We start from the raw sequence: 55,357 nt of genomic DNA, 5'->3' as shown, positions 1-55,357 counted from the left end.
TACATTCATTTGACCAGTGACATTTCATAGCATGCAAAAACTTCAACCCTTATCTTGGATATGGACCTGGACTGGCCATACCCATGTGTACCAAGGTAGCTGTGTTACGTTGCTTGCTGTGACAATCATGACGTCACTGCCTGGGCTATGAGGTTTAGCCTTTCCACAACTGCAGAAATATGGGCAGATAAAGCAATCTACTGCTCTTGCCTTCGAGGAGTTGAACTGAGTGTGTATTGTTAACTGTCATTTCCTTTTGTGCAATTTTAAGAGAAATTTGGATGCTTTTTATCATTTAGTATGTGTTCTGTTTAGAAACCCCATTTTCTTCGTGGAAAAACAAAGATAAGAAGGATGTTTTACATTTTTTCATACCAGCCCTTCACCTAACTTCAGTGGTAAGGAAAACAATACAGTTGGTTAAGAACAGAAAAATCGAGGTAAGGAAAAGAAAAAAATAAATTGTAAGTGAAAGCCATAATAACTTATACATCACCTAAGCAACTAAAGGATGTGTATTTCAAATTCAGACAGCACTTCATCATTCATAAAACATGTTTTCATACATGCTTACTGTACATGCATATATACCAAGTGAAATATTTGAAGTTATAAGAAGTTCTTTATTTCCTTAGTTGGATGCAAATTAAAAGTTATTTTATTTATTTATGAGTGCTTTCAACATTGGACGAGACAGCTTTCCTGCAGCAGACATTGGCAACTCATCAATAAAGAAAACTCCTCCTCGAAGATGCTTGTAGTATGGGGTTTTCTCTGAAAGAGAATGAAAATATTTAGGGACTTTTAACTGAAATTCACTTGAAAAACAATTGGACTGATAGAACATACATTTTTCATTACTTCGTCTATAAAAATCTTAAATCCACATTCAACATAGAAATTTCTTGCCCAATGTACCTTTGTAGCTTAGATTCAGTAATTTATGAATGACAAAAGAAGAAATTAGGATTGGCAAGTTGTGAATATTACCTGCAACATATTTCTGAAGTTCCTCTGCTGTGACATCGTGTCCTGTTTTCTTGATGACATAAGCCCTTGGGAGAGCAGTGCATTCTGGGTCTGGAACACCAACCACCCCTGCAGCCATCACGGCTGGATGTGTTTGAAGAAGTCCCTCCAGTTCACTTGGAGATATCTGACAAAGGAAAAGACTCTCAAAATCTCAAAATAGCAATGGGAAGTCAAATTCCAATCCAAATTCAAAATTCTGATTTGCAATCTAAATTCTGATCCCAGAATTCACTCCTTGAATCATAAACTCTAGATTTCCCATTCAGATCATAAATTCGAGAGTGCTATTCAAATTATAAAATTGATTTCATTATCTGAACTAAAAATCCTTGATTTGCTCTCTTAAATTTCAAATCTTGGATTCAGTATTTGAACTCCAAATCTTTGAGTGCTGTCCTCATTAACCAAATCTGTTAGGTATGGAATATCTTAACTCAAATATATGCCCATCCCTAATATGAACATAACTCACTTGCACTAATTGTGATGTAGTATTTACACAGTACACCCAACACATGATAAAAGGATTGTACACAGTCAAAGCAGGGCAGTTCTTTTCATTTTCATGAATCTATTCAGCTCATGCTAACCCCTATTTATATTTATTATCTTTTTAGGTTAATTGCCGTGATGAATATGAATGATGAACTAGTTAAACGAATGATAAACACATGCCTTAACCCAACATACCTTTTCCATCATAATCTCACCACTCTTACATAGAACTCAAATGGAACACACTCCTTGTAATTACATACATGAACTTCAGACCATGAAGTTTTGTATGCTCTTACAGACAAGTTATTTTGTACTTTTATCGTAATTATAAACTTTGACAGTAATTGCATGGAAAATTTTTATTATAATAAAATTACTGTGTTTGTAACATTATATTGAATATAATTATGCAGTAAAAATGATGATTTTTTTAAATATATACCACATGTTTTGAAATTCAATACTGTAAATGACATTAGTGTTGCAAGTTCTTTAAGGTTGCATCAAGGTGCAGAAATAATTGATTTATTAAACTTACATGATGTGCTTGATACTTGAAAGTTTCCTTTACTCGCTCCACAACATATAAGTGTTCGTTGTCATCAAAGTAGCCAATATCTCCTGTGCAGAACCAGCCATCTTCATCAAATGATTCTTTTGTCTCCTGTTGGAGAAAGAAAACCTCATTGATGCAACTGAAAATATATATTTACTTTTATTCTACTACCACTTTCTGATTCCACATTCGTTCTGTTATTGTGATTCCTATGCTACTATATTCTTGAAGAATTTAATCTCCATAGTCTGCATTGCACTTCTGGCTCTCTCCTTTATTGTCCAAGCCAGCACCTGAAGTGCAAAATGTTAGCTGGGGAGATGTTTGGAATGAGCCTTAGAATTAGCTGGGTGAATACTCCTATGGTTTAACATGGTAACAAGCAGAAAGCTGGGGGAGGGGGTGTGCTTTGCAAACATTTTGCTACTGTTATATATTAGTTTAAGTTATGAAGCCATGGGCTGAAACAGCCATATATATTATTGTTGTTATAGTTACTGGTTGTTGATTTTTTATACATGTGTTATGGAGTTAATATAAAAATGTTTGAACCCAAGTGTTTCATTAAATAATTTCTTTGAATCAATACATGATAAGTGGCGACGATGGATTGGATACATTTGTGAGTTGAACAATTAATAAGATTATTGTAGTTGAATAGAAGATTCAAATCTACTTTAAGAAGTTTGAAAAATGAATACGTTGCCATTCTTCGAGTCCTATGAGGTAGGAAGTAATATTAAAGCTTATGTACGAAGATTTGAATCATTTTTAAAAGCACAAGAAGTTAAAGAAGATAAAAAGGTTCATTTATTGTTATCAGTGATTGGAAATAATGCATATGAGGCATTGTATATTAAATTAGCTCCAAATGATCCTAGTAGTTTTCCTGTCGAAGTTTTGCTGGCAGAACTCGTTGATATTTATGAACCTAAAACAAACAAGTTGCTTGAGATATATAAATTTAAAAATGCTAAAAAAGAGCATGGTGAATCAATGGATGATTACATATCATGAATTAAAAAGTTGTCATTAACATGTGGGTTTAAACCAGAAGATTTTGATGAAGAATTAAAGCAGCAAACCATATTTGGACTTGAGGAAGGTACATTAAAAAGGAAGTTAATTATGGAGACTCCAAAGACGTACAAAGATGTTTGTGACTACATTAGGAATCATGAAGTACTAGACAGATTTGGTAGGCATATTCAGCAAGATTCAAACATCCACAAAGTTAACACGTACACTCCAAGAAATATGTACAAGGGCAAATTAGAGGTAAAGAAATGTTATAAAGGACAATTGCAACAGGACAGTCCAAGGAATGTTAATTGGATTTGCTATAGATGTGGTTTGAAAACAAAACACGGAGCTGAAGGTTGTCCAGCTATGGGGAAAGCTTGCAGATTTTGTGGCAAGATAAATCATTTTTCTAATGTTTGTAGATACAAAAATGAAATAAAGGATGTAGATAAAAAATCAACAACCAGTAACTATAACAACAATAATATATACAACCAGTAACTATAACAACAATAATATATATGGCTGTTTCAGCCCATGGCTTCATAACTTAAACTAATATATAACAGCTACCTGGGGGATACCATCTCACCACATTCCCCCTCACTTTGAACATTGGTCCAAGCCTCTACCTCACGTGTAATTATAGGCTCATGGGATGTATTGCAGTTACTTATAAAAATTTCACTAATTTACATTCACTTCCTTGAGAAAGTAGCTCTGTTAAAGTTACTAATTAACTACATTTGCTCTTTACTTATACTCAGATGGGTAATATCTGACATGCTAAAAAAGTTACCAGTATGTAGAATGTTCAGGCAGTATAACAATATATTAGTTAAAAAATAATAGCATTCACACATTTTATAAAGCCTGAAAGAATTTAGAATAACAGTACATTTCATTGTAAAACACACACAATAAATCATTGTGAACATTGAAGAGGTATACTAATTTTCCAGAACTAGTTCTAGCATGTAGTCGATAACTTTTTTATGTTTATAAATAAAACTAAAGTGCATGGCAAAACAACCATCTAAGGCCAGGTCCTACCAGAGATTATTTTTCACTCAGTGATGCATGGTTTGTGCATGAAGTTCTATCACGCCTGCTACTATTTATTTTCAAGTAACTCCCCAATTGTTCTCACAACACTAGGTCAACATAAAAAATTCTGAAGGCTCCTACCAAGAATCGAACCAGGGCCACTTGCACCAAAGCCGAGAGCGCAAACGATTTGCTAATTCTGTGGTAAATCTTCTGTTTATAAGCTCTTTTTAGAATACTGTTATTGGTCAGTTGACTGTTGTGTTCTTAATAAACAACTTGATAAATAACTTGTGTGATATACAGTACCAGTGACTTTTTTAATCAACAATTAATGAACAACAAGTTATGGTAGTACTACGACTGTGTACTTTCAAATTACCAGCCATCTTTCATAGTATCAAGATATCTGAAAAGGATAATGAACTTACAAACAACAATGCCAGATTGACAGTGGTATACACTGTATACCTACTTTTGAGCCATCCTGTATAATGAACCTGAATTGCAAGTTGACTTATTTAATACCTTTTTTCAAAATAAAAACTTATCTTATTTAACTCAATAAATTAACACTTATTTTTATTTAATATAGAGGTAATACAATTCAAAGAAAACCTCTTTATTTTCTTCTTACACACACATATATATAATAATTCGATGTGTCTTTTGCAAATAAAATTACTTTATTTACCTATCAGCTTTGCTGACTTACTGTCACCATTCATGGAAGGCTGTTGACTGTGAATTGTATCAGTCAGTTATCGAAAACGAAAGACGAGTAACATATTTTTTTTGCCAAAGGCACATGGGATTATGTATTTGCGTAAGAAGAGAATTCAATGGTATTCGCCGACCTCCATGGCAAAATGCTTAGCACAGCATGCTAAAATGCCAGGGGTCACAGGTTCAAATCCTAGCCTGGGCATGGGTGTTCTTTGTGAGAATCACTTCATCAATTTCATCATATCATCACTCATCCTCTTTTTCATGATTAGCTAAAAGTGGCATAAATAGGAATTAAAATAAATCCAATCAATCAATGGGAATTTCACAAAAAAATTAAAAACCTGTTTAGCCTACTTAAAAATAATGGTTGATACTTGTTTCCCCTTTACAAAACCATAATTTTGTCAAGAAGCTATGGCATGTCCAGGATGGTCGGCAGAATATAAAACCTTATGTCATTAGGCATTCATTCTGAAGTAAATACACTTGGAGCATATATAGTAGTGAATTTGCTGCCTGAAAAGTAATATTTTTCTCACAATTTTAATAATCTAAAGCCTGGACATGCATTCAGGTAAACATTTGGTTCAAGATATTGCAAAAATCTGGCTAAAGAAAGTTTCCTGTCATACAGAAATGTAAAGTAACTCCAAATTTAATTTCTACTTACTTGAATAAAGTATCAGAATTACAGTTACTAATTTCAAAGAGTAACTAGTTAGAAAGTAATCGTTATTTGTAACACAATTACAACTAAATCAATACTTCCAAACACTGGCACATCTTTGATAGTATCCTGTTCCTAGTATCTTAGAGGGAGAAATGACTCCAGTGATTATCCAGACCTTTGTCTAAGGGAAAACAGGAAGGTGTCTTCCAATTCAATTTCCCTTCCAGTCAGCAGCTTTCAGGATCAAAAGTTTCCTTTTACACAAGCAGATATAACCATATTCAGTGCTGATCAATCTCGTGTGTGGCAACTTTCAAGAAGCAATAAGAAATAAGGAATTACCTTTGGCTTATTCAAGTATCCTTTCATGACACTGGGGCTTTTAACTCTGATTTCTCCTTGTTCCCCCTTTCCTACAGTTTTTCCAGTTACTACATCCACCATCTGGAAAAGCAAATAGAAGGTTACACTCCTAATATACACAAACATTCCTAAAACATGCCGAATGCGTACACAACAATATTGTGGTGGATAACCATCACAAAATTAGCAAAGTGAGTGGACAAAAATTTAGTGGTGATCAAGCCAGTTTTAAAGAGTAAGAAAATTCAGAGTGTATCAATGCATATTTTTTTAGCTACTCATGCAAGAAATACTTGAATTCTTAGTGTAAATATATTTGTTTGCATAAAAGGACTGACACTCACTAATAGACAAAGCCCAACATGATAAGACCTTGACCTATTTTATATTTATTGATCTTTAGAATGTATACATTCGTAACTTTATCATACATTTCATTGGATCACATTTTCACTACATCTCATTACAACGCTTTTCCTTCTAAATTAAATTGATATACAAGATACACTAATTTGTGGAATGAATCATGATACAATACTTCATTAGAACATGAAGAAGACAGTAGTGCAGAACATATTGAGAGTTTAGATTGGGGTGAATGATGGTTTGGATTAGTCTGCACGGGCGCAAGTTCCCTGTCTGGTTTCCAGATCAGGCTTTATTGTAATGTGCGGCGAGAATTTGCTATTTGGAAGGAAGTTAAGTACACTGAAATACTGGACTAGTTCATTAATTTAGTGGATATCGATTCCTAATATACACATACTGTAAGAGGTTTTGTAGTTTCTTATTTATCTCGCTGTTGTTGCAGTTATGTGTTGAGGACACACGACCGATAAGGTACCAGCGTCAGCACTACGTGTCAACTTGGTTATGCGACATGAAGCTGACTCTGCATTCCACGCTAGCGACAGTGGCCGTGCGAGGTTCAATGTCCGTGTAGACTGAGGCTGCTATGAGATCTCAGAATGAAATTGCAGCTGCATAATTTAACGTGAATCAGTAATACAGGGTACTAAGTTTTGATAGTTTGCTAATTATATGGAAACTGTAATTGTTAGATATGTAATAGATAAATATGACATAAAATACATAAAATATGCAAATAATTATATGTAGACTTGATGATAATAATAATAATAATAACAATTATAAAAAAGGGGAAAGAAAGATAAACAAACTTTTATATTAGATTATATTAATTAATAATAAGTATATAAATGTATGTTCATGGTTTTTACTACACTTACATTGTTAAACATTTAATTTTAATTTAATTTGTTTTCAAAATTTCCTTTATATCCAGTCTCTAGGGTGCCTACTGGATTCCAGCAGATTCCAAGTTTAGCAATTTTTAAGTTAAAATTTCTAAGAGTTTATGGTCCCTCATCTTGGATTTATTATTAAAGAAACTTTAGTCACAATTTAATGTGGGGTTCTGATATTACTCTTTTACAGTTTTTTTTTTATCGTTATTATGCTATTATATTATTTTATCCCTAGAGATGGTTTTTAGGTCATTCTTCATCTTTGACGACTTCTCTCTGGGCAACCTTCATGGCTCTCCCCAGTTTGATTGGGCAGGCGTAACCCTCTCCTGGCGGTGGCTCCTCATCTCCCAGTGAACAGTCTGAAGTTTCTCCTTCAGGATGAATCTTCCGGTGCCGACTCCTCTTTTTCCTCTGATTGTGATGGTCTCCGGGGAGGGGGTGTGGGGACTTGGTTCCATATCCTGCTGCTTCTGCGGGGCTCCTGTTGAGGAGGGGGGCTGGTGGGCATCGGGTTACCGGTTCCGTCAGGTACCTCCGCAACTCGATATTAGACACTAAGTCTGCGAGGTCACATAACTTCTTTACATGTTCGCTCCTTATCAGTTCGAAGATGTTGTTATTCGGCAGGTCTCTTCTGGCCGATATTATCTGATCATCGGAGGCGGGGCAGTAAAAAACTATTTTCTGGAGTGTCTCTTTCCATCCAGCAGTCTCGGCATATGTCAGTTCCCCTTTTACCTATTTTTGTGAGGTAACTCCTGTATGGTCCGTGCCCTGTTAGAAGATGTATCAGCCCTCTGGATGGTGTGACGTCCCTGTTAAAAACGTTCTCCTGCGTGCAGGGGAGGAAGTTATGCAATCTTCAAGATCTTGACCTAAAGTGAATTAGTCTGACATTTACTTTGACAACTTAGTAACTCATTAATTTGTTACTGTATTTATGTTCTTTTCTTATTTCAAGAAGCCAAACAAAATTAAAAACACTACAATAACACATTGAATATATTACAACATGGATAGCATAATAAAGAGTGAATAAGATAATACAAATATCATGGACACACAGATAGAAGGAAACAATGAGGAGCTGAAATGTACAAGAGAGAGAAACCAAAATTACAAATTGAAATATGTGAAAGAGAACAATAAAAGCAAGTAATAATAGTTATTTATTACTTAAATGATTGAAATATGGTAATAAAAATTAAATATTGAAATATGTCAAGAAATAAAAAAAGGCTTTATTGATACCTTCTATCACACACATACCTTCACTTTAACAGTTGGAACCACAATACCAGAGCTGGCTTTCTGTGAACCTTGAAAAGACAAATGACAGCTATGTAAATACAACTTTCCATATCAAGTAATTGTGGACTTAAAACAATAAATCAATCAATCAATCAACTTTCAAGTAAATTGAAGTGAATGATTATCACATATTTTATCTCTCCTTACTTTCACACTTAAGAATTTGAAGAAAAAACCTATTTTTTTATGTAATATATTAATAAATTTGTGATCGTATAGCATTCACAATGTGTACAAAAGTGTGTGTTTTCTTGGATCGTTGTTGTAAGCCGCTAATGCAGGCAAAAGATAGGCCAACAAGAATACACAGTCACCAGTCTGCCTTTCCATTGTTCCATGAGCTTAACTATTGTGAAATATTTTGTTGATAAGAACGGGGAAACAACCCAGATGTGAATCATCGTGCACATGCATAGTATATTTTGATAGCGCTATTGGCACGATTCTCTTTGAACCTAAATGTTTACAGTGTCGTTTGGGATCCGTTGATATGTCTAAACAATATAAGTGACCACAAAGTTCAATTTTGCAATTGCTTTTACAAAAAGTAGCATAGTGACTAACAAGAATTGTGAAAATTCTACGACATTGGAAAGTGCTTCGTAGCAGTGTGGCGACGTTAATGCGAATGTTCTCCCCGGTACTGATTTTGCATCCCCTTGTGAACTCTCAAGTGATGCTGAATCGACATCCACATCACTAAATAATGTTGAAGCGGTGCTTTGTGAATCATGTAGAAGTGATAAATATTTTGCTCTTTAAACTGACTTTTGATTGAACGAGGGCCTCCCCGATGGCTTAATGGTAACATCATCACCTTGTCAAGCAGAGGTGGTGCAAGGGGAGCATGAAGGGTTGCTTGCACACCCTCAAATTTTCTTCCGCACCCCCTTCAGCACCCCCTATGCAAAACTTATGTTGAAAACATTAAATCTTACAGTGTCATATATTGTAGTCGCATTGAGTGGCCGAATGTTAAGTTTTGCAGTGAGTTTGCTGTTATTGCATACAACAGCCAAGCATTGAAAGAAAAGCCGCATATATTTTCTTGTACTGTCGGCAGTCGCTGTAAAGATCAGAGGCCGTTATCTTTTGTTCCGTCAGTATTGTTGTTAAGAATTTCTTCTTCTCTTGTTTTAAGTGGCCTGTTTGGTTGTTTTTTTTATATTTGCCTAGAACTCTGCGAGTTCTTTCTTTGGCATTGTTGTTAAACGGTTCTATTGTCCACCTACTTCTCCAAGTTGCACTGGAACAAAAATTTCAGGTGCTTTCAAGATATTATCAGGTCGTGCTCGAGAAATTATTTAACGTGAGTTGGATCGTGACGGGTAGTTTACCTGTTAGTATGTTCTATATGTTCTACGTAACATGTTTAGTAAAGTATAATTTCAGACCTTGTTGAGGAGCCCAAAGTTCGCAAAGAAATGTTACAGTTTGTTGATGGGGATAGTGAGGCAGAAGGGGATTTTAACCAATTTGAAGTTGCAGTGCACTTTGCATTTTCTCCTGACACTGTAGCATCTGGGGCAGATGGAAGATAGCCAGTGGCACACCCACAGGATGACATTACCCTAAACCTTGATCGGAAATCAATTATATGGGGAGCAAGCGAGCTAACATTATTGAAGTAAAAGAAAAGCAAGGCTAGTAGAATCTAAGAGTAGCAGGACAAAATGATACTCAAGATGGAATTAGTTTTCATAATTTTTTCTTCCAGACAGCCAAGGGCACCTGCAAGGGACGGATGGGGCACAGAGAGGCAATTACCATCCTAGATTTCAAATTTTATGCAAATAAAAATACATTTCGTAAATTGTTTTTCATAACTTCGTAAAAGTTCAGAGCCTTATCTAGGGGGCGGCGAACAATCTAAATTAAAACGTTATAAAAGAGAGAATGCGATGCCCTATTAAATTAATATTATTCTCAGTTTGCAATAATTTGGATCTAAAAATTTTCTTGCGAGCGATTTTACAATGCATTCTGTAATGCATTCAGAAATGCATTATAAATTACCAGAGAGAGAAGTAAGACCAACTATGTACTTCATACTGCTACTGCTAAGCAGTTTGGTCTTAATTGCATGAACAATTGTTTGGATGAAAAGGAGAGCACACATTTCAGAGATTTATATAATTTTAGTTGTGGGTTTGTTATGAGTCGGATGAATTGATTATGTAATGCATTTGAATAATATGTTACATAGATGTATTAAAAAAACTTTGAATATGTACACAATTTAGTGTTAACATGTTGCATATGTATTTTCTTATTTTTTACGGCGCTCCATGTTGCACATGTGTAAAATACATGTTGTACATGAAAATTATACATTTCATATGTACAAAAAGAATTATATGCATCATGCATTTTCTGTCTTTTAGAAATACAGTTTGTGGGCTTGTTTTCAATTATTAGCTAATGTGAAATTAAACGTTTTCAAAAAATATTTCAAATTGTGTGTCCAACACAAATGCTTTAGCACCGACTTCTCCCTTTTTTGCATGATTTACAAGGATAATAACATCTTTGATACTACTACTACTACTAAGAATAATAATAATGTCATTATTATTATTATTGGCACGTTTATCCTGGTACTTGCTACTCCCCCGCCCCCTCTCGACAAAAAATTGTTGTTGCACATCTGCTAATAAAACATGCATGCATATTTCATGCCTTCTTTATTTTCAACATCGCACCCCCTAAATTTTATTCTGCACCCCCTCAGCACCATCAGATTATTTATCCTGGCGCCGCCACTGTTGTCAAGGGGTTTTGGGTTTGCTAATTGGTGGAGGCACATTGCACAGTGGTATGGATCCCACTTTAAACTGTAGGTACAGTCCCGATTAGCCTATCTGTGTATAAAATGGATTTGAAAGACCAATTCAAACTAAAGACTTTTGAATGCAATAGAACTCAGTGGAATTGAGCAAAATGTATAGAGTGAGTGTGAATATATACATCGTGCCTCTTCATCATCTTGGGTGATTTCCATGCTATAATAATTCAATTTATTTTAATATATTTGCTTGTTCTCATGGATTTCTTCATACTTAACATGTCTTACCTATCATAGAAATAAACACTGACTAGAGAATTATTTTGCAAGAAAGTTGACATGCTCCTAGAATTTGTTAAAAATCAAAGGACTAGAATGTAATTTCGTTCTATTGCTTTTTATGTAGATTTATACTACTTAACCCTAGAAAGCTAAAGTGTATGAAAAGTTTCGTTAAAGATAACGTATCATAAAATTTACAACCAATAGGTTTTTAGAAAATTGAATTTATTGAACATGAATTGTACAGCATTTTTCCCGATGCTCCCCACAGATCGGCTTGTTGCAGAGGCAGCAGTACAATGATGTCAGCCTCCTCTTTGCCTATGGACAAATTCCGCAGATTGTGCATGGCTGGTTTTGTGCATTCACTTTTGGTGAATTGTGCATTCACTTTTAGATTGCTCAAGTCAGAAACACCGTACACCATTCGGAGTATTTTGCTCCATACGTAACACATGTGTAGCAAAACAGTATTTTATAATCAAGGAAACCGGCATGACGGAAGTAATTTAAAAAAACTACCTGAATCACAAGCACCTCTAGAACAACAGTAGACTTCATTGTTGTGGATGATACAACTATTGATTGATTTGGTTTATTTTACTTCACTTTCTACCACTTTTGGCTAATCGCAAATATGAATATGAGTGATGATATTGATGAAGAGACACTCACAAAGAACATGCGTAGGCCGGGATTCGAACCGGAAACCTCTGGCATCTTAGCACGCTGTGCAAAACACTGACACGAAGGTGGGTGGATGATCCAACAATCTTACACTCTACTGACGTAACAGTGCATATTAGTAGTAATTCAGAGTTTCAGACCACTGTTTATTGTATCTTGAGAATGCTGATAAACATTTTAAAATAATTTTGTCAAGAGATCATACGATGTTAAGAGTTTTGAAACGAATGTTAAACATTTCCACTGGCACAATATTAGGCAGTTAGATACTAACGAAAAAATATATTTTTTAAATAAATAGTTTTGTGGGTTAGGTGGTAGAGCAGCCACAGGCTGAACTTCTACCACGAGGACTTTATCAACTTGTTTGACAAAAACTGTTTTGTTCTTTTAATTTTTAATGCACTTCACTGTTCTTGTGATAAATTACCCAATGCAGTGGTCATTAAAGATACGTCAGTCAATATTGCGTATTGTAGCATCACACAGCACGAGCAGAGGCACGAGCACGAAAAACAGGGTAGAAATTCTACTTCTGTCGTCTGCATCGGAAGTACAGCGCCTTGAATCGGAAGGCAGGAAAGGTCACATGGCCCCTAGAACCAATCAGGTGCTCCGCTCCGTACGCCAGCATATGGCGAGAGCATTTCGCCTGTGCTGTAGAGATCCAAGCCACAAGCTTTCCCTTCTTCTCTCTGCCTACAGCAGGCATGGTCCTGTACCCCAAACCTAGCCGGCGTCCGGCAAGCAAAGACATTAGAGAAATGCTACAAGGAGAGCTGTTAGTGGAGCGTTGTAGACGGATCGCGAAAAATAGCTTTTATAATGCCATTATGCTCAAACATGTATATAATTAGTCACGTTTTACTTTAAATTTACAGCATTTACGCATTTTTAAAATTTTAAATCAGGGAACGCCGGGCGTATGGGCATATTAGGATGCTACGCTACTGGTAGTTAGTAGTGGTAGTGGTATTAAGTAACAGCAGCAGCATTAGTAGTAATAGTAGTAGTAATTAAACTATAGAGAAACACTGGTAATGTGAATTTGGATAAACAGTTTAAAAAATACCCCTCCTTCCCTTGATGAAATTCTGTGTACGCTACTGTTACCCTTATAGAATTAAAATAAATTTTGCTTTTATTTCCTACCTGGTGCCTGAGGTATATTCAAAATATCAGATACCCTGGTAGATACCACAACTGGTGATTCTGTGCATCCATAACCCTAAAAACAAAGAATGTAAAAGTTACAGAACATGGCATATGTTCTCAATATTTTAATCACATCTAAAAATATTACTTGTTGAATAGACAGTGTTCCAATGCATCATAGAGCTATGGAACAACCACTGGAATTTGAGTACTCACAAGAGGAGGCCACAAATCAGATTTATTAGTAAATAATGCAAGTAATAATTATGCAAGTAAATGTTACAGACAATGATGTGCACAGGGGGTCAAGGTGGTGCCAATTGCTCCCTAATACAAGGGTCATTTCAAAAGTTTTGCACACTGTACATGCACAACCATAACAGTGTCATGATCAGTTTCATTATTGCATCAGTTGTGAGTCAGACTTCAGTCCAAAACATTGTGTGTATGATAACTGGTTAGCTTGGCTCTGTGCTCAACAATTGTACCATAAAATTGAAGAAGAAAACGACTCAAGTGAGATTTCACATAGCAATCAGCTGTCCTACATCAAATTTGAAACTTTACAACAAAAGAACACAATCAAAATTCACAAAGCTTTGCTTGAAGTGTGTGATGATAGTACAGTGGATCGTAGAACAGTGATGTGAAATGCTTCTTATTTTCTATCAGTAGTAACAGGAGAAGAACCATAGATTTTCCTCGTATTTTGGATTTTCTCTGAAACTAATTTCCAGCCTGTGGTGATAATGAATTATATTAAGTGTGCGAAATATGTTTAAAATCAATTTATGTTAATCTATGGAGATGTAACTGATTAAGGAGAGCCTCCACGATGGCGTAGTGAAAACATCGTTGCGTTGCAATCAAGGAGTTCTCGGATCGGTGGAGGCACATAGTTGTTTGGACCCCACTTTAAACTGTAGGTCCAGCCCCGATTAGCATTTCTGTGCATAAAGTGGACTTCAAAAAATTACTTCTGCCGAATTTGTGGCAGTAAGTTATTGATTGTAAGTTGCATTGTTGCAGGATCTGGCATGGATAAGAGGCATGTTCAAAGGAGCTTTTAATTTTCACTTTTTTTAAATTTTTTTATTTTTTTTTTTTGTCGCTTTTCTGCCACTTTTGAGTAATCAGGATGATGAAGGTGAGCAATAATATGATAGTAGGGCACTCACAAAGAACATCAATGCCCAGACCGGTATTCGAACTTGGGATCCCTGTCGTCGTAGCGCTATATGCTAGCCACTCCTCCATGGAGGTCAACAATTTTCACATAGACACAAATCTTTCTTACATATTTTATTACCTGCTACACTTCCTACCACTCCCTCTTATAATGAATACTACCCCTTCATTTTAAGTTAAGAATATTTACAGCTTTCGCTTGGTAAAGAATGACTCATTGATTGAGTTGGTATTTTAAGTCCACTTTATGCAAAGTAAGGCTAATCGGGACTGGACCTACATTTTAAAGTGGGATCTGAATCACTATGTGCCTCCACCAAGTATCGAACCCAGGACCTCTTGATTACATGGGGACGACGCTATCACTGTGCAATCGGGGAGGCCCTGGTAAAGAATGAGTACTGCCTTTCATGTTGAGGCACAAATTCTATCACCCAAATTTGATATTTGGAAAATGTAGGCCCAGTATAGATTAATCTTTGTGAATGCATGTAAATTAGCAAACATTATGCGCTGTTTCAAGATTATAAATTAGGATAAAAATTATACATTATGAATCTCAGTAGAGAAAATGCAACTTGCATTTCATAATTGCCTATGTCCAACTGATCACCGTATGCAGAGTTTTACACGTCACACTTAAAGTACATTCTGTGATTGTTTCTAGGGTATGAACCAGGCGCGTATATTCTAGGCTACTTAGGCTATCGCCGAAGCCCAGATTAAATACAGGAAATAATCGACTAGCAAATGTGACTGATGCTTCACCCTCAAACAACAACCGCAGGAAAAAATGATAGTATAAAACCTGCGACTCCTGTGCACCATACTCTCGCGAGGAGGAGAGTGGACCATGCTTCCTTATGGGCCGAGCGGAACGGAAGAAGAAAAGGCTGTGTGGGGATTTTTCGTCCAAGGTTTGTTTTCCTTTGTTACCACCAGGCTTCAGCTGTTAAATTCTTCCTCGACCAGCACCTGGAGGCGGTCGGTGACATATTTGTAGTAGCTTCCAAACCCAAGTGTGAACAGAGAAATCTTCACTTTACAATGGCAATAAAACCTTACAGCGATGCCAATTCGCTAACCAGCATGGGATTATTTCCAGGTAAGGGAAATTTTGAACTGGAAAAGAGTGGCATGTGATAGGGAATTTGTTCTCTAGGCCAAAACAACACTGTCCCATCGAACACATGCAGAAGTCACAGGACGATGTTTCCACCCAACCACACTTTACGATGTTTTCAACCCCTCTGCTGCTTTGTATATGACTGGCTGGGGTAGACTGACTGGCCGGAGATGACAAAGGGCATTTTGCGAGTGGAACTTGTGTTGAAGGAAGTTTAAGAAAATTAGGTTTCTTACTGCATGAATTTTCAAGTGTATTGAGTGAGTGAATTACGTATATATGTTTTGAATGATCTGGGCTGGGTCGTATAGTGAGCGAAAATGAGTGACATAATTAACGAACTATTGAGAAAACAATTTACTCGGCTTTTGCATGAGGATAAACTTCAAATCTTGAAGATATGCAGCCTCTGGCATCACAAAGAAGAGAAGAATAGGTTTGATTTGTTATTTTGCGTTGCTTTTCTGCCACTGTAGCTAATCGTGACGATGAGGGACGATACGATGAAATTCATGAAGGGACATTCACAAAGAAATTCCATGTCTATGCCTGGATTTGAACCCGGGTCCCCTGGCATCGTAGTGCGCTGTGCTAATAACCATTTTACCACAGAGGTTGCCAAGAGAAGAATGGAGTTCCTGTTCAAATGAAATAGTGAAGGTAAGAAGTTTATTATACGCGTATATTTTATTCTCGCACATAGGCCTACATAAATATTTCACAATATGGGCCTCTATATTTTATAAATAACCATGAAATATTTTAAATGTTTTCAAATATTTTAATTTAATTTAATTTAATTTAATCTAATTATCACCCATCCTCATAGATGCAATTAATTATAAAAGTGTCATGTAAGCAAAGCAAAATAATAACAAATAAAAATAATTGAAGATTAATACAATATCAAAACTACATTAGAAAAGAATGTGAATACAACATTAATTTTCAAGCACTCATCTGGGGAGAAGTGTGTTGACAGACAGCATGCCCCCGAAAGTTGCCAATCTACGTGTAGCATGACCTTCGGTACTGAAGTTGTGTGTTTATGGAAATTTGCTGGAGGCTCCTCAAGCCTCTTATCAAGAATGCCTTGGTGTGTGCAGCATTGCCAACTTATTTTCCGTTGGGAAAAACTTTCTCCTACTGTTATATCTGTGGCCAGGTGTACAATTGAATATGCTTCTGGTGAGGTGACCCAGGTAATCAGACAGCTCAACAATAAAGGTGTCCTGTCCTGGCTGTAATATAAAGCTTGCCCAAACATTAAGAAGCTGTGACAAGGATCAATAAAGGCTTGTAAAGTGACTTTGTAAAATATGTTATTTCTATTTAATCTTACTGTGTGCAAAACTTTTGAAATGTCCCTTGTATTTTCACTTAGAAATTCAATGTAGAGCACTGTTTGTTATACTCTCAACAAAATGAATAACTTCCAAACAGCAAAAAGTTCCAAACAATAAACAGGGGGATGGGGTGTTATTTTTTATGTAATCTGATGTGTCAGGATCTAATAACTTACTTGCCATCAACAGAAATAATAGATAAAGGAAAGAAACCAATATGTGTGACAGCAAGAAAATAAAAGATTGCACTATAGAAAATATATCAGATTAGTGATCAGGGGTGTCAATTTTTTAAAAAGACATTGGATGTGCTCAAGCAATTGAGTAATAAGTTCACAAAAATAATTTCATAAATTGTTCCTTCCTAACAGTAGGGAAGATCATGGACATCCGGAAAGGAAGGGGGGGGGAGGCATGCCACCCTCCCTGGAAAATGAAAGTCAAGCAAAAATTAAGTATTTCACACCCATAATTTCATTTCAGCCACAATAATATGTGTTAATTATTGTACAAACATAAAATATTCATATTGAATCAATGTTTTTGGAGGACGCAACACTATTATGGAGGAAAAAATGCTGTTTGCCCCCTGAAAAAAGAAACCTTGTTTGCCCCTCCTTGGAAAAAATCCTGCAGACGCCCATGGGCGAGAGTATTCTTCGTGACAATGAGAAGTTTCACGGCATTGAATGAATTTTCTTAAAGCATATTTCCAGTAGGAAAAGCCAGAAGAAATTATAAAAGGGTCCCTTTTGATGGAAGAAATTTATAGATTTTTATCGTTACCTTCTTTAGATGCTCTACATAACACCACTTTCATATTTTCATCATAAAAAAAGGTGTTTTTTCTGCCATGAACTTTGAAAACTTTCTGTCTTGTTCACTTGATATTATAAAATCACAATCCCCCGAATTATTTGAAGAAAAACTTAATGAGTAATAGCTAATTTTCGAACCCATGGTTGCTTGATTACAAATTTATGAATGGTAAATAATACTAAGAAAACTGAAACCACATTACACCAATGTCTACACACGCCCAAACTTTCCTCAACTGATTCATTCTTTGCGAGTTGTGTTTTGTAAACCACACTCCTTCCCCACCCAAGAAAACTGACACTTGTTCACTTTTTCCATCTCACCACGATCCAGATCAATTGGGCTGACAGTCTGGCTTCTCCAAAATGAAATAAAGTGCACACCAACAATGCATTCTCAGTATTTTTTTAAAAGAATCTATTACTTACTGATTTCACTACAATCCATAACAAATATATAATAAGAGTAAGAAATTATTTAATAGGCTCAGGCCCCACAGGCCCATATAATTTGGTGCCACTGTTATCAAATATTTGTAACATGGAATCAGAAACGACAGTTTATATTATAAGGTATCATTCTAGCAACATCAAAAATATTTCTGTTTCATGTGACAGTTTGCCTACACTTCAGATATTAGAGCTTCCATTTGGAAATATTTTAGATCAGATATCTGCTCTTTTGTGCAGTTTTGAAACTATCACTGCTCAATGAATCTTTCATCTCCCTGAAGAATATGCTCAAAGGCTGGCATGATGCTAGATAGGCACTTTGCAGCCTTTCCTTGCAAATGATCATGCTATAGGGAAGGTAAAGGCCAGATGGGGATGTGGTTGTTCAGTTTTTCCTTTACCATCCCAGAAATAAGAAAAAAACTTTTAAACATTTTCAGAGTTCTTATGGTCAATATACTGACAAAAAAATCTTCATCGAGATACACAGTTTCATAGCATACTATATACATTTCAATATTTATTTATTTTACCTAAAGTTTCAGATACAGTACTGAATGACCATTTTACACTGAAACAGTAACAGCAGGAAAATCATGGCTTTGCAACTTAATCAGAGAAAAATATATATTTACATGCTTTGACGGTGACAAGACCAAATACTTACTGCACTAACTTCTTTCAAGTTTGGGAACTTTGCCTTGAGTCCTTGGACAAGATTTATATCTATTGCTGATCCTCCAGTGAAAATTGACTGCAAGCTCGACAGGTCATATTGAGAAGAAATTTCAGTTTTCAATAGCCAAACCAACACATATGGGAATGCTCCAAACAGCTTAGGCTTGTGAAAGAAAAGAAAGATATAATTGGTTAACTACAGCTCTACCTCCTAATTGTTTCAAAATTATGTCTACAGTAATGACTAGTACAATTTCTTAATGGTCTTTGAAATTCGACATTCTGTTCAGACGGAAACAGAGAACTGAGCAGTAGACTGTCCTTACGTACATAATTTATTATAAAATATATTATTTAAAATTAAGAGTAAATATGTCACTACATATGCACGGTCCATCTACTGGACAATTACAGACAGGTTCATTGTGGAAATTGTAGTAACTACACTTTTTCAAGAAAATTCCCAAAGCCTTAACACTTATAGTAGACACACTTTTCTTGCCTTTTTCACCGAAAATTCATCTACTATATCATCGAAGTTCAATTTACATAGAAGTTCATGTTCAATGCTTAATAAACAAAGATTGGATAAGCGATCCTGTCCCATGCCAGCATGAAGCCTGTTTTTTACTAATTTCTTTTTTGATAAAGATCATTCTCCACTGCAGTTTGTTATCATTAAATCCAAATACATTCTAAATAGAATTTTGACATTGGGAAATGTACTGCAGAATGGGTCCTTACATACAATATTATACATAGACAGTTCCATTGGGATGTCTTCCTGATGTTTGACATTGCTACTGCTTAGAACTCACAGTTTTAATACGATGTTATTAACGAAAGAAAGTTATGTACTTCGTAGGATTATTTATTATTTTAATCGTATCTGAGATTTGATTGTGTGAATAAGTGTGCCTTATTTCCACACCACAGCCAAATCAATCCATGGTATAAACTATACTGAGCTTCAGATATCTACAAAGAGATCGACTGAGAGCTGTGCTACAATTGGATCCAGAAGAGTGTAGACAATATTGATTTTTTTTTATTTTTAAAATACAACTTCTTATGTAATTTTTCACAAGCATAGTCAGATGGTTAAAATATGTTTTTGGTGGAGGCCCTTCACAGCTTCCTTTTGGTGGGGGCCCCGGAGCAATTGCCCCAGTTGCCCATAGGTTAATCCGGACCCGTGTGACAATGTTCCACAACTGAGTTATCACATTGACTTCTATGAACTCCCCGCCATTTCAACAACATGAATTTTGTCCAACTTCTTGTTGCTTTTGGACACCCCTGGCCTCTTCTGCATAATTGAAGGAACTAACTACGTGAAGTAGCATTGGAATGGTCCAAGGACTTACGTTGAATTGATGATTAACCCACAATTTTCACATTAACTTTTTGGCAAGTTAAATTAATATATTTATTCACAAATAACATGGAGATTTCATTAACGTCATATCAGTGGCATGGCATGACATTCTTGAAACTGTAAGCAATCCTTGTAATAACTCCATCATTGCCCAGTGCCTATTCAGTGACTTCAACTGCCATAACTTGTTAAAAAAGAATAATGAATTTCACAAAAGCCTACATTAGAGGTGCAATAGTATAGACCATTATTCATATTTACCTGAAAATAGAGTAATAGACTGCCATGTACTGGTTTCATAATCAACTGACTTCAAGTTACATAAGGTCCCAGGTTCGATTCCCGGTGGAGCCACATTGTGGTTTGGATCAAACTGTAGGTCCAGTTCCAATTAGCGTTACTGTGCATAAAGTGGACTTACAACACCAACTCAATCAATCAAGTCACATAAGGAGACTGACAAGTGACAAATTATCAGTTTGGTGATTCACTGGGCCCTTTGCTGAAGTTAGTTTCATAAATATCATGAAATTTGAGTTTTTTAAGCCCACTGTATGTACACATAAGCTAATCGGGACTAGATCTACAATTTAAAATGAGATCCAAACCACTATGCGCATCCACTGGATATCAAAGCTGGAACCAAAGTAAAGGTGCATAAACCATTCAATCAAATCTTGCACTAAAGAATTTTACCATCAATAAGTTCTCAATCACACAATTACAGGCATTGTCAGTTGTAATGACATTCCTGTGGATGAAAACATCATGGAAATATTGAATACACCACTAATAGCTCAGACCGTAACTCTTCTTCCAGTTGCTTACATGGTTTATAGACACATAATTTAGAATAGTTCTGTCAAGCAGAGAGCAATGACTGACTGCTATCATATCTAGCCGTGCCTAATCACAGCCTCTGTTGCCATTATTGAATACTAGACCCCAATTCAGCTACTCTTGCTGTTAAATTTCACTCTGTAGGTTTGCACATAGGATTTTTTTTTTATTAATAAGCTTTGCTATAATGCTTAAATGTAAACCATGCCTCTGCTGTATACAAAGAAGTTGAAAAATATTTCTTTTGTTGGAGCAAATCGAAGTATGAGAAAGAAGTTCAATAAATGATCAGTACATATTAGGCATGTTGCTGACAAAGATAATTATCTACATCAGTTTTAAAAATACTATAATTATAAATTAAGTAGGCAAATTATTTTTAAAATTATGATGTATCTGCTATACTTTCTAAGCTCTCATCAGGCAAAATTATTTTGCAATACCCAAATAACCAGAATCATTGGGCCAACTCCACTTTTTATGTGGGAAAGGTTGGTTGGTAAATTCAAGTTGGTCTTTCGTTGGGCCAACATTTGTGGCCAATGCTTGCCCAACCATGCAAGAGTGAGTCAAAATCAGTTTATCCTATCTTATTATTTTAAGACAACATTCAATAGTATGCTGTAAATTCTAGAGTGTAAAACAAATGATATGTAACAGTGTTTCTTTCCGAATATTTCAGTCACAGCACATACTGAAAATATAATATTTTGTTAGTGAAAGTAGAAGCTATTTGTAACTTGTAATCACTCACCAGCCCTTTGTCAGCTCCCAAGATGAAAGATATTTCTGTGTTGGGAATTGGTTATGGTTTGCCTGTTTAGCTGTATCATAACAAGAACATTCTTACAGGCATTCTTGTGAAAGTGATTCATTATCTATACATGTGATGATATGTGTAGACAATATACCATGAAATGTGAGAAACTAAGTAAACAAATTTTATTGTGCTACCACTTAAAGGTACCTTTAAAAGAATTAGATCATGTGAACAAGAAAGTATTGTGTACATTTTAATTTTACACAAATAATTTGCAATAAAGTTTATATTTGGCTTAACAATAAATTATATATATATCACAACTTAGTTTTCAGTACATTGCCCCGATATAAAAACCACCTGGGTCAATCACTTTTGGTTGTTTGGGTAATGTATTCTCTTGCACAGTCTAACAAAGCATTTTATTTTAGGAACTATAGAGTTAGGTGTACAGCAGTAGTCAAGAGATGGATGGCATCCATGTATTGAAAATTTGAACCAGCTTTTGTAGCAAGATGCATAGTAATATGCTGTGATGCCAGAAGTCTTGGTCAAGGCCCAGAGGTCTTCATTGCAGTTTTCACATTTTGTGTGTTCATCATTCAGCCTCATTGTTGTGATTAACCCCAAACACAGGAAAGCTGCATGCACGACCAACAAAACAATTTGATAGCAGTGGCATGTCCAAGATTTTTTAAAGGACAGGTTATGTCTTACTTTTTGGTAATCAGCCATATATTTTGCATATTTTCCACCATTTAAAGTTACCTTTTTTTTTAGAAATGCTGAGTACTGGTGTGACAGAAAATGACAAAATGGCATCTTACATCACGTCAGTGTAAAAGTTTACATTTATTTCTGTAGGTTTGTTTGCAAGCGATAGGTGTCACTTGTCATGTTTTGCCAAAAGCTCTCTTAGAATTGATTGTGAAAATAAAATGGACATAAACAATAAATTATGATCCTAAAATGACACACCAGATAAATATAACAAAAATAATAGTTTTGTACCCTGTATTTGGTAATAGCTTCCAGTGCTTTCTCTCCAGAATATACAGGAATGGAGTAAGCCTCATGCCCCGCAACTAGTTGTTTTAAACTTATGACCAATCCAGCAATATGGAAGTTGGTGAAAGTGAACATTACACTGCAATCCCCTATGAAATACCTAAAAGAAAAGTGTGGGTATATTTTAAGGATTCACATAGATGACCAAAGTTAATAGATACATGTAAAATAATAACAAAAATTATAGAATCATGCACTCAATTACAGAATATTTGCAGAAATATTGGAAAGGAAAAATTATCAGTATTGTCAAGTGAATAGTAAGCAATGGAGTAAAAAATCCTCACAATGTATCATAAAAGAAAATACGTATACTATTCATGTAAATTTGAGAAACATATCAGAGACAAATATATTTCCACAACCACAATATGAATTACGGAGAATGAAAAAGTCCTTACCGGAAAATGTTAACTGTGTTCAGAAAACTATGGTGTGTGTGAAGAGCTCCTTTTGGTAAACCAGTGCTGCCACTTGTGGTTGGAATCAAAACTACATCCTCCATTGGGTTTACCTGCAAATTCTCAGGAAAAGCTGAAAGCAAGAGATTAAAGTTTGAGATATACTAATGCAATTGAGAAGCAACTGAATATATCTTGAATTTAAATTGAGATTATTAATTATTATTATTATGTGGAATAATTCAGAATTATTCAAAAATACTTGTAAGAGCTTCAAATCATGGGCATCAGAAAAGGAGGTCGAGATGGTAGAAATTTGAGATCCAAAAATACATTACTTTCTTTACACAGGTATAAACTTAATACTCTGAAGGGATGGACTGTAACTATCCTGGAGCTGGCAAATCGAAAGTAATTGAATGGAGAAGGGTGGGTCTTGCACCTGTGTTACTAGAAAGGAAATGTTTAATTGTGTACTAGGTACAGATAGATCAAATTTAGGATTGTATTCATCATGTTAAGACTGAAATGTAATTTTATATGCCACTTTTAATCCCGAAATATGACTAATTTTTTTGTACCGAAATCTTGATCTTTTATTCACGGAATAATTGGATAAATGGCTAATATGAAAATATCAAGAATACATTCATATAGCGCACAATCAAAACAATGAAAATGGCAAAGAAATTATACACCTATATATATATTAACTGAACATTAAGAATGAATTTTAATACAGTACTTATCATTTTATCCATACAATATTGCCAACAAGCACACACACACACCTTTCCCATCATCCTTCAAGAGTTCCTCTAGAGATGTTGCACCTTGGACTGTCCCAATGGAGAAAAGTTTAACTTCCCATGGCAGTCTCTTCACTACATTCTTTACATGTTGTACTGTCTCTTCATCACACAGAACAAACTTAGCATCAGACTCCTTCATCAGGTCACATTGCTCATCTGAAATGAAGGAAGAAATGTATGATGATGGTTCCTCTCATAGAACCAAAGGACTCAAACAGCCATTTGTAGAGATTACTTCTGTTCATCTTTTACCTGTTACAGTTTCCCCCAGTCTTGAATGTAAATTATCAGAATCACCTCGACTTTCACCTTTAGCATTTTCTTGTGTGATGTTATCATTAACAAAGATAGGAATTACAGCTTGAATTATTACAATTTTTTTTTTCATAGTCAAGCATTTACTGCAGTTTCTTAACACCACTATGTGAATCATATAATATTTAGAATACAAAATAGGATTTTAAAAATAATACACTGCTAATTTTAAAATGAACTATAGTTATGAAACAGAAAAATTATATAATTAAAGTAAAATGTACAAACGAGAACATTTTTTTAAAACAACCCACTTCCACCTGTTTCACTTTGTGCTTATTGCATACACACTCTAATATTTTCCAAACCTCTTTCCATTTTCTTTCAATTGAGATCAATTTATATGGAAATTAAATTACCTTCACCATTGCTAGGACAACCTGCCTTGACCGTCCCATTGCACCTCCAGGCACCGAGGATGAAGAGGTCGAGCAGCGCCATCTCATTGGTGACGAAATACAGAAGCTCCCCCTTGCGGAAGCCTCTCCTTGTGAGGGCGCTCGCCACCTTCCTCGAGAGTGGCTCCACCTCTGAGAACAACACTCGTGTCCCATGGACAGTGTCTGTCTGAAAATTAAGAACAAATGATAATACATATAAGTACATTCTTTAAGAGAATCATAAGGCTAACTAACTCTCTAGCCTTCTCAAACCCGAAGGTTCATGGCTGCAGCAACACAGGCCTTCCATCTGTCCCTATCTTGAGCAAGATCTATATACTCTTTTCCATCCCTACCGATTTCCTTAAGATCCATTTCAACCTTGTCCCTCCACCTTCGTCTTGGCCTTCCTACAGGTCTCTTACCATCAGGTTTCCAAACAAGAATCCTGTAAACTCCTCTTTCCTCTCCCATTCGTGCCACATGGCCTGTCCACCTAAGTCTTCTTGATTTAATTATTCTAATAATATCTGGACATGAATACAAATTATGTACTTCTAAATTATGTAACCTTCTCCACTCACCTGTCTCCTCATCCCTTTTAGGTCCAAAGATTTTCCTAAGGATCTTAATTTCAAATACTCTCAACTTATGTTTCTCTATCAATGTACGGGACCAAGTTTCACACCCATATAATATTACAGGCAAAATTACCGTTTTGTATATTTTAACATTTAGTTTCTTAGATATTAAACGAGAAGACAAAAGTTTATGAAGCCTACTTTTTATTTCCTCTTTAATATAATTTTCATTTGTTAATATTACTCCTAAGTATTTGAATTTGGAAACTGGTTCAAACGAGTTGTTATCAATAATTAGATTTTGATAATTACCTAACACTCGGTTTCGGCCTGTAAGCATATATTTAGTTTTCTCTTTGTTAACTTCCAAACCTATCCCTTGAGCAGTTTTGAAAAATATTTTAGCATTATTCTTAATTTACTTGAAAAGTAAAATTAACGAAATTGAAACAAACAGCAAAAATAAAAATATCAGAGATTTATATAAAGGTGTAAATGAGTTTAGAAAGGGGTGGCAACCTAAAGTAAAGTTGATAAAAGATAAAGACGGTGATTTTCTAGCTGACCCAAGCGATATTCTAAATAGATGGAAGAACTACTTTAATGACCTTTTAAATGTTCATGTAGGAGATAAATCAGAAGTAAATGAAATACACACAGCAGAACCTTTAGTTCCAGAACCTAACTTGACTGAAGTTAAAGATGCTATTAAAATGCTAAAGAATAACAAAGCACCTGGCATTGATTTAATACCAGCTGAGTTAATTAAATATTGTGGAAATTCATTAATATGTCAAATTCATAAATTAATTTGTTTAATATGGAATAAAGAAGAAATCCCTCAACAGTGGAAAGAATCCATAATTGTCCCTGTGTTTAAAAAAGGTGATAAAATGAACTGCAATAATTACCGTGGAATTTCTCTACTCTCAACAACATATAAAATATTATCTAACATTCTTTTAACAAGACTAACCCCATATGCTAATGAAATTATAGGTGATTATCAATGTGGATTTAAACGTAACAGATCAACTACAGATCAAATTTTTCACATCAGACAGACACTTGAAAAAAAGTGTGAATATAATCAAAATGTCCATCAGCTATTCATTGATTTCAAAAAAGCATATGATTCGGTCAAAAGAGATAAATTATATAATATATTAATTGAGTTTGGAATACCTAAGAAGCTTGTTAGTATGATAAAAATATGCACCAGTGACACAGAAAGTAAAATTCGTGTGGGTATTAATATGTCTGACAAATTTACAATTCATGATGGGTTAAAACAAGGAGATGCATTATCTCCATTGCTCTCTAATTTTGCCTTAGAATATGCTGTTAGGAAGGTAAAAGAAACTAAAGAAGGACTAAAATTAAATGGTGTGACTCAGTTGTTAGCATATGCAGATGATGTAAACTTACTGGGGGATGATGTGAATACAATTAAGAATAATGCTAAAATATTTTTCAAAACTGCTAAAAAGATAGGTTTGGAAGTTAACAAAGAGAAAACTAAATATATGCTTACAGGCCGAAACCAAGTGTTAGGTAATAATCAAAATCTAATTATTGATAACAACTCGTTTGAACCAGTTTCCAAATTCAAATACTTAGGAGTAATATTAACAAATGAAAATTATATTAAAGAGGAAATAAAAAGTAGGCTTAATTCAGGAAATGCATGTTACTTCTCTCTTCATAAACTTTTGTCTTCTCGTTTAATATCTAAGAAACTAAAAGTTAAAATATACAAAACAGTAATTTTGCCTGTAGTATTATATGGATGTGAAACTTGATCCCTTACATTGAAAGAGGAACATAAATTGAGAGTATTTGAAAATAACATCCTTAGGAAAATCTTTGGACCTAAAAGGGATGAGGAGACAGGTGAGTGGAGAAGGTTACATAATTTAGAACTACATAATTTGTATTCATGTCCAGATATTATTAGAATAATAAAATCAAGAAGACTTAGGTGGGCAGGCCATGTGGCACGAATGGGAGAGGAAAGAGGAGTTTACAGGATTCTTGTTGGGAAACCTGATGGTAAGAGACCTGTAGGAAGGCCAAGACGAAGATGGAGGGACAACGTTGAGATGGACCTAAGGGAAATCGGTAGGGATGGAAAAGAGTATATAGAACTTGCTCAAGATAGGGAAAGATGGAAGGCCTGTGTTGCTGCAGCCATGAACCTTCGGGTTTAAGAAGGCTAGGGAGTTAGTTAGTTAGTTAGTCTTAATTGTATTTATATCATCCCCTAATAAGTCTACATCATCTGCATATGCTAACGACTGAGTTATACCATTTAATTTTAATCCTTCGTTAGTTTATTTTACCTTCCTAACAGCATATTCTAAGGCACAATTAAAGAGCAATGGAGATTAATGCATCTCCTTGTTTTAACCCATCATGAATTGTAAATTTGTCAGACACATTAATACACAATACACAAAATACCCACATGAATTTTACTTTGTTTCACTGGTGCATACTTTTATCATACTAACAAGCTTCTTAGGTATTCCAAACTCGACTAATATATTATATAATTTATCTCTTTTGACCGAATCATATGCTTTTTTGAAATCAGTGAATAGCTGATGGACATTTTGATTATATTCCCACTTTTTCTAAAGTGTCTGTCTGATGTGAAAAATTTGATCTGTAGTTGATCTGTTACGTTTAAATCCACATTGATAATCGCCTATTATTTCATTAGCATATGGGGTTAGTCTTGTTAAAAGAATGTTAGATAATATTTTATATGTTGTTGAGAGTAGAGAAATTCCACAGTAATTATTGCAGTTCATTTTATCACCTTTATTAAACACAGGAACAATTATGGATTCTTTCCACTGTTGATGAATTTCTTCTTTATTCCATATTAAACAAATTAATTTATGAATTTGACATATTAAAGAATTTCCACCATATTTAATTAACTCCGCTTGTATTAAATCAATGCCAGGTGCTTTGTTATTCTTTAGCCTTTTAATAGCATCTTTAACTTCAGTCAACTTAAGTTCTGGAACTGAAGGTTCTGCTGTGTGTACTTTATTTACTTCTGATTTACATCCTACATGAACATTTAAAAGGTCATTAAAGTAGTTCTTCCATCTATTTAGAATATTACTTGGGTCAGCTGGAAAATCACCGTCTTTATCTTTTATCAAGTTTACTTAAGGTTGCCACCCCTTTCTAAATTCATTTACACCTTTATATAAATCTCTGATATTTTTGTTTTTGCTGTTTGTTTCAATTTCGTTAATTTTGCTTTTCAAGTAATCTCTTTTTTACTTCGAAACGTACGGTTAACTTCTCGCTTTATTATATTATAATTGCTTAGATTTGTATCATCAGAGTTACTTAACCACCTAAGTCTAGCCTGATTTCTTATTTCTATTAGATTATGACATTCATTATCAAACCATGGCTTACTTTTTCTTGGTTTATGGTATCCTATACTTTCTTTAGCTTCTCATTCTATTGCATTACGTATGTGCTCCCAATCCTTATTTACGTCTGTTTCATTTATATTTTCATCATCAATTAAATCCTGCAAAACATCAAATCTATTTGACAGTTTAATTTGGTAATCTTTCTTAATTCTTTCATCAGCAAATTTTCCTGTATTAAATTTTATAACTTTTAGATTTTGTTGCTTATGATTTATCACTGAGAGTCTTTCTCTTAATTTAGCAATTACTAAATAATGGTCACTGGGTTTCGCTACCATAGGCGTGCGCACGAGGGGCAAGGGGGGGCAGTTTCCTCCCTAATCACGGACGTTCGCAGATTTATTTCCACGAAGGGACAAGCAAGGTTTTTGTTCCATGGGGCATATTACCCCAATAATAGTGTTGCCCCTAAAAAGACACCAGTTGAATTTGAAACTATCGCATAATAATTCATGTAAATTACTATGACTGAAATCAAATTATACGTATAAAATATATATCTTTAGGTTGAAATTCGTTTTCGAAGGGGGACGTGCCCTCGCCCCTCCCAGACATTCCATGCCCCTTTATTATTATGCTTTCACTTGGAAATTTTGTGTATTTTGATGTTATTAAACTATACTATACTCTTAAAGAAAATGAAGTATTTTCAAGCCGATGAAAGTTCGAAGCAACTACGGGGGAAGGTGGTTCAGTGGCGTAACCATAAGGGGGCAGGGGGGCAAATTATTTTATTGTTGATATTGCAAATATGTCTTCTTCTTGGTTCGAAATTATAACTATTTTAATCCATCAGAGCTAAATATCAGTGAAAACTATTAAAAAATTAAGCGCTGTGTACATTTGAAATCATTGTTTACAAACGTGTCAAGTTAAACAAAAATACAACAGAAAGTTACTAGGTGATAATTGTGTCTTAATTGATTTGCTTTATTTTACTTCGGGTCTTGTGTCACTTTTGGCTTATTTGCGAAGATGGAGATGAGTGATGATATGATGAATTTGATGAATAAGCACTCAAAAACATCCATGCCCAGGCCGGAATTCGAACCCGGGACCCCTGGCGTCGTAGCTTGATTTCCTAACCACTCCTCCACGGGAGCCGGTAATTGTTATCTTGAATATAGAGATTTAAACTATGAATGGCCTTTTCGAAAAAAATTGTTTATCGATTTTCGAATATGAAATTTTTCGACTTCTCGTTTTTCGAAAGAAAAAAGTTTTTCGAAAAAAATAGCTTTTTTAAAAAAATGGTTTTTGGTTTTTAGTTTTACGAAAAAAGACAAATGGTTTTCCGCTTTTCAAAAAAAAATTCGTACATTCACTTTTCATTTTCGGAAAAAATATTTTTAGATTTTCAATTTTTCGAAAAAAAAAAAAAAAAAGAGGCCATCCCTATTTTATGTATAAATTGCTTATTGAATCAAAAATCTAATATCGTCATTGTATGCAATTTGGATAGTCTACGTAACACAGCTTTGTATCAAGAGAGGCTTGTGAATCGCAATCTGCTTGGCATGCTGAGGTAATACGACACATCTTCAGACCAGAGAAATCGGATCAGTGATCGTTGTTCTTCCTTGGTGCACACTGCCGTTGGAGCAGCCATGTTTAATATGTAACAAAAGAAAGAAAAATGGAGCGACTAAGATCAAACCTTGGCCACATGACCACAAAAGTACAACCTTATAGGTGTGTTTCACCTACGTCACAAACTGTTGCATTGTGTGATCAAGCAGCCATGATTGTGGCGGGTTCTTGTAAACATTCGGAATTCAAGCGGGCGGGAGGGAGATATGAACCTTGTTTACGGTGGTATACTTTGTGCAATATTAGGATGTTTAGGTCTAAGGGGCACTCACGATTATCATAGAATTTTCCGAGAAAGAACAGAAGGTGCAATTCACGGCACAGAATTTTCCGATTGTTGATTAGAATACGCCGTTATGGCGAGAATAAATCGTGCCAACATTAATGAACAAAACAAACAGCACAGAGCGGTGGGGTGAAAAGTCTCCCCGATGGAGCAGTGGTAGCGTCATCGCCTTGTAATCAAGGGGTCCCGGATTCGATACCCGGTGGAGGCACATAGTGGTTCGGATCCAACTTTAAATTGTAGGTCCAGTCCCGATTAGCCTTACTGTGCATAAAGTGGACTTAAAACACCAAATCAACCAACCATCTCTTTTCAAGTAAGTTCATTTTTCTGTGACTTCTAGTACAAATGGATTGAACTGGTGTTTTTTTTTATATCATACTTGCAAGTAGCGTTTCCTTGTTTTTGTTTTATTTTGTAGAAAGGTGTTGATAATTTTGACGATAAAAATGATAACATTCAAAGGTAAATTAATCTTGATAATTGCACGCTTGTACTTGATTATTTATATTTCATTCATTAACACAAACTGTTATTAATTGTTATCCTATTCATGAGAAAGTTAACTGTAGTAGGTTTTGCGTACTATCAGGAAAAAAAAACACTGCTTGGTTAAAATATGTTAATGATATATCAAAGTTTCTCAAATTGATTGATTGATTTTACTTCGTTTTTCTGCTATATTTGGCTAGTCGTTAAGATCAGTCATGCGCAGGCTGAGATTCGAATCCGGGGTAGTGCGTTGTGCTAACCACTCCGTCACTGAGGCCTGCATATCTCAAGTTGTTAAAGCAAGGAGTGAAATTTCTGTTTTTGAACAACTCAACATTTCAAATTAAATTGTTAAATAATTTTAAAATTTGTTTGTGTTCCACTGACGACCGGGTTTCCTCCACGATCGATTCCCGGGTTCGAAAATGTCGGCTAACATGCTTGTGGTGAGGCAGGTATCCGATCGGGCTCTCAAGCCCCCCTGAATGTTTTCGGTTTACACTGGCAATGAAATTAATGACAAATAAATCAATAATTGAATATTGTCGAATAACAAAATTGATGTTACATGCAGTTGGAGAAAAGTAAGTTTCTGATTAATATTTTATGCATATTGAGTAGTAGCGTACATAATTCGTCTTTGTAATGTCATTCAAAGCCGTATGATCCCAATATAATCCTTGCCTTCTAAACCGTTCAAAGCAAATTAATAACCATCGATTATGCAACAAATGCTAATATTTTCATTACTTCTAGTACTTCGTAAGTCTTTTGGGAAGGGTCCTCACCCCTGGACCCCCCTAAATACGTCTTTCCTGTCCTTCAAAGCCGTATGATCCCAATAAAATCCTTGTCTTCCAATAAGTTCAGAGGAAATTATACAACAAATGCTAAACGAGTATATTTTCATTATATTTAATTTTCGTACTTACCCAGTCAACAAGGTAATGTTGCCACAACGTTGTGGCAACGTTAGCCCCTAACATACCTAACGTTGTTACAACGTTGAATGTATGTTGATACAACGTTGTGAAAACGTTGTGTCAACGTTTAAGGGTCATTTTTTTCAACGTTGCTGCAACGTTGGTTGACAACGTTGACACAACATATACTGAACATTATGTAGCAATGTTAGGTATGTCAGGGGTTAACGTTGCCACAACTTTTTTGCAACATTACCTTGCTGCCTGTGTAATTTATGAATATAACAATGCATATTTAAAATATAGTTATTTCACATGGTAAGCCATTTTTGTATATAATATATATGCGTAACAGGAAAACCTCATGTTTGTAATGTCACAGTTTCTCTTTACAAATTATAAAAACTTTTCCTGCTCCACCAAAATAGGCACTTGTTAGTCTGGAGATTGTGATGAATTAACCAATCTCTAACTTCACCTGGTAATCAGTTTCTTTTTGCAGTACTTAGCTCCTGATTATATAGTCTGGAATAAAAATATTTATCATGGGAGTTTCACTTGTATTCAACACATTTCATTTTCTGATCTTCCTTACAACTTCAATATTCACACATCTTTCGAAGGATAATAAAACACATTTTTTTCACTAATTACAATCGAAAGATTCCTTATTTGTGTTACTAAAAGTTATGTTTGTTTGGCATTTGTGTCGCACTGCCATCTAGTGTACGCTGTAGGAAATATAAGGTTTGGTGGTCAGTGCACGCACAAATTCAGATTAAACAAAACACTCCGATCTGACGCTTGTGGCGCTCATGGTGGTGATCATCCAAACTAAAGCGTATTCAGTGGAATGTTTTTTGCAACGTTGATGCAACATTATCACAACGTTGTTCCCCTACATACAACATTCATCGTAAATACAACGTTGTGGCAACGTTAGTGTGTTGACTGGGTAATAAGACTTTCGGGTGGGGGAGGTGTCCGGACCCCCTAAATACGTCCTTCCTGTCCTTTAAAGCTGTATGATCCCAATATAATCCTTGTCTTCCAATAAGTTCAGAGGAAATTATAACACAAAGGCTAAAATAATATATTTTCATTATTTAATTTTAGAACATGATAAATCCTTGGGGGGGTTCGAACCCCCTGGACCCCCCAAATACGTCCTTGCTGCCAAAGTCTTCCAGCAGACAACGGACTTCCGAATGGCGGGAGCGGTACCAGGATAACTTTACCTGTGTCCAAGGGGAAATTCTGTAAAGTATTCCGAAACTTACCACCCAGGCTTTGTCTTTTGTCCTCTCCAGATGTTCCTTCATCTTGTCTAGCACGTAGTCCACCAGTGAAACTTGGGGGAGTGGTTCCCCTTCGGGAAGCTTAGAGGTGAAGATTGGTCCCTTCTCCATCGTAAGGCTGGGAGGAAGAAAGAAATCAGAGCTGTAAATCCGTAAATGCAAAATCCAGAAACAAAGAACCAACGGAACGCGTGGAAAACCGCGAACAATGGATCACGAGAACACAAGCATCAGCGTCGGGGCTGCTTGTTCTTGATCCTAATTCAGGCACCGGAATGACATAATTATAGCTTGCAAATGCCTCGGAGACAGTTCGCCTAATAAAGGAAAATGGCGGACGGCTCCTTTCCATTTACAATTCACTCAAGAGTCGCGCAGCGAATGGTGGTTTCAATAACATGAAGGTCGTTTCCTTTATTTCGCATTTTGACTTGTCTGCGATAGCAATATGTGCCTCTCCAGACACACAGATTCATGGGCGAATTAGGTGACACCAGCATGGACGTCCACAGGATTTTTCCAGGGAGGGTAAAGGAAGGTATTTTTTTCCAGGGGGGACAAACAAGGCACATTTTCCCCAATAATAGTGTTGTTCCTTCAAAAAACATTGCTTAAATTTGAATTTATCATACTCATGCAATAATTAACACATATTATTGTGGATGAATTAAAAATCATATGTATGAAATAAGGTAGGTGTGCGCAATTTCGCCACGTTAAGCTTTGAACGACCGTTACAAATTCCTGATAAGTATGATGATAACGTCTGTACTGGAAATTGATAGTATATATGTTACGGTATGTGTGGAAAAAAATCACGTTCATGCGCTATTAATCAGGTACTTCAAAAGACAAAAGAAAAAAACCTTGCAACTGGCGAAATTGCATACACCCTGTACACAATTTTGCCACCCACTGTAAACAGAGGGGACAGGACAAACCGCGCTACAAAACAAACATATTTTCACCCCATGAATATAATGAAAAAAGTATAGATAGTAATGACATACATAATATACAGGGTGGGCCAAAAGTCCCTTACAACCCCTTGTAAAAATCGTTTTAGTGGAAATTGATGAATAACAACCATGTGTGACCACATTAGGCCTAGGGGGAAGTCATAAGGGGGGGGGGTGCCCTTGACGGCCATCTTGAAAGCCGCCATCTTGGATACAAGTCCAGTTTTGTAAATAGGAAGGTAGGCATGCGATACATGGCGAAATTGAAAGCACTTCCAATGACTACACAAATGGGGTGAAAATATGACTCTCAATGTATACGACACAACACTACACATATCATTGTAGGCAGAAAGCGTTCGTCTTCACAATGCAATACTTGCTACATAGCTTCGAACCCTCCTTCCTGGACAAAAGGACCGTACTTTGTTGCTCTCGATCTTATAACAACGCTACGTCTCGCACACACAATGGCTGCCTGTCTTTTCCGTCTAGCTCCTCCCCATCAAAATGAGACAAAACACGATCAGCGTGCGCTACCTACCTATACACTAGCACCATCTGCCGACTTAGGCCGACGTGTTGGGAAATACAGGTATCTGGCAGAATTGAAAACATGGCGAAATTGCGCACACCCACCTTATATAATTTTTGGTTGACTTTCATTTTCCAGGGGAAGCCACGGCCTCCCTTGCCCCCCTTCCGGACACCCATGGACACCAAGGTTGGTATGATTAAAACAAAAGTGTTTTAAACAACTTGTTTTAAATGGTTAAAACACATGGTTTTGCTTTTTTTCACAAATGTTTAAAACATTTAAAACAAACTTGATGTTTGATAGTTTGTGATTGTTTTGTAAGTATGCCTTTTCATTCAATGCGTGTCATTCTGTTTACTGTGTATAGAAATCTGATCACGGCTGAAAATATATATTGAATGAACAAAGAAACATATCGTGATGAATATCCGTGGGTCACGTTTAAAACACCTGGCTAGGTTTTTTTTACAGGTGTTTATATTTTAAAAAATTGAATACTACATGGATGAAAACCGTTTTGTTCATCACTTAACACACTGCAAAATGTGCACATTGTTGTTTTTAGTTGCATTAACGATAAAATGTCTTATTAAAAAAAGAAAAAGTAGTTACCACGTTGACTCACTGGGGCCTGGCAACTGTTGATTAGTTGAAGCTTCTCGAATATCCTAAATGCGAGATTTAAGACTAACATAAATGTGAATTTTAAGAAGTTAGTCAAGCGTTTACTTTACAATAGGAACACAGTCCATCCTTGTATGATTAATAGATTCCTTATTAATCATTATTCTTAGAAAATATGTCTTCTTGGCATTATGTTTTAAACTTTTTATTTGTTTAAAACATGTTTTTTTAGGTTCTTGTTTAAAACACTGTTTAAAGCATTTAAAACATGTTTTTTTAAAAAAAACTGTTTCTTTTGTTTCTTTTAAAAAAACACAAATTTTGCCAACCTTGGGTGACACACTTTTATATGTAAATTAGGCGAGACGAAAAACCTGATAACACGCAACTTTAATCATTTACTTGCAAAAATAAAGAAAAATAATAAAGGCAATAAATGGGATCTCACCCCCCCCCCCAGCACGCACACACAGAAGACTTATGTTTGGCAAGAATGATACAATCAGAGGCGGCGATTGGGTGTTACGTTTAGGTCGTTCGCCGGGCTAACAGCTTGGCTACGAGAGGAGTTTAAATGTGAGAAGGGGAAATAATTAATGCTCCTTAGTCCTTCACCTATTTATTGTACATAAACCGAACGGGTGAGGGGGTGAACACGCCCGAGCCGGATTTGAACAACTAACCACTGATTACCAGTGGCGAAGCTCCTATGAGGCTTAGCCTACCCAAAAAAATGTTGAAATTAAAATGTTCTTGTACCCTGTAACAATCAAAGTTCCTTAAAACGAATTAAACTATGTAATCCGAACGTTTGGTTCCGCCGATCCTTCCAGCTATCAGGCCAGAAAGAGGAGAGTGCGTTCGGTCCGAACTGTGAGGCTTTTGACGAAAAGCCTCGCGTTTAAAGGCAGCTACAGCGTGAGCTCTGTGTAGGAGGGAACGGAGGGTAAGGGGAGGGGACTGCCGATTCGCTGGGTGAAAGCAGCTAGCTTCAGAACCAACCTGTTGTGCTTCTAGTCATCTTGTGCAAAGTCCGTCGTTCATGCGCTGCATTGTTGAATGATAATTTAATTTAAGTGCATTCGCGCGTGTGTTTGTGTGTGTGTTACATAGTGTATTTATGTTATAAAAATATAATACTCTGAAATTATGTGTTGAAAACTAAGAGGATTTGCAGTGAAATAAATGTAAGTGAACAAGACTTCGTAGCTCTCAGATGCTTAACCTACGAAATCTTGGACACAGTGACTGTACAAATGGAAATACGTTTTGGAGATCTTGAAAAGATAAAATTTGTTGAATTGCTAGACCAAAATAGCTTTGGGGAATGTAAACTACATTTTCCTGCGATGAAATTAAATAACCTTCTGTCCACATATCCATTTTTCAACAAAGAACGATTAGAAAATGACTTATAGAATATCTATGCTGATGAAGAAAAGCATTTACCTCCTGCAGACCTTCTAAAATTCATAGTTAGTGTATAGGAATGTGTTCTTGTTTTCATTATTTGGTTTTGATGATGTGGGTTAAATTACTTTTATTCTCAAGAGATGGCGTATGTGGACCATGTATCAGCTGTTTGCGTGGGCGCCAAGAAAAGAAAACGGTTAGTTAGTGAGAAGCAACATGGCGCGAATCACGGTAACCACAGCTGGACATTACTAAGAACATACGTCGTCTAAAGTGATTAGAATTGCCTTTCAGTGATACTTCATGGTAGTTAGTGCATTACAGGTAGAAAATAGATGTCTCAAAAGAATCAGCGTGTGCATTTGTTATTGTGTTTTCTTACAAGAATCAACGCAACTCCAACATTTTTATGGTCCTCCAAGCCTTGGATGTCTTACATCTACCTGACTTTATGAACTGTAAACTTTGTGGTGAACGGTGTGTTCTAGTTTTGCATTGACATAGCGTGGTCCAGTTGTGTGGATTCGTGTCTCAAGAACTGAACGTTTCGTGCGGGTGGCAGAAGGGACATTCCGGAATCTCGATACTAAATTTATTGCGTAGCAAGCATATTCAGAAGGCGGGGAAGGAAATCAGCTGATTCTTCGTGCGAGCAGTGCAGCAGTGTTTCCAACCGGCGAGACGATTGTGTGTCCAACATCGGCAGCGCTGAAGTTTGCAGGTAATCAGGCTCATTTTAGTACCATTTCCTTTTCCTTTCTTTACATTACATTACGTTCATTAATTGCATTGTTGTGAAACCTTATCAGTTATCCTTTCACCATGACAGAGGCAGAGATTAAACGTTTAAAAGTTGTGCGAGGAAGCTACAAAGGGCAATTGACCCGTATGAAAGCATTCGTCGATGCATTTGACATTAATATACAGAGTGTTCAGGAAATTAAACTGAGATTAAGTCACTTGACTGAGATGTGGGACAAATTCAATGACGTTCAAACCAGTTTGGAACTTCAATCGGAAGCATCCGAAGAGGAAGTTCACAGAATAGAATTTGAAGAAAAGTACTACAGCATTAGGTCTCAAATGGAGACAATAGTGATGCGGCATGATCAAATGAATCAGCCCAGTGTTAGTACTAGTTCTGTTACGTCAGTTCATTCTCAACTTAGACTTCCAAACATTTCCATACCCTCTTTTGATGGAAATTACGAAAACTGGCTTCCATTCAAGGACAATTTTAAAGTGTTGGTCCATGATAACAATACATTACCAGTAATACAAAAATTACATTATTTGCGTTCCTCTTTAAAGGGACAAGCCAGTAAGCTCATTTCAAACTTGCAAGTCAGTGAGGCAAATTATACAGTAGCATGGAACTTGCTCACTGAAAGATATGATAATAGCAGGCTTATTGCATCACATTATGTTAGTGAACTATTACACATAAAGTCGGTGCGTAAAGAAGATGCAAATGAATTGAGACAGTTTGTAAATACAGCAACCTCAAATCTGAATGCTTTAAAGGCTCTTAAACTTGAGGTGCCTTTGGATGAAGTCATTTTATCCCAACATTTTGTATCTCATTTGGATCACAATACTCGTAAGGAATTTGAATTATCACAAGAGCATGATTACTTTCCTACCTTGTCAGAATTATTTGCATTTGTAGAGCGCAGGTGTCAAGCTTTAGAAAACATGAAACCGACACATAGTGACACCAATGCTAAGCAGTTTCAATCACATGATAAACAAGGTAAATTCATGAAACAAAGCAACACGTATTTAGCAACATCCACTAACATTCAGTGCATGTACTGTTCCGCAAATCATACTTTGTACCAATGTGAGACTTTCTTACAGGCAAGTTATAAACAGAAGCAAGAATTTGTGAAGAAGAAAGGTCTTTGTTTTAATTGTTTATCTTCAAAACATTCAGTGAAATTTTGTAAATCTGGAAATTGCAAAATTTGTAATTTGAAACATAATACTCTCTTGCACAGGGATACACCTGAAAGACCAAGATCGGCGAGTGTCAGTAACAATACAAGCAATAGACAACAATTGAATTCCAATGTGTCTCCTCAAGAAAGCAACAATGTGGCAAGAGATGAAGCACCTCAATCTTCATATTGTACAGTCAAAGAAAGACACACTTCACAAGTTTTATTGTCAACTGCCTTAGTGAAGGTAAAAGGCAACAATGGACAATTTCATTATTGCAGAGTTCTCTTAGATAGTGGGAGTCAGTCAAATTTTGTAACTACATCATTAGTGCAAAAACTACGACTGAAGAAAGAAAACTATGTTCCAGTTCAGGGGATAAACAATTCGTGTCTTGAAACTAAACATTGTGTAGATGTTGTAATCCAGTCTAGAACATCTAATTATACAACAACAGTGAAGTGTCTTGTGTTACCAAAAATCACAGGCGACTTGCCTACACAGGTAATCGACTGCAGTACTTGGAATCTTCCAAGGGATATTCAGCTTGCTGATCCTTCATTTCATCAGCCAGGCAGCATAGATTTGTTGATTGGATCTGAACTATTTTTCTTGCTACTACGTTCAGATAGAAGAACAAGAATAGGAAATTATCCTGTACTTCAATATACAGAGTTAGGATACATTTTAGCAGGAGCTATGCCTCAACAATGTGAAGCACCTACAACAGTTACTTCATGTTTTGTACGTACTGAAGATAGCCTTCAATTACAATTACAGAGGTTTTTTGAGTTAGAGGAAGTATTCATAAAGACCAAGAGCAAAGAAGAAATGGATTGTGAAAGGCATTTTCAAGAAACAACCATCAGGCAGAAGGATGGTAGATTTATGGTTAGGCTACCATTCAAACCAAATCATACTGAATTAGGGAATTCGTTTCAACAAGCAGACAAAAGATTTCATCAGTTGGAAAGAAGATTAACAACACAGCCAACACTCAGGCAGAACTATTGTGAATTCATGGACAATTATGAATCATTAGGCCACATGAAGCAAATTAAGACAACTGATGAAGAGAACAAGGAGTCATATTACCTACCGCATCATGCTATTATTAGAGAAAGTACTACAACACCTGTGAGAGTTGTATTTGATAGATCATGGAAAACAGACAGTGGACTATCCATTAATGATGTTCTAATGACAGGGCCTACAGTCCAAGAAGATCTATACTCTATTGTACTGAGCTTCAGGATGCACAAGATAGTTTTTACAGCAGATATAGCCCAGATGTTTCGCAACATTAGAGTCCATCCTGATGACACTAAATATCAAAGAATATTGTGGAGAAAATCACCAAACGAAGAAATACAAACTTATGAATTATTAACTGTAACTTATGGCTTAACCTCATCGCCGTACCAAGCTGTTGCAGCATTACAAATGCTTGCAAGACAGGAAAACGAAAACTTTCCCAATGCATCCAGCATATTATTAAGGGATTTTTATTGTGACAATGTAGCATCAGGAGGTGATAACATTGAAACTATGCTCAACTTACAGACTGAACTGAATGAACTCTTGAAACGAGGTGGATTTATTTTACGCAAATGGTGCTCCAATTGTGAGGAATTGGTGCAAGCAGTACCAGAAAAACACAGAGAAGTTCATTTACCATTTCAGTTCAATAATGAAGCAGAAATAAACACATTAGGCCTCATCTGGCAACCATCAACAGACAAATTTTTAATTTCGTGCAAAGTAGCGAAAGATGGAGACTTTTGTTCACCATTAACGAACATAACCAAACGACAAGTTGTGTCAATTGTTAGCTCCATATTTGATCCACTGGGACTTATCAGTCCAACTGTCATTTTATACAAGATGTTTTTGCAGAAACTCTGGAGTTGTAAATTGGAGTGGGATGAACAATTAGATTCAGATTTAAGAAACCAATGGACAAATTTGTATCAACAACTACCAGATATAGTTCACATCCAAATAGAGAGATTTGTAGTTTGAGTTGCTGTTTTAAGTCCACTTTGTGCACAGTAAGGCTAATCGGGACTGGACCTACAGTTTAAAGTGGGATCCGAACCACTTGTGCCTCCACCGGGTATCGAACCCGGGACCCCTTGACTACAAGGCAATGACGCTACCACTGCGCCATGGGGGAGGCCCAGAGAGATTTGTACTGACAACAGAAAAGACAAATGACATTCAGATACATGGATTCTGCGACGCAGCAGAAGAAGCTTATGGTTGTTGCATTTATATCAGATCAAGAGATGAGTCAGGAAGAATCAATGTTAAATTACTGTGCGCAAAGTCAAGAGTAGCGCCAATCAAAAAAGTTACTTTGCCACGACTAGAATTGTGCGGTGCTCTTCTATTAGCTAAACTAATTAAGAAAACAACAACAATTTTGAGAATTCCAATTGACAGTACTTATTTTTGGACAGATTCTAAAATCGAACTTGGGTGGCTAGCAGCGTCCCCCACTCGATGGAAAACCTTCGTAGGTAATCGTGTTGCACAGATTCAGGAACTTTCTGTGATTAACCAATGGCATCATCTCACATCTAAGTGCAATCCAGCAGATTTGATAACAAGGGGAGTAGAAACAAGAGCCCTCAAGGATTCGGAAATTTGGTGGAATGGACCTACGTGGTTAAAAGAAGATACTTGGCCATTACATGTTATGGAAAATAGCGAACTTGAAGAATGCATAACAGAACAAAGGAAGATTGTTACATCAATGTTTAACAAGATACATGGAACAGAAGCACATTTCATGCTGAGATTTTCCACATTACAGAGATTGCTTCGTGTAGTAGCGACATGCTACAGATTCATTTACAATGTTAAGAATCCTACTTCGAAGAGAACAGGAAGATTTTCTTATGTTGAATTAAGTGCAGTACTGATGAAATGTATCTTAATTGTGCAACGCATTTCATTTCCCCAAGAAATTCATGACTTAGAAGAAGGAAAGCAAGTATCAAAAAATAGTCCTATCAAGGATCTTCATCCATTTATTGATGACAGACAGCTGTTACGAGTTGATGGAAGACTCGAAAATTCAGAATTGCCATATGAGAGCAAATATCAATTAATTTTGCCTACCAAACATCATCTGACGCAACTCATAATTGAATCAGAACATCGTCGTTTATTACATGCAGGGCCTCAATTGTTGATAAGCTCTTTAAGACAGGAATACTGGATTCCACATATCAGACAAACAGTAAGATCTGTCTTGCATAAATGCTTAATATGTTTTAAGTTGCAAGCCAAGGCGTCACATCAACTCATGGGGCAATTACCAAGCCCAAGAGTCACACCATCACGTCCATTTTTAAATACAGCAGTAGATTATGCTGGTCCTTGTATCATAAGAACAAACAGAAGAAGCAGAATCACTACCAAGGGATATGTAGCTATATTTGTGTGCATGGCTACTAAGGCAGTGCATATTGAAGCAGTTATTTCCTTAACATCAGAGGCATTTATCGCTGCTCTACGCAGATTTGTTTCTAGAAGAGGAAAATGTCAAAACATATACAGTGACAACGGGACTAATTTTGTTGGAGCTAATAGAGAACTGAGAGAGCTCAGTCAACTCTTCAAAGCAGAACAGCTAAAAGGTGGACTTGAAGATTTTACAATAAAAGATGGAATCAACTGGCACTTCATTCCAGCTAACGCGCCCCACTTTGCAGGATTGTGAGAAGCCGCTGTAAAGTCTATGAAATATCACTTTAAGAGGATAGTGGGAAATGCTACTTTGACATACGAAGAGCTTGCAACATTATTATCGCAAATTGAAGCATTCCTCAATTCCCGACCCCTGACCTCAATATCTGATAATCCCAGTGACACCTTTTACTTAACACCTGGTCACTTTCTTATAGGGTCACCTCTCATGTCCATACCTGAGCCTGATTTAACTAACTTGCCCCAAAACAGTCTTTCTAGATGGCAACACATTCAGCAATTACAACAACATTTTTGGAAAAGATGGTCGAAGGATTATCTCCACGAACTACAACAGCGTCGTAAATGGACGGCTTCAACAGAAAATCTTCAACCAGGCATGGTGGTTCTGGTCAAAGAAGACAACGCACCTCCACTTACATGGAAAATAGCAGTAGTGGAAGAGACGTTTCCTGGTAAAGATGGTGTAGTGCGTGTGGCCAAAATTAGATCAAAAACTGGTTTTACTAAAAGACCAGTGAACAAATTGATTCCCTTACCTAATGACAATTGAATTAGCAAATCTGTTGATTGGAATTTATCCAATCAAGAAGGGGGAATATGTATAGGAATGTGTTCTTGTTTTCATTATTTGGTTTTGATGATGTGGGTTAAATTACTTTTATTCTCAAGAGATGGCGTATGTGGACCATGTATCAGCTGTTTGCGTGGGCGCCAAGAAAAGAAAACGGTTAGTTAGTGAGAAGCAACATGGCGCGAATCACGGTAACCACAGCTGGACATTACTAAGAACATACGTCGTCTAAAGTGATTAGAATTGCCTTTCAGTGATACTTCATGGTAGTTAGTGCATTACAGGTAGAAAATAGATGTCTCAAAAGAATCAGCGTGTGCATTTGTTATTGTGTTTTCTTACAAGAATCAACGCAACTCCAACAGTTAGCAATGATCTTCAAACAATCTACAAAGAAGTAACACAACTTATCAAGTTGGTCTTGACATTCCCTGTTACAACAGCTTCCTCCGAAAGAAGTATGAGCACCCTCAAGAGAGTAAAAAATTATCTCCGTAATTCAATGAAAAATGAAAGATTAAGTTCTCTCAGTACAATAGCCATTTAAAAAAAAACTGGTTAAAGAACTTTCTATTGATCAAGGCTTCAAGGAAAGAGTAATTGATACTTTTGCGACCAACAAGAAACGACGCATGAACCTACTGTATAAAAAAATATAAGTTGATTTTTCAGCCTACCCAGTATATACGCCTTAGCTTCGCCACTGCTGATTACTAGTGTCCACTGTACCTGGTCCGTCGGCGCCGTCTCGTCCGTTGGAGGTGTGTACTATGGGCACTACCCAACCTTCGCACGGACACACTTCACGAGTCGAACCACTTAGTCCAACCGCTCGCCTTCCTCACTCTTTTAAGCCTTCCTTTGGCGACCTTTCGTCACCCGGGAGCTGGCTCGCGTTTTTGTGATGACACAGCATTTTATTTGCGGCTCGTGACAGGAGGTCAATGACAGTTTGCTTTCTCTTAGAGACAAGCCTTAGCATTAACAGGCCATAGTGCGGGGTCAAACTGTACCCATAATCGTCTCCACTGGTAAAATTTCATATTTTTATCCATCCAACAACAATATAAATCACATTTGTAATTATTTCACAAAATACTAGGTCATTCAAATATGACCGGGACTGATTTTTTTTTACCAAATCCTTTATTGTCAAATACTTATTTGTACATGTCACCCTTCAAACTACTCCCCTCCAGAGTCCATACGTTTTTTCCAACATTCTGGAGCCCTTTTCATAAAAGTTTTTCGGTTGTCTGCGTATCCACTCCCGAACACTGCCGATGACGGCGTCGTTATCCGCAAACCGCATGCCTTCCAAGTCTGATTTAAGCCTTCCAAACAGGTAGAAATCACTTTGGTCCAAATCGGGACTGTATGACGGGTATGGCAGAAGGTCCTATTTCAATTTGCTGAGGGTTGACATGATTGATTTGGCTGTATGAGGCCGCGCATTGTCTTGAAGGAAGGCTGCCCGCTTTCCACCTCTCTCCCGCTTGGATCGGATCTTTTCCTTCACTTCTGTTGTCAGGAGTTTTGAGTAATAAGCTGCAGTGACTGTTCTGGCATCTGTAAGAAAGTCTACATGGATATAGATAACCCCCTGCCAGTATAAAAAAAAAAAAAAAAAAATAAAAAAAAAATAAAAAAAAAAAAAAAAAAAACCGTTGAAATCAGTTTTCCTTCCGAACGGGTCCTCCGCGCTTTCTTGGGTCTGGGTGACGGATGTTCGCGGCCGACGATCATGCGGTTCATTCTCCACGCGAGAAGTACTTACACCACTCAAACACACGGGTTCATGAGAGACACTCTTACCCATACTGTTGTTTGAGTCTCTGCAAAATTGCAGATGGCTGGAAGTTATCTCCAACGAGAAATTTGATCACAGTGCGTTGTTCCACGTTGCGCGGCACCTTCTGTTCGCTCATCACTCTAGCAACACTCAGACGAGCAGGTTCTAACCTGCGCGGGAAGGAGGGTCGGGGTTGTGGCTCACTTCTTCCAAGAACGCATAACTGCTGCGCATGGCTGGTTGTTTAAAGAAAAATCAGCCCCGGTCATGTTTGAATGACCTAGTTTTAGCTGAAGAATTGTCGTTTACTGCAGGGGAATTCTACACTCTGTAAAAAAAAAATAGCATCACTTCATTATTTTTGGTTGTCAGCATTTCGCTCGTGAATTATCAGTTGTTTTATTGATTTAATTCCACTTGTCGATTTGTTTTCCTAACAATTATATAAAACACTATATCTGTACAATATATTTTTTATTATTTAAGTCATAGTTACGTACATAATGCACTTGACAGAACTAATAACAAAATTATTGCAAATATAGCTTGTGGAACGTTTTCGCACAAAGACAATTTTTGCAAGTAAAAAGATTGAACAAAGGTTTAAAATGCATCATGATATGTCAATTTGAAATGATAGTAAGTAAATACATTGACTAGTACTTAGTGTGGCCACCGCTGGCCTTCCTAAGTGCTTCCAACCTTCGAGGCATGCTATGAATGAGATTTTGACAATATTCGACCTCAATTTCATTCCAAACATGTACAATTGCTGCCATAAGTTCCTCTTTTGACCTGTACGTCTGATTACCAAGTTTTTTGCACATCATAGCCCACAGGTTTTCTATAGGATTCATGTCTGGAGAGTTGGGTGGCCACCAAAGTCTTTCAATATTCATATCATGAAACCAGTTATTCACCACCTGAGCACGGTGACAGTTTGCATTATCGTCTTGAAAAATAAAGTAGTCCAAATTCTGTCCAGAAAAATTATCTCCTGCAGTTTGTAGAACTTTCCGATTCAGGATTTCCAGATATTGATCAGCCTTAACGGTCCATGTGCAAAATGCATCCTGCCAATCCATTTTGCAGAGAAACATGCCCAAATCATAACCCTGCCACAAAACGTTTGAGTTTCTAAAATACAAGATTTTGCAAGTTCTTCTCCCTTCCGCATCCACAGTTTAACTGAGATGTCATTCCCCAGCAATTTAAATCATTTTTCATCAGAAAATATCACATGTTCCCAATCTGTATCATTCCATGCGCCATAACGTGTGACAAACTCATGTCTAGCTTTTGCATGTGCGTCAGTTAGTCTGGGTTTTTTACGTTGGACGTGTTTAGAAACACCCTGTTTCTTTAGTCGGGATACTACAGTAGCATGAGTAAGATTAACTCCCACCTTATTTTGTAGTTTATGTGAAATTTGGCGTGAACTCATTCCTCTGTTCTTCAGTGCCATGTCCTTTATAATACGATCCAGTCTAGGTGATGTCTTTTTCTTTCTGCCACAGTGACTTCTCAGTGATGATTTTCCATGTTCTTGTTACTTTTGCAGACAGCGGCTAACTGTGGATTGATGCATTTGAAGTTGTCGGCCAATTTCTCTCTGAGAATGACCATCCATATGCAAAGCAAGAACCATTCCTTGCTTACGTGGTGAAATGTCACACTTTCTGCCCATTTTTTCGAGAAAACAAACTCAAATACACTACATACCACCAGAACACTTTACAAATATGATAAGGTATCCAAACTGTCAATAATGAACATGTAGTTGCAACATAAAACACGTCACAAGTTGCACTACTAACAATCGTTTTACAGATTCCTGACAATTGATTACAAAGCCTTGCAGCAGTAACTGATTGCAACACCCTCTAGCGGACACTCCAAACACTAAATCAACAAAAGAATAACACCACACTACGCAGTGATACCAGACCAATACTTCAATCAATTGATTTCAAGTTGTGCAGGAAAGATGCATGCATGCAAAACTCAAAATTGTCTACATCCGTAATAAGAATGCAGTGATGCTAATTTTTTTTTACAGAGTGTATAACTCTAACGTACTTTTTACCAAATCACCACTTACATTATATTGAGGGAATTGACATGTTAACCCGAGTGTTCTAATATAATTGTGAACTTTGTAAACAAAATATTGTGACAAAAATAAATGTAGTTCAAGAAAGTGAATATCTAACTACTGTTCCTTTTCTTGCCTCTCAGAACCTATCTGCCTACTGGCAATAAACAGTGCTGTTCACTCTTTCAGTCATTGGCTGCTGCTGTAGTGGAAAATTCTATCAACTGGTTGAATTATACTAAATGAATGTATGAGATAATCCATGTTCAAAAAATGGATCACACGTTTTTGCACTGCGCGTAAGATACTTATGTTTTACACAGTAAATGATTTTTTGCTGCCGCTTTCACGGCCCATGCTAAGTTTACGGGGCGAGCAGGAACCATTGCTCGATTTCATGACGAGTGACGTCAGGCCAGTCGGAGGGCGTTTCAACTTCAACAATCGTGAATTTTAGCAATCTTTGATTAGCCAAATGTACCAGAAAAGTGAGGCTAAATAGATTTTTTTAAAAACCTAGCTTACAATCTACGTGCAGAAGGATCCGGTGTGGCAGCTGACAGGTGTGGCTACGAAATTTTGCCTCATCGCCCCTCTTGGCCTGATCTCGCACCCAGCGACTTCTTTGTCTTCCCTTGGATCAAGCTACCTCAGGATCGATTTGAAAACGCAGATGATGTCATTATGGAAGTGAAAGATTGGCTTTCGAGACAATCGCAAGACTTCTATAATGATTGGTTGCGGAACGCCAAGAAACGTTGGCAGATATGTGTTTCTCTACAGGGCCACTCGCGGAGAAGGCTTAAGTTCAACATACTACATTTTCCATCTCACTCTGTTCATGGTGAAAATTAAAACTTTACGATATCGCCCCGCAATTATAAAACGTAAATAACAAATCAAAAGCATTTATCTATCTTTTTAGTTTTAGTAGCGTTTTCTTTAAGTATACTAATCTCTTGCCGGCAAGTACGAGAGCCAATCAATACATTTTGATAAGCATAACTATCTGTGTGGGGGTAGAGCGTATTGCATTTTATCTGAAGTGAAACAATGGAATATCTTGTACTAAAAAAAACTGTTCAAGAGCAAATTACATAAAACCTCTTATCAGTTTTTTTTCGCTGTCCTGACTTGCATTTTATGTTTGCTATTTGGCATCACTTTCCTGATTTTAGAACTTTAGTCGCCATGATAAAAAGTGATGAGGGGAAAGTCATAAACATCGGAATTTAAACTCGATATCTTTCTTGCATGTCATTATTGTTTTCAAAGAGCACTTTCAGAAAATGTATAGAGTCTTTGCTTGCCTATATGGACGCAATCAGAAAGATTTTAAGGGGGACAGGCTGCTGAAAATGCGTTTTGTATGTCATTATTAGTTTGCAAAATGGGAGCAAAATAATTATAATGACTTTTTCAATAAAATTAAGTTCAAAGGGGGTTCTGACCCCATAACCCCTCTTCGGTGCACCTATAATATTTGCGTGTGTGGTGGTGCGGAAGTAGTATAGCAAATATGGGAAGAAAAAACTCAGTGCAATCCGACAAGGTTTTCAGTTAGCCGAACAATACTAAGTTCGTATTTGGTTTTTTAGCATCTTTTTCTGTCTACTTAATTGCGTCAGTGAGGACTGGTCTTTGCACCAGTGATGTGCCGTAGACTATAAGTTTACGTCTACATGCGTTGTCTACACGTAATCTACGCTTAGATTACATTGGGTTGTAGTTTACATAACTACGTAGACAATCTAAAGTGCATTAAAATTAATTTTCAGGGGTTTCATGAAAGGAAAGTGACATTTTCAACTATATTGGTTCCTAACGAAATGAAAAGAATCCTATTTGCAACAAAATTTCTCGTCTCTTCTATTATTATCAACTATGTACATAAATAGTATGCAAAAAACAACAACAGATGGTAGTCGTGAGCCAAGAGTAGTCTTTTCCCCATAAAACACTAGAATATTTCCTATATTAGGTTTCTTCCTAGGTGAGAAATTGTTCGAATTTGGAAGAAAGAGCATGAAAAGTTCAACATCAGCAACTGATACGTAGTATAATTTTCTTTTAATTCCACGGCGCCCTTTGCTAAGTTACCACCTTTCGCCATGTTCTTTACATAGATTACGTAATCTACGTGTATAAAATAGTCTACGTGTAGAATGTAGACTATCGTTGTTTACGCGTAGACGCACATCACTGCTTTGCACCTAACATTATACTAGAAAAAAAAGCACGGTTAATTTTTGAAGTGAAACGTCACAGAGGATTCAGTTATTTTCAAACGCCCGAGTGGGTGTGTGGGAGGGGGGGGGGGAGTCCGAGCGATGCTTTACCTATAATCAGTTGCTACTCCATGTGTCGAGGTCATCGCACCTCATCCACAAAGGAACATGCAAAAACGTGTCTTTGTGTGTATTTCGTTCTCCCACCCCCTCTTTCTAAGTGTGTTGGTAACAGCATGGGGTTAAAACGAAGCGTGTATACTCTGTCCCGGGAATCTTTGGAGCAAGAGGCAGGGAAAAGGAGAAACCAAGTGTGCGAAGCGAAGCAGTACGCCCTGGTGCTAGCAGCCGCATTATCCTCTTCATGTACTCATTGCCCCCTAAAGCGTTAATTGGGTCTGGAGTAGCCACTTGCGCAAGGACTAGTTTTCGCTCCCTTGCTCCAGAGATTCCTGGGATAGAATATAATCGTAGACAATATTAAAAAATAAAATCAAACTGGCCTGACAAGGAACAAAGCTGTAACCACAAGGGGACGGTCGCTCTAGGCACTGAGGCAAAGAGGACGCCGAACGAACACACATGGAAAAAGTTGGAAAACTAAACGTTGAGGCAATTCTCTGAAAGTACTCTCCTTGTATCGCTCGCAATACAACTCTTTACATAAAGGTCAGATGATGTTTATAATGTATTGCTTAGTAACAGCTATTACATAAGGTTTGTTCGTAATCAGTGGCGTCGCTAGGTCATCTGCTTTGGGGGGGCTGCAACCAGATACATGACTTGCTACTATTGTAAATATTTTTAATGTTTGAAAATAGCAAAGTGATTAATAAGACAATAATATATAACAATCATAAGGAATTAAAACTAACATAGACTTACTGCATTAATTTTTATGAAAACAGATGGATATTCTTATCCTGTTTTTCTAATGCTGGTGAACTATGTCTTTATGTATCAGCTGTACTCTGCGGTTCGAATTTCTTGCAAAATTATCAATAACACAATCCACACACAATTCATGGCACTCTTCCTTTTCTATGGCCAGTATGTCAAGTGAGGAAAGTCTGTCTTGGCTCATACTATTACGCAAAAATTTCTTGATTCTCTTCAAACAGTTAAAATTCCTCTCACACGATGCTGATGTCACAGGAATTGTCACTGCAATTTGCAACATTCTGCATAAGTTCGGAAACATGTCTTTTGGAATGGCGTTCATTAAATGTACTATGGATGTGATGGTGTATGTCAAGTTCTTTGGGTAATTTTTTGCAACCATGATTTCAGCGATCGGCACTTGTAATTGAAAATAGTCACAAAAACCACTCAAGAATTGAGGGTTCAAAAACAAGTCAAAATTTGTTGTAAGTAAAGAAGGTGACATATGCTGAATTCCAACCAGAACACTGGAAGTTGCTTTATCTTTAAAACGACTTTCCAGCTCATTTATCATTCGATCAATGATAGTGTAAAAATATCCGCAGAATGCAGGTTTATCGGTATCAGTTTTGTGCCCCAGGGTTTCATTTACAACGTGGTCTTTCAGTGATGATGGTAATGTGTGAACACGGTTGTGAACTTTTGAATAATATTCAACACTTGTTTCATTGAGAGTTACCTTCTGTTTCGCAAATGACTCTGCCTCTTTGTATACAGAGTTAAAATATTCTTCATTTCGCATACCGCGTAAAGTGTCAAGCACTGCATTAACACCTGCAATTGCCTCCGCAATATCAAGGCTTGGTGACTGCAACTTGTTATTGAGAATTTCTGTCAAGGACAGAAGCTCAATGAAAATTAACAGAGACGTCATGGTTGAGAATTTTCTCAAAAATTCATAAAGGGCTGTACATTTATCTGCTGAATCTGATGGTTTCCTCAGATATTTCAAAAGAGCATCATAAGTTTTTCTCACCGCAAGTAGATACCTTATTTGGCAAGCCCATCTAGTGCTACTTAGATTTTTTACTTCTGCACGAACATTTACTTTGAATAATATTTTTTTTCCATAGTTGTACGAACAACAGTAAATGTCACAAAAAGCTTTGATAACAAACACACAATATCACAAACTCCGTAACACAAAACGCACCACTACCGTTTCCTCGCGTAGCAACCGTTGTGAAAATAGAACAAATGACGGCGATCGTTTGCACTGTTACCAGCTAAAGACATGACGTGTCAGATGTAAGATCGTGGTTTAAAAAAAACTATGTCACAACGAAGCGATTCTTTCCCAGAATATGTATCTAGAGGTATGTTCCTGCATTAACAATTGTTCAAATATGTTTATCGAAATACTGTATGTAATAATAGCTAAAAATTGAGGGGGGCTTATCGAGGGATTGGGGGGGCTGAAGCCCACCCTAAAAGGGCCTAGCGACGCCACTGTTCGTAATCGTGTGATATACAAAACAAAATTAATTATTGTGCTACTCGAGAAACTACGGACTGCCTGGTGAAAATCTCCAAAACTCTGCACAAATACAAACGGCGGTAAAAAAAAGTAAAGAGATGTAAAATCTATCACTTACCACCTCGACGTGGATAACACTAATGCCTGAGTAATGTTCAACCCCGTCACAGGGCTATCTTGCTTCTGCGAGCGCTGATAACAACTGCCGATCTAGAGTGTAAGTGCTTTATAGCTTCATCTTCAAGGACATTGGGGCGTGAGGGGCGGGTGACCTTCCGAGAAGCCACTTAAAAGAAAGTGACCCCTGTGGCGATATGGATCCAGGGCTGGAATGGATGGTTATTATTGCATGCCGTTATTACAGTTCCTCCCATTGTCACGATAAACTGAACTGACGAGGAGTAAAGAGAATGAAGAATAAACAAAAACCTATTCTCTCAAAGAGTCTCACAGTGGTTCGGATCCAAATCTAAACTGTAGGTCCAGTTTCGATTAGCCTATCATGGGTATAAAGTGGACTTCAATCAAACTTTCTTAAAAAATATTCTCGAGCTTGTTAAACTTCGTTATGATAAACCAGTAGCGTACGCAGGATTTTATCAAGGGGGGAGGGGTTATTTCTAAAACTTTCTCCAAATTCACATTACCATTATTGTATTATACTTTAATTAAATAATAATAATCACAATTAATTAATAATACTTATAATTAATTAATTAGCTGAATTACTACTAAAAATACTACTAATACCACAACTACTATTAAGTAGTAGAGATCTACATAAATATAGTATTTACGAAAGCAATAGAACAATATCACTTTCTAGTCATTCGATTTTTATCAAATTCTGGGAGCATTTTTTTTCTTTCTTACGAAATAATTGTCTGGTCAACGAGGTGAGACATTTTGTGAAGAAAATCCATAAAAACAAGAAATATATTAAATTAAATTAACATAATCAAAGTATGGAACTCATCCAAGGAGCCGTGGTGATCTGGTCGGTAGAGCGTCTGACAACCACGCGGGAGATCCGGGTTCGATTCCCGGAATTGGTCGGAATTTTTCCGGCTTCTTCCCCGCATAAATGTCCCCGATAATTCACATCTGGATTGCCTCTCTGTTCTTGCCAACAAAACATTTTACAATAGTAAAATAAAATAGTTAGATCATCCACAATAATAAATATCCACACTATTGTTCTAGAAGCACTTATGATTCTGGTATGTTTTATAATGATTTGCGTCATGTCGAAAGGTTTCCTTGGTTAGCTGGGTGTGCTGAGAGAAACAAAATATTGCTTTGCTACACATGGGCAAAAGACTCCGAATGGCGTCTGGTGTTCTGAATTGAACAACCTAATTTAAAAAAACTATAAAATACCAGTCTTCCAAACCTTTGTTGCACAGTGAGTCTCATTTGCTAGTTTTTAAATATGCATGGATCATGTTTAATCGAAAGCCGGTCGACTTAGACAACAAAACACAATGAAATTGTACTTTCAAATAGACATTACTTAGGCTATATCGACTAATCCCATAAATAAAGTATTAGGTAAAAAAAAAAAGGCGTGGCCTTCCTTTGGACTTGGCGTTCCCACCCGAAATACGCCACTGACGATCGTATATGCGGGAAACCTAATCTTACGAGTTTTGTACGTATGCTTATAACGTGCTCATGAGGCCGGCCTCACGGTGTTACCCACTAGGACGTATAGAAAGAATATCAGCAACACTGAATTTCCATCAGGGTTGGAAATTTGTGGCATACCAGCATTTTATATAAACATTAGCCTGTTTTCGTGCAGAGATTTCCACTTCATTGTACATTCTCCATATTTTGTACAAAACTTAGGTTTTTCTTGGATTTGAGAGTATCATGCAAGGGAAGGCTTTTTCGGGGTTTAGGACAAAGAGTGTTGCGGGGTTATTCTCGTGGGTCATGTCCGGTTCATTTCTGGCGGAACACGCCATTGTTGTCACGTTGGATGGCAGGAAAGAGCTAAATCGAATCGCACCTAAAAATTGGGATTCTATTTCTCTCAAGCAACTACATTTATTAACCTGTTTATATGTTATATAGTAACATGTCGTGTTACCATCTAAAACAAGCATCTTATGTTATATTATCAGGTAAAGGTGTGCACTCACACGAGGGGCAGAACAAACTACAATGCGACGTTTTGTATTCACACTGAGAGGTCACCACTCACCTTTATCTTTGTTTTTTCTTGAAAGCTTCCGCCCCGTAGTGGTCATCCTAAAATGTTACGAAGCCAGGTGACCTGATTGATGTTTCTTGATAATCTTTAATTCTTCAATTCCGTTCTCCATACATTCTCATCGTCACGATTAACATAGAGCAGAACAAAAAAATGACAAAAATTTAAATTATGTTTACTTGCACATACAGGTATCAGAAATTCATTTATCTGCAAAGCCAAGGCTGGATTTAACTATAACCATTCATTCCTTTGGTTAGACAACAGATAACAATGGTGTTTTCCTCGGTGCGAGGAAGTCTTGCCCCAAAAAACTAAGTTGGCAATAGTAGTTCGTACCAAACTGACAGTCGCTGAAAGTGCAGTACCTGTCTTTTGCTCATGGCACATACCGAACCGAAAATGACGGGGTTCTTCTTTCCCTTTACACCTCAATTGCAAAATAAATAATTTTAGAAAAAAAATTATGAAAAATTGACAACAGGGTTCGACCACTATTCGATGGATTTTCGCGATGTCTCATGATTGGTAGTTCCTTCTAGAGGTGTGTGCATAAATCACTCAGGGGTTTAAAAAAAAGGAAATAAACAAAAAATCAAGATCGATGTAATCTGGTGGGCGGGAGGAAATAACGTCTAACAGACATACAAAATTGTCAACACTTTTCTAAAACGTCACGCCACTGGCAAGTAAAGAAGCGACTTGGGGAGACATTGAACCACTCGCCATGACATACCCCCTCCCCCTTCGTACATATTCAAGCAACTAATGGATATTATCGCACTTTTGTGCCTGCCCTGCTAGCAACTCTACGCTTCGCCACTGGGTACAAACACTAGAATTCTGTTTCTTGCAATTTTAAAAGCATGGCTATAGCTTCGTCAGATGAAGAGAATATTTTACAAAGAGAAAAAAGTGCGGGTTTTTAGGGGGGTTGAGATCTTGGATCTGGTGTTCAGGCAGCAGTGGCGTGGCGTGGGATTTTTAAAAGTGTTACCGGTTATCAGTAGGGCATTTAAGGGAGGAGCCGTAAGACTTGGTCGCCTCCACCTCATGCCCCCCCCCCCCCAATGTCTTCCAAGTAGTTCATATAATATTAATCTGGTACGTCTGCAATCAATACTAGATTTTGGTAAAGTTATTAATCAGGAAAAAAATGTTGACATAAGGACTGAAGTGAAATCGCAAACATTGGTTGTTGACACAATAAAACGTAATTTGATACTTACAGAA

At 36.7% G+C, this 55,357-nt stretch overlaps 2 protein-coding genes across 2 annotated transcripts; one reads left to right on the top strand and one right to left on the bottom strand.

Annotated features, from left to right (window-relative positions):
- Positions 1-430: 430 nt before the first annotated feature.
- On the bottom strand, positions 431-52,103 carry LOC145986819 (uncharacterized). The gene is made up of 13 exons (XM_083121305.1): positions 52,025-52,103; positions 33,589-33,724; positions 24,952-25,159; positions 24,257-24,433; positions 23,466-23,598; positions 23,008-23,164; positions 19,008-19,181; positions 13,407-13,482; positions 8,459-8,508; positions 5,898-5,999; positions 2,069-2,194; positions 991-1,156; positions 431-774 (listed from the first exon to the last, which is right to left on the bottom strand). The coding sequence occupies exons 2-13, from the start codon at positions 33,715-33,717 to the stop codon at positions 659-661; spliced, it is 1,614 nt and encodes a 537-aa protein (XP_082977431.1). The 5' UTR covers positions 33,718-33,724; positions 52,025-52,103; the 3' UTR covers positions 431-658.
- LOC145997292 (uncharacterized) lies at positions 37,963-41,103 on the top strand. The gene is made up of 2 exons (XM_083134225.1): positions 37,963-38,288; positions 39,141-41,103. Exons 1-2 carry the CDS (start codon positions 37,963-37,965, stop codon positions 41,101-41,103), a joined length of 2,289 nt encoding a protein of 762 aa, XP_082990351.1.
- Positions 52,104-55,357: the final 3,254 nt, after the last annotated feature.

This window comes from Lepisma saccharinum, chromosome 1 (genome assembly GCF_977018435.1).
Source record: "Lepisma saccharinum chromosome 1, izLepSacc3.1, whole genome shotgun sequence".
Classification (NCBI taxonomy): Eukaryota; Metazoa; Arthropoda; class Insecta; order Zygentoma; family Lepismatidae; genus Lepisma; species Lepisma saccharinum.
Note: the sequence above shows the minus strand (reverse complement) of the source record. Positions and strands in the feature narration are given on the sequence as shown.

What these genes read in the sequence shown, in the direction of transcription:
- LOC145986819 (XM_083121305.1), bottom strand. Translation starts at nt 33,717, where the DNA reads ATGGAGAAGGGACCAATCTTCACCTCTAAGCTTCCCGAAGGGGAACCA. An exon ending in CAAAAGACAAAGCCTGGGTG is followed by an intron (nt 25,160 to 33,588) that starts GTAAGTTTCGGA and finishes CTTAATTTTCAG; the next exon opens with ACAGACACTGTCCATGGGAC. An exon ending in GAATATACCTCAGGCACCAG is followed by an intron (nt 8,509 to 13,406) that starts GTAGGAAATAAA and finishes TGTCTTTTCAAG; the next exon opens with GTTCACAGAAAGCCAGCTCT.
- LOC145997292 (XM_083134225.1), top strand. Translation starts at nt 37,963, where the DNA reads ATGACAGAGGCAGAGATTAAACGTTTAAAAGTTGTGCGAGGAAGCTAC. An exon ending in GTTAGTACTAGTTCTGTTAC is followed by an intron (nt 38,289 to 39,140) that starts GTCAGTTCATTC and finishes TCTCTTGCACAG; the next exon opens with GGATACACCTGAAAGACCAA.